This window comes from Pipistrellus kuhlii, unplaced genomic scaffold (assembly GCF_014108245.1).
Source record: "Pipistrellus kuhlii isolate mPipKuh1 unplaced genomic scaffold, mPipKuh1.p scaffold_m20_p_34, whole genome shotgun sequence".
In the NCBI taxonomy this organism is placed as follows: domain Eukaryota; kingdom Metazoa; phylum Chordata; class Mammalia; order Chiroptera; family Vespertilionidae; genus Pipistrellus; species Pipistrellus kuhlii.
This window is the reverse complement of record NW_023425534.1, coordinates 1,163,253-1,230,756: the sequence shown is the minus strand read 5'-3', so window position 1 is coordinate 1,230,756 and position 67,504 is coordinate 1,163,253. Positions and strand designations below refer to the sequence as shown.

At 61.2% G+C, this 67,504-nt stretch overlaps 4 protein-coding genes across 5 annotated transcripts in view; 3 read left to right on the top strand and 1 right to left on the bottom strand.

Moving 5' to 3' along the window:
- The first annotated feature begins 23,303 nt into the window (after nt 1-23,303).
- CUNH1orf174 (chromosome unknown C1orf174 homolog) lies at nt 23,304-30,918 on the top strand. Of its 2 annotated transcripts, XM_036460943.2 has the most exons (4): nt 23,304-23,458; nt 28,650-28,760; nt 29,651-30,103; nt 30,421-30,918. In XM_036460943.2, the coding sequence occupies exons 1-4, from the start codon at nt 23,444-23,446 to the stop codon at nt 30,526-30,528; spliced, it is 687 nt and encodes a 228-aa protein (XP_036316836.1). In that variant the 5' UTR covers nt 23,304-23,443; the 3' UTR covers nt 30,529-30,918. The 2 variants fall into 2 exon arrangements, with proteins under 2 accessions (XP_036316836.1, XP_036316837.1); XM_036460944.2 differs by lacking the exon at nt 28,650-28,760 and having other exon boundaries at nt 23,336-23,458.
- A 1,055-nt stretch (nt 30,919-31,973) lies between these two features.
- Nucleotides 31,974-38,928, bottom strand: DFFB (DNA fragmentation factor subunit beta). Its single transcript, XM_045570493.1, has 8 exons — nt 38,788-38,928; nt 38,388-38,630; nt 36,973-37,099; nt 35,897-36,085; nt 34,903-34,982; nt 34,287-34,457; nt 33,580-33,680; nt 31,974-33,213 (listed from the first exon to the last, which is right to left on the bottom strand). The coding sequence occupies exons 1-8, from the start codon at nt 38,926-38,928 to the stop codon at nt 32,979-32,981; spliced, it is 1,287 nt and encodes a 428-aa protein (XP_045426449.1). The 3' UTR covers nt 31,974-32,978.
- Nucleotides 38,792-61,946, top strand: CEP104 (centrosomal protein 104). Its single transcript, XM_045570492.1, has 21 exons — nt 38,792-38,936; nt 41,201-41,327; nt 44,519-44,692; nt 44,919-45,057; nt 45,925-45,987; nt 46,237-46,313; nt 48,598-48,766; nt 49,041-49,391; nt 49,897-50,091; nt 51,272-51,439; nt 51,840-52,013; nt 53,418-53,594; nt 54,036-54,242; nt 54,540-54,647; nt 57,414-57,470; nt 58,159-58,280; nt 58,737-58,845; nt 59,398-59,536; nt 59,649-59,716; nt 60,649-60,739; nt 61,360-61,946. The coding sequence occupies exons 2-21, from the start codon at nt 41,215-41,217 to the stop codon at nt 61,473-61,475; spliced, it is 2,817 nt and encodes a 938-aa protein (XP_045426448.1). The 5' UTR covers nt 38,792-38,936; nt 41,201-41,214; the 3' UTR covers nt 61,476-61,946.
- Nucleotides 61,947-65,308: 3,362 nt separating this feature from the next.
- The window catches only part of LRRC47 (leucine rich repeat containing 47), a 6,333-nt gene continuing 4,137 nt past the window's right edge, over nt 65,309-67,504 (top strand). The window contains exon 1 of the mRNA XM_036460923.2: nt 65,309-65,967. Coding sequence (XP_036316816.1) covers nt 65,353-65,967 — 615 coding nt within the window. The 5' untranslated portion in view covers nt 65,309-65,352. The remainder of the gene's footprint in view (nt 65,968-67,504) is intronic.

Genomic DNA, 67,504 nt, shown 5'->3' with positions numbered 1-67,504 from the left:
TAATTGGAAATGCTTATTTAGCTGAAACCCCGGGAACCGTCAACAGGAGATTAGGGACATTACAGGCCGGCGGGAGCCACGGGCGGCGGGGCCACGGGCGGCGGGGCCACAGGTGGGGGAGCCACGGACGGAGAGGCCACTGTCGGCGGGAGCCCCGGGCGGCGGGAGCCACGGGCGTCCTGGGGCAGAACCTCTGGCAACTACAGACGGGAACGGGAACCGTCGGGATGCGTGGCAGCGCCTCCCCAGCCGTGCTCAGCGCGGAGTCCTGCCACGACCCCTCCACCAGCCTCCCCTTGCTCAGACAGGGAAACTGAGGCTCCGGCTCAGAGCCACTCAGAAGGACTCCAGAGGCTGCCAGGTCCGGAAGCACTGCCCCCAGAGCCACCAGGGTGGGGCCCGGGACCCCAGTGCCCGCAGCTTCATCCAGGCAGCTGGTCCCTCCGGCTCACAGCCGGCTGCCCCGAGGCCTGGCACGTGGACCTCCGCGGCCTGCAGCCCCGTTGCTGCTGGGTTCTCCCCAGGCTGCGGGCCCCTCACCACCCCCTCCGCTGGCCCCACCACCTCCCGCTGCTGGGCCGCCAGCATCCATCCTCCAGCCCGCCGTGGGTCTGGTGACCCCTGGTGGAAGCCATGGGGCACTGCACCAAGACACGGGCTTTCTCCCAGATCCCCGCCATGGAAAGTGCTGGCCCAGGAGGCCCCTTGGGACAGCCTGGGACGGAGGGGGGGGGAGCAGGTGGGGGAGCAGGTGGGGGAGCAGGGCTGTCAGGCAGCTTGGCCGCTTCCAGCACCTTTCCGGGGGTCAGGAGAGAAGAGAGAGGCAGCGGCAGGCGGGAGAAGCCAGCTTGCACCCGGGCATCCAATGGGCACCTCGACGCCACCCCCATCCACCAGTAATTGGGCTGCGGCTCAGGGTCCCTCTCAGAGGGCAGCAAGTGGCACCGCAGACACTGCCCAGGCCCACCCCTGGGCGGGCCACGGATGCCCGCAGGCAGGGGCCGGGCCTGACTTCCTGTCTCAGGCACAGAGTGGGCACTGATGCCCGGGGCTCTGTGGCAGCGACCCCAGCACCCCAGCCACCAGCCCAGGTTCCTAGAAGCAGGAGAACCCAGTGGCAACTCGGACCAGGAGCCGAACCAGCCACCAGTGTCCTCTGAGCACCCTCGGCCCCAGCCCTCGCTCTGCGGGGGAAGGGGGCGGCGGGGCGGAGGGCTGGGTGGGAGGATCTCCGAGGCTCCGAGAACTGGGACGTGGAGGCGCGTTCCCAGGGGCGGTAGTCCGGGCTGGGGAGCGGCTTCAAAACCAGCGGGGGACGGAGGAGCCGGGAGCGCAGGCGGAGCCGGGGCACCGAGCTGCTTGTCTGGATTATTCTAAGTAGGGCCCGCGCTGCCGAGGGATCTGGCGCTCCGATGGCCCGTGTGTCTGTCACAGAGAAGCGGCCGGAGCTTCGGGGGCTGGGAAGGGGGGAGCCTGGGGGGACGGGGGGAGCGTGAATATTTGCAAATTCCGCACAAATGCGACTCTTCTCCCCACAAACCGGCTACTTCCAGAGCCGGGAGAGCGAGCATTGCCGTGAGAGGCTGCCTTGGCCTCCATTCCAGGGACAAGAGCTCCCCCCTCTGTCCCCGGCCGCCACAGCGGCTCCCGGCTCCCGAGCCCGGAGCCCAGGCTTCAGGGTGAGGCCAAGGCGGGAGGTCAGAGTGGGGACCTGGAGGAGCAGGTGGGGAGGGAAATGCGGCTGGGAACACGGCACTCGGGGACCTTGCCTTCGCCCCGGCTCCCACGGCCGCCACGGCCCCCCGAGAAACCCCGGAAGCCACAAAGCCTGGGACCCCGGGGCCCGGGGACTCTCAGGGACCCCAAACCCAGCCATCCTGTTAATGTATTTTTACTGATGTCAGAGACGAAGGGAGAGGAAGAGAGAGAAAATCATCAGTGATGAGAGAGAATCACGGATGGGCTGCCTCCTGCACGCCCCACACTGGGCATCAAGCCTGCAACCCGGGCCTGTGCCCTCACCAGGAATGGAACCCTGACCTTCTGGCTCATAGTTCGATGCTCAACCATTGAGCCAAGCCCAGCTGGGCTCAAACACAGCCATCTTTTAAGTTCCTGTTTGAACTTTCAAGTTCAGGCTCATTTTGCATTTCACTCCTCATCTACTCATACTTCTATTTTTTAAAATATATTTTATTAATCTTCTACAGAGAGGAAGGGAGAGGGATGGAGAGTTAGAAAAATCGATAAGAGAGAAACATCGATTAGCTGCTTCCTGCACACTCCCTACTGGGGATGTGCCCACAACCAAGGTACATGCCCTTGACGGGAATCGAACCTGGGGTGCAGGGCCCAGAGCGGTGCCTGAAACCCCATTCCTCTCCAGAAACCTGCCACGGCTGCCAGCTCAGCACAGCACAAGCCCTCGGGGTCTCACCGCCACGGACAGGCCACGGATGGAAGGGGCTCCTCCAGGACAGACCCCGGCGCAGCACCAGGCGAGCTGGCTGCCTGGGGACAGACACAGGCACAGACACAGGGGCCTCGGAAACAGATGAGCTTGGGTGAGAGGCAGGGCTTGGTATGAGCTACTGAGAGCAGTTGCCTCCTTCCCAGCATCCCCTCCTGAGTCCCCCCTTTTCCAGTCTTAACCGGGCCCAGCTCCCTCCAACCTCCGGCCCCTGCGGGGTCCAGGCAGGACAGAGCGGGGCCGTAGGTTCCACCAGCATCAGCAGAGGAAAGGCTCCCGGCCCCCCGCTGGCCCCCCACTTTCCGAGCGGCATTTCCGGAGATGAAGTCACCTTCTCCCGCGTGGCTGTGATCTCTCCCGTGTCTGACGGCCCCGCCGCCAGCGCCCACCCCTGGGGACAGAAGCCGGCTGCTCGCTTTCCTCCGAGCACCCTCCGCCTGGGTAACATTTCCCAAGAGCAGGCTGGCCTGGGTCCCAACTTCCCCTCACCCACGGGCCCCAGAGCAGCGGCAGGGCTGTCTGTTCCCTCAGACAAGAAGTTCACTTCCAACGAGAGCAGATGCCACGGCTCGCCTTCTGGGCTCCCGAGCAGCTCCACGGCGCAGCCAGCGCCGGCGCCCACGGCACAGACACTGCCCCAGGCACAGACACTGCTCCCGAGCGGCTCCACAGTGCAGCCAGCGCCCACAGCACAGACACTGCCCCGGGCACAGACACTGCTCCGGAGCGCTCCACGGCACAGCCGGCCCAGCGCCCACAGGCACAGACACCGCCCCGGGCGTATTCCCATGTGTAGGAGAGGCCAGTGGCCGGGGCGTCTGGGCTGGACGCTGCAGGAACCCGGGGCGGTGAGCTCCACACTGCACATGCCCAGAGCGGGTGGCCCGTCCCCTGTGGACACTCCGGTGCCCAGGGCCAAGGCAAGTTGGACTCAACTCCCAGCCACCAGGAAGAATCTGATTCGCTCTACACTCACTCACCGGAGAGGTGGGGTGGCTGCGCCCCAGAGGGTCCAGGAGTGGCCGGAGCCTGGGCTCTGGGCGGTGAAAGCCGGAGTTAGACTGCCTCAGCATGCTCCAGGGCCCCGTGAGAGGGGAAGTCACCGTGTACAGGATGTGCTCGGCACAGAAGCCCCCACAGGCTGGGCCGGAAAGGGGTGCAGCAGCTCCCATGATTGGGTGGGACTGGCCTGGAAGGCTCCAAAGAGGCCACTGTGTGGGGGGGGGGTGTGCATGTGTGTACATGCTCACGTGCAGGCTCTGTCTCTCCAGCTCTCTCTGATCTCCCCGCTCCCCATTCCTCTGTGCCGGCTGCATTTCCAGGCAGGTTCTCCCCACATGGCAGAAGGATGGCCACCAACAGACTGGAGGTCCTGGTGCTTACTGTCTTATGGCTGCTGATGAGAGCGAGAGTGAGAGTGAGAGAGAGAGAGAGAGAAAGAGAGAGAGAGAGAGAGAGAGATCAGGTCTTTCCCCCATTACTCCAGATAAGATTCCAGGACTGAATCTGTTTGGTCCTGCCTCAGTCATGTGTCTTCCCCTGAGCCAATCATGGGGACTGAGGGACTACACTCTGCCTCAGCTGAGGTCTAACCATTGGGAAGCACTGTCCGCCCTCAATGCCTAGGTCTCGCCTCACCCTCGCCCGCGGGCCCCAGAGCAGCGGCAGGGGCCGGGGGGCTGTGAGGTTCGGAGGGAGAGCCGGGCTGCCAGCCAGGCACGGGGCAGCTTCCCCTCGTGTGCGCCCCTTCCCTGCACACCCTGGGGGCGGGGGGAGGCGGGGCCCGGGGAGAAGCCCCCCGTGAAGGTGCAGGTAGCCCCCCCGTCGGCCTCCGCCCCACGCGCCCCAGCACCGCCTCAGGGCGATGTGAGACGCGGGCCGCCCCCTCGGGTCCCAAGCGGGTGTCTGGCTCCAGATCTGTGAGTCCTCCGGGACCCACAGGCTCGCGGGCGCTCCACGCTTCGTGCCCGCAAGGCCAGCGCCCACGGGAAGGAGCCCCGGCGGCTGGAAAGCCGAGGACCTGAAGCTCCGCCCACAAGACCATCCGCCGTCCTGCTGGTCACCCGGACAGACGGACAGACGGCCGACGCCGCCCGGGCGGTGGGGGAGCGGCTGCAGGAGCCCAGGCCGGCCTGCGGTGGGGGCAGCGCGGCCTGAGAGCCCTGGCTTCTCCCGGAGGGTCAGTCACTGAGGGTCAGGCCACCGCCTCTGCACACCGCCCGCCTTCCACCGCCCCAGCCCAGCGGGGCTGTCCAGAGCCGGGACCAGCGCCGAGCTGGACGGAAACTCTGACAGCTTCAAGCCACACACGTTACAGATGGGTCAGAACCAGTAAGCCGAGGGGCTGGGTCAGGGATACAGGGACATGGTGGCCTGGACACTGCAGACGGGTCAGGACCAGGCGAGCAGAGGGACCGGGCCAGGGATACAGGTGAGAATGTGCCAAGGGTTCAAGTCCCAGCTCTGCCGCTGCCTACTGGATGGCAGTCAAGCATCTCATCTCTCCGGGCTACATCGTCTGTGAGACGGGGTGAGGGAGCCGATGTGGGACGTTGTGAGGATGGGTGAGTGAGTTCGGGTCCAGCACCCAGGACAGCGCCTGCCCAGGAAGCCCACCGCGTGCTGGCTGCCGCTGGCACGTTCTCACTCACGTCGCATTCTGTCATAGAGCACAGTCACGTTATGATCACCTAAATCATGCTATCACATTATAATTGTTATGTATTGCAGTGTTGCCGCATAAATTATGTGGTTAGCGGTAACTGTAATACACAAAGTTGTCATCACTGCCACGTGGCAGACGGGAGGCTCACTGTTTACACCAATCGGGATCACATGGAGGTCTCCGTACACCCTGGGAGGCCCCCATGGCCCCGGCCCCCATGGCGGTGCAGGCTGAGGTTCTAGAAGGCCCAGGGATGTGTCCTTGGTCTCAGCCGACGCTTTCGGCACAGGCCGTCAGCCTCCGGGTGGCTCAGCTTCACCCCGACTCCGCTACAGAGAGCTGGAATCTCACAGGCACGGAGCCGTCCACACCAATGACAGGTCAAGGTCAGGTGATAACATGCAACAAACATGGAATACGCCTGGGGGTGCCATGGGGTGCCATGGGCCAGTGACCACATGTGAACCAGAGTGGGTGTCCCTGCCCTCAGGGGCCTCCCTGCCCCTGGGCCTGGCACTGGGTCAGCACAAAGTTGAGACCCTTAGGCACCAGCCGCCCCTGGCACAGATGGGGACAGGGCCAGGGAGGAAGGTCATGGCCAAGGTCATACAGAGGCCCCCTCAGAGCACCCAGGGCCGCAGAGCAGGCGGCCTGATCTCGCCTCCTGGTTCAGGGGACTGAGCGGCCCACACCTCCTCCAGGAAGCCAACTGGACTCCACAGTGCCCGCCCCCCCCACATCCCCCGCCCTACCCTTCCCCCCCACCACCACCCCCCCACACACACACACACACAGGCCAGCCATCCTCCACCAGGCTGCCCGGCAGACTCCGAGGAGACGCCACTCCGTATCAAAGACCAATGCGGAGCTTTGAACATCCCCCACTTTGAAGCCGCCTCGGACGCGGTCCGGGCCTGCACACACCTGCGGGAAGACAGCCCGGTTCGCCACGGCGCGTCTGACACACGTGTGCGGGCCCTTGATCCGCCTCCGGCCGACGGCAGCTCCCGGCTTGGCTTCGATGAGCACATCCACCCAGGACAGGAAGCGGGGGTACCGTGGGGAGCCGCTTCAGAGAAAGCGCTTCCATAAACTGAGACAGATCCGCCCGGAAACGGTGCCGGTGCTCAGCCGTGTGACCGGCCAGTACCCAGCGGCCCCCACAGCTGACCACAGGCCTGACTGGGCAGCGAGGAGGAGGGTGGGGCCCTGGGGGACAGGGGGTGATATTCAGGCCCTTCATATGCAGGTCCCCGGTTTTCACTCGGCCCAAACGCCTCATCACTCAGAGTCGCTATGCCCAGCCACTGAGGAGGTGTGGGCAGGCCGGCCGTGGCCGGGGGTGGGGACACGGAGCTGGTCCTGTGGCATGCTGGGAGGCCCACGGGCAGAGGGGACCAGGGCACCTGCCTAGAGTGATGTCGGGAGGGCAGGCCCGTTTCACTCTCTGTTAGCTCGCTGCTGCCTCCACTCCAACTAGATGGATCCAGACGGGCCGGTGTCCCAGCCGCCCTCCCCTCACAGGACTGAGCACCGTGTCTTGGGGTGCGGGGAGCTCCTGGGTCTGCCAGCCTCACGCTCCAGTGAGCCCGGCCGCAGAGCCACGCGCCCACCTGCTCAGACGCAGCCAGCGTTGGCCGCTCACTCCGGTCCCTGGCTGCATCCCACCCCCCGCAGGAGGGCGCTCGCCTCCTCGGATCAGAGAGGTGTGCCCTGAGGACACTGCCCTGGGAACAAGCCAGAGCCCAAAGGACAGGCCTGCTGCTGCCCCTCCTCAGACCCACAGAGGCAGAACACCACGTGGCTCCGTGGCTGAGCAGTGACCTGTGAACCAGGTCGATTCCCGGTCGGGGCACATGCTCAGGTTGCAGGCTCCCTCCCCAGTGTGGGGGGGTGTGGGAGGCAGCCAACGGATGATTCTCTCTCATCTTCCATGTTTCTATCTCTCCCCCGCTTCCTCTCTGAAATCAATAAAAAAAATATATTCGTACAGAGTGGAAGGGAGAGGGTTAGAGAGTTAGAAACATGGACCAGCAGCTGCCTCTTGCACACCTCCTACTGGGCTTGTGCCCGAAACCAAGGTACATGCCCTTGACCGGAATCGAACCTTGGACCTATCAGTCTGCAGGCTGACGCTCTATCCACTGAGTCAAACTAGTTTCGGCAAAATATATATTTTAAAAAGGAAATAGATGGGGGTGCAGGGGCTGGGGGAGGGGAGCGGAGTGAACGTTCAATCAGACAAAGTGTTCATTGCAGACGATGGGCAAGTCCTGGGAGCAGATGGTGGTGCAGTTCGCACAGCCGTGGGCACATCTTTAATGCCGGAGCCGTTCACCAGCCGTGATTACACGGCAGCTTTCACCTGATGGGCATTTCCCACCATCTCAGCCATGCCGCTGCCGTCACAGGCACCACAGACAGCCCGGGGCTGGGGCAGCGGGGTTAGTTCTCACGGGTCCGGCTTCCGGAGCCCAAGGGCGGGTGGAGACGCTGGGACCTCTGAGCTCCGGGGCAGGGCGGGGAGGACAAGAACACCATTTATAATCACTTCATCCTGTGACCTAATCTCCCAGGTGCCTCACTTCCTCGTGCCATCACCCTGGGCAGGAGTGGGAGACGTCAACATCGGAACTTGGGGAAACACAGACACTCAGACCACAGCAACCACACACATGGACACGTGCTCACACACACACACACACACACACACACGTGTGTGCATTTTAGCATCTGGACCTGGGGCCTCCTGCCCGTCATGTCCCCCAGCTGTGTCCCTTTCAGCCCATTGCTCAGGCCTTCGTTAAACAACCGCTTCTTTTTTAAAATATATTTTATTGATTTCAGAAGGGAACAGAGAGAGATAAAAACATCCATGAGAGATGAACATGGATCGGCTGCCTCCTGCACGCCCCACACTGGGGATGGAGCCCACAGCCCTGGCAGCCAACGGGGAGTCAAACCATGACCTCCTGGTTCATAGGTCGATGCTCAACCACTGAGCCACCCGGCTGGGCAAACAACTGTTTCTTTTCATTTTTTTTTTTCTTTAATTCTTTATTGTTTAAAGTTTTACACGTCTCCTTCCTCCCCCCGCCTATTGACCCCTCCCCGGTCATCCCCGCCCCCTGGCACATGCCCTCACCCCCGGGTGCCTGTGTCCGTGGGTTCTGCTTATACGCGTGCCTACAAGTCCTTCGATCCCTCACAGCCCATCCCTCCCCCCTCCGCCTTCCCTCTGAGGTTTAATGGTCTGATCGGTGTTTCTCTGTCTCTGGATCTATTTTTGTTCATCAGTCTATGTTGATCATTATTTTCCACAAATGCGTGGGGTCATGTGACATTTATTTCTCCGGCTGGCTTACCGCGTTTAGCACGCTGCTCTCCAGGGCCCTCCGTGCTGTCGCTGATGCTCAGAGTCCTTCCTTTCACCGCAGGCGGAGCTCGTGGTGTGGCTGCACCGCCGGCTTCTGGTCCTCGTCGCTGACGGCACTCGGGCTGCTTCCGTCCTGGCCGTGGTCGGTTGTGCTGCTGTGATCCCAGGGAGCAAAGCAACCGTTTCTCAAAGCCCACGTGCTGGGCATCGGACTGGAGGCGCCGTGACTTCTGCCCAGAGAACATGCCGCTCAGGGAGGGGGCAGGCCTGGAACAGCCGCTGGCTGTGGCTGTGGCTGCACCGGGTGCCGGGTGCCGGGTGCCAGGAGCCGGGAGCCGGGAGCCGGGTGCTGGGGGCTGGGAGCCGGGTGGGAGAGGGCCAGGGCTCGGTGCCGGGAGCCGGGTGCCGGGTGCCGGGAGCCGGGAGCAGGGAGCCGGGAGCCGGGAGCCAGGAGCCTGGTGCCGGGAGCCGGGAGCCGGGAGCCGGGAGCCGGGAGCCAGGTGCCGGGGGCTGGGAGCCACCGGGTGCCGGGTGCCGGGTGCCGGGTGCCGGGAGCCTGGTGCCGGGAGCCGGGAGCCGGGAGCCGGGGGCTGGGGGCTGGGAGCCAGGTGGGAGAGGGCTAGGGCTGGGTGCCGGGAGCCGGGTACCGGGTGCCAGGTGCCGGGTGCCAGGTGCCGGGGGCTGGGAGCCGAGTGGGAGAGGGCCAGGGCTGGGTGCCGGGAGCTGGGTGCCGGGAGCCAGGTGCCAGGTGCCGGGTGCCGGGTGCCAGGTGCCGGGTGCCGGGAGCCGGGGGCCGGGAGCCGGGAGCCGGGAGCCGGGTGGGAGAGGGCCAGGGCTGGGTGCCGGGAGCCGGGTGCCAGGTGCCAGGTGCCGGGAGCCGGGGGCCAGGAGCCGGGGGCCAGGTGCCCGGAGCCAGGAGCCGGGGGCCGGGGGCCGGGGGCCGGGTGGGAGAGGGCCAGGGCTGGGTGCCGGGAGCCGGGGGCCGGGAGCCGGGGGCCGGGGGCTGTGGGCCGGGGTCGGGGGCCTGGTGCCGGGTGGGAGAGGGCCAAGGCTGGGTGCCGGGAGCTGGGTGCCGGGTGCCGGGAGCCGGGAGCCAGGTGCCGGGAGCCGGGGGCCGGGAGCCGGGAGCCGGGGGCCGGGAGCCGGGGGCCGAGGGCCGGGGACCGGGGGCCGGGTGCCCGGTGCCGGGTGGGAGAGGGCCAGGGCTGGGGAAGGGCAGCTGGAGGCATTTCTCTCCGTTTTCCCCGGGGCCTCGGGCAGCGGGGCAGTCACAGGCGGGCAGGCCTGTCCGCCTCCGCCGCCCAGTCCGCTGCTGCCCCTGGGAACCGGGAGCGAACGGCCGCGCTGGGGCAGTGTGGGATGTGACGCTGACTCACCACCCCCCTCGTCATCCCTCACGCTCCGTCCCCATGAACTGGCAGGAGAGACAATGGCCAGCAGCCACCTCCTGCGCCCTCTCCCGTGGGACCAGGACATGCCCTGAGCCTCGCTCCCACATGGTCCAGTTCGCCCACGTTGCATCTGTCATCCCACCACGGGGCATCTTTTCACCTTGGGCAACTTGGCGAATGCCCTCTTTCCAGACTCTCAATCCGGCTGCCATTGGAGCACCTGACAGCGTCATGTGGGCCCTAGTCTGCTCGTGGACCATTTAATCCAGGATCAGAGATCATGGTCCCCTCCCAGTGTTCCCCCTAGGAGCCAAATCTGAGACGATTTGAGCAGGAAAATAATGACAAGAATGGATGAAGCTCATTGAAAACGTAGGTAAGCCACGAGACTGTAACATATAAATCAATGAAAAAATAAATGAACTACATGAAACTTTTATAGACCGCATAAACAGATTTAATAACTGCTAATGTGATCATCTTAATACACTGATGGGAGAGACGAGAGAGCTCTCTTCCTCAGGGAGAAGGCCTAGTACTAAGCCTCGAAGGAATGATGCCATTAGGAAGCATCAACTCAGGCTGAAACTAGAGAGCCCTGGCCGGTGGCTCAGTGGTTAGAGTTCGCCCACACACTGAGGGGTGAGGGTTTGATTCCCAGTCAAGGGCACATTCCAGGTTTGCAGGTTCCATCACTGGCCCCAGTCAGCATGTGCGGGAGGCAATCCATCCATGTGTTTTTCTCACATGGATGTTTCTCTCTCTCCACCACCCCTCGTCCCCACCTGCCCCCCCCCCACCTTTCCTCCCTTCCACTCTCTCTAAAAATCATGGGGAAAATAGCCTCAGGTGAGGATTAACAACAAAAACCTCGAGGCTGAAGCTTTGTCTGGAAGAGTACAATACTTAGCTTCTCAGAGTGTCTCCCCCATCGGCCTGTGAGGCATAAAGGGGAGGAGTCACATACAGGAAGTAATTAAAAGCTAGTGGGCGCCAAGGGATGGAGGTTAGAGTCCCTGAGGCTGAGGCCGCTGTGCCTCCACTGTGGGCAGTGAGAGCCCAGCCTCGCCTCAGCAGTCTCGGCCCAGAAAGCATCGCTCAAACCCAAACGCGAGGGAAAGGCAGGAAACCCAAACTCAGGGGCATCACATCACCACTGGCCTATGGTCTTCCCAAATATCCGGGAACTAGCCAGGTGGAAGGCGACTAAACAAGAGGTGACTATGGGCACTGCGTGAGCTGGACTAGACCCTGGACAGTGGAAAATGAAGCGGGTCTGAAGGATATTATTGGGATAGATGAAGAAATTTAAACATATATGATAGATAAGTAATGATAAATGGATAGGAGATAGATAGATAGATAGATAGATAGATAGATAGATAGATATAGGTAGGTATGTAGATAAATGATCGATAGAGGATGATAAGGCCAAAATGGGCCACATGGGCACAAGGGTGTCTTGGAGTAAGAATACAAGACCTGACTGCTTGCAACTGCCAGGCTGGGAGTGGCCAGGCCCGGAGCAGCCGGGTCTGGTGTGGCCAGGCCCGGAGCAGAGGCTGCCAGGCTGGGAGCGGCCAGGCCCGGAGCAGCCGGGTCTGGTGTGGCCAGGCCCGGAGCAGAGGCTGCCAGGCTGGGAGCGGCCAGGCCCAGAGCAGCCGGGTCTGGTGCGGCCAGGCCAGGAGCAGCAGCTGACAGGCTGGGAGCAGCCAGGCCCGGAGTGGCCGGGCCCGGAGCAACCGGGCCCAGAGCAGCTGGGTCGGGTGTGGCCAGGCCTGTAGCAACAACAGTCAGGTCCAGAGCAACTAGGTCAGGAGCGGCAGTGAACAGACCCGGAGCAGCGACTGCCATGCTGGGAGCGGCCAGGCCCGGAACAGCCGGGTCTGGTGTGGCCAGGCCCGGAGCAGAGGCTGCCAGGCTGGGAGCGGCCAGGCCCAGAGCAGCCGGGTCTGGTGCGGCCAGGCCAGGAGCAGCAGCTGACAGGCTGGGAGCAGCCAGGCCCGGAGTGGCCGGGCCCGGAGCAACCGGGCCCAGAGCAGCTGGGTCGGGTGTGGCCAGGTCTGTAGCAGCAACAGCCAAGTCCAGAGCAACTAGGTGGGGAGTGGCAGTGACCAGACCCAGAGCAGCAACAGCCAGGCTGGGAGCGGCCAGGCCTGGAACAGCCGGGTCTGGTGTGGCCAGGCCCAGAGCAGTGGCTGCCAGGCTGGGAGCGGCCAGGCTTGGAGCAGCGGCTGCCAGACTGGGAGCGGCCAGGCCCGGAGCAGCCGGGTCCGATGCGGCCAGGCCCGGAGAAGCGGCTGTCAGGCTGGGAGCAGCCAGGCCCGGAGCGGCCGGGCCCGGAGCAATTGGGCCCAGAGCAGCCGAGTCAGGTGTGGCCAGGCCTGTAGCAGCAACAGCCAAGTCCAGAGCAACTGGGTCAGGAGCGGCAGTGACCAGACACGGAGCAGCTGGTTGTGGAACAAACCAGAGCAACAGAGGCCAGGCCCGGAGCAGCCTGGCCCAAAACAGCTCGCTCCTCACCTGCCCCTGCCCCACGGCTGCCTCTCAGACACGGCTGGAAACTTTTGCGGGAACTTGAGGGTCTGCTGAATCAAGTGATGAAGGCTTAGATCTGGATGTGTTGAGTTAGTATAGGGCTGGGGTGTTGATCTGTGAGTGCCTTGGGTGGGGCCTGGATGAGGCTGGTTGTCCTATTAGGAAATGTCTTTTGTGTGAAGTGTATCATTGGGCATGTGGAGGTATTATTGATATGAGAAAATGCTAAGTAACAGATTTGCTATCTGAAAAGAGATTTACTATCGGGGAAAGGGAGGGAGGAAGAGACTGAACATAAACTGTGCACCAATGGATGAGGATGAGGGGGCAGAGGGTGGGGTGGGAACCTGGTGGAGGGGGGAAGAAACGAGGAACCTGTGTAATAATATGAACAATAAAGATTGATTAAAAAAAAAAAAAAAAAAAAAAAAAAAAAAAGACCTGACTGCTTGCACCTTCTGTATCGATTTGGAATGGCATCAGGATCAGACATTACAGGAATTTCTCAAGATTCCACCTGCCCAGAGGCACATTGCTTGCGGGGGTCTCCGACTGTCCTCAGGTTCGATGGTTTTCCAGGAGGATTTGCAGAGTTCCGAAAGGGTTCTTTCTAACGGGAGGAAGTGATTCGGTTTCCCAACATCGCCGCGGGAAGGAAGGAGGCTCGAGAACTGAGGTCCCACTGCGCCCAGGAATGCTCTGTGGAGAGCAGCAGGTTCTCTTCCCGGATCCCAGGTGCCCAGGGAGGTGCCGGCCGCTGGTGCGCTGGGGTTATGCTGCTGACTTGGGGGCTTTTGTCGCGGGCACGGAATGCTGGCATCCAGAAAACACGGCTGGCGAGATGCCGGCCTGGTGCCACATCCAGAAGACACGCTGGTGAGAGGAGCAGGAAAAGTGCTGTTTCCAGTCCTGCAAACACAGCCCTCGGGTTCCCTGGGAGCCGGCTCGGGGATTTGGAGGGCGTTTAGCTCACAGAGTGAAGCGTCCTCTTGAATTAGTAAAGGGGCAGATCCAGGTTTCTCTGAACCTGAAACATGAAGTAATTATGCAACCAGAACTCACAGCAGGAGATGTTTTATGGAACCTAATTAAGGCGAGGCAGGAGGAGCGAGAAATTCGAACCAGGGAAGGAATACGCCCTGGGGCACGGGGCCTGGGGTGCGAGTGAGCTGAGCAGAGCCAGCCAGCAGGAGGCGGCCGAGCAGGGACAGGAGCCGGTCTACCCATGCCAACGGCACATGGGGCAAAGATCCCAATCCTGCCTCAGTCACTTACTAGCTGTGTAACCTTGGGTAAGTTGCCTACCTTCTCTGTGCCCTAGATTCCCCATCTATAAGTTGAAAGTAATGATGATGATAATACCGATTTCACAGGATCATTGTGGGATGCCTTAATATTTATAAAGTCAAAAATTAATAAATATACTCTGTTTCTGCTTTCCTGTCTATAAAAGCATAGAACTGTTCTGAGACACAAATTAAATGAGGTTATGGTGATTATTGAGCACAATCCTTGGAACACAATCCACAATAAAGAGTAGCTACAATTTATCATCATCATCACCAACACCATCGCTTTCATCACATCATCCTCATCACCACAATCATCACCCTCCTCACCATCATCACCCTATCATCACCACCACCATCACCACCACCATTACCATCACCATCGCTTTCATTACATCAACCTCATAACCACCACCATCATCACCATCACTATCACCCTCCTCACCATTATCCCACCTCTCATCATCATCGTAGTCATCTTCCTATTCATACACCTTGAGGACAGTAGTGTCTTTCCCATGGACTTCATGGGGCTTAAGGAAGGCCACTGAAATGAAAACCTCACAAATGCATTGTTTTATCATTACTAACCCAAAAAAGTTAAGCTGTATTTCTTTCAATCCCTTCTCAAAGCACAGCTTCTCAAAAACAGATTTTGAAATCCTGTATCACTGTTATTAGGATATTCTCCATTCAGAGCTCCGTTCGAAGCTCCATGATCAAGAAGTCTCACATCTTCCTCAATGCAGGGTGCACTACCTCTCTGTCTTGAAGGCCTAGGAGCTCATCTGTTCCCCAGGATCCTGGCATACAGCCCCAGACCCCAATGGGCCAGAACCAATCCCCACCAAAAGAAAACACCCATTGTTGTGACTGAGCCTCTAAGCATTCAGTCTTCCTCCACCGCCCACCACCATAAACTCACACATGCATGTGTGTGTCCACACACACACACGTCACCCCCTTGGTCAAGGAGCTCAGGAGTAATTAGGGCCATAACCTAAAACATCATAACATCTCATGTTCTCTCTGGCCTGCCACAACCAAACGCCACCCAAGTCTCTGACTCCTCCGCTGTGAACACCTCCTGTCAGTGACATGCATGTGGCATCAGCTGGCACCACATGATACTTCTGAACATGACAAGGTCCTCAGGTTAGACGTGAACAGTTTAGGGGAATCTAAGTGAGCCTGTTCAGAGCCCCTTCTCTGCTAAAGGCTCCAATGAGCAGAGGCGGCTGCCTCCTCAGAGAGTGGTCAGTGCTTGTCAGGATGCTAACAGCTGAGCCTCCCCACCTCCAGCAAGCACTTTCTCAGAGCAAAAGAGAAATAACATGAGGAGCAAGAGTCAAGGATGTCCAGGTTCTCATAAAAACCTTGGGGTATAACACAGTTACTGTAGTCCACCACAGAAGTCATTCCTTCTTTCCACCCATCCATCCATGCATCCTTCCACCTATCATGCACCCATCCATCCATCCTTTCCTTTCAATCCATCATCCATCCATCCATCTATGCATCTTTCAATCATCCATCCATCTACCCATCCTTCACTCACTCATCGTCTTTCCACTTCTTTGGTTCACAAAGAGTCTTTCCTAAGGTTTTGCACACAGACTGGAGCTCCCCACAGCCCCCTGGTCCCTGTAGGAGATTCACCCAAATGCAGGCATATCAACCTGCTATCTGTACTTTAGAAATCAAGCTGCAAATAGTTCTAGAGAGCAATTTTAAACAATGGTTTAAAAAAAAATGCAAGACTAGACCCTGGAGTTTCCTTTTGTAAAAAATAAAATAAAAAAGAGAGAGAAATGGAGACAATTTTTTTTTTTTTTTTTATACCTCAACAATAAAAGAGTTGTTTGGAATAGTCCCACGTTGTTCCTATTTGACCCAGTTCTTACAAGATTGGCACTGTGTTTGGAACAGCCTGGGGGCAGGTCACTCAGCAAATGCTAAGATTTGCTCAGAAACCTCATCCTGTCTCCAGCAGTAGACGCTGAAGACCTTGCTCTCACTGGGGTTGCCTCCTGCCCCTCCACATATTAATCTTTCAAATGAGCCCATCTAACAGCATCAACATGGCTTCCCACCTGACCTTGGCGCGGCAGCCCATAAAGCAATTCTAGGTCGTGAGGACATTGAAAAACACCCAGCCCCAGTTTTCCCCTAGGAATACAGCAATAATTTAAGCATATTAGGAAATAAGGTGTCAAATGCTGCTATGTGTAGATTTTTTAAATTCTGAGGCTAGACAACCAAGTTTTCATATATCTTTTAACAAAAAAAAAAAAAAAATCAATGTAAGTATATTTCAGGTTGCCTCTCTACATCTTGGCAGGTTGAATATCAAAATAAGCAGAGCTTGGTGATGCCCCATTCCATATGTCACCTTGGAGAAAGAGAGATCAATTTTAAGAGACCAGAATTATTGAAAGAAACCCCAAAACTATCCTTATTTTTTATGATGTACACCCTCTCCCAAACTTGGCAAAATTAGCTGGCCTGAATATATTGTTTTTTACTACATTCATCTGTCTTCCTGCAATTTGGATCGACTTCAGGAACCTTTCAGAATTCATTTGATAAAATGCTGCTCTGTGTCATTATTGATTTTAGTTCCCGTGTAAAACAGGAAGTTTATGTCCACATTTCGGACATAAATACAGCCACGCTGTCTAAATGTTATACCTCCCTGTCACAGAGCAGCAGTGAAAACATAAACATGCTTTTAATTGACCTTCAGGCACCTAAAGTAGATGGCATGGCATGGACACGCCAGGGTTGGCGTCTCCTTCCATCGGCAATGCAACATCCTCTGGCTAGGAACGCGCTCTCAAAGCCATTCCTCTTCATTAAAAAGCAGAGACACACGGAAGCCTCCCTCGACAAGAGCCACCTCCGCCTAATCGCTCCGAGAAACCTGAAGAGGCGCTGAGCATAAGTAGTGTGTCCTCACACACAAAGCGCATGCGGGCTGGTCTTCACCTGCTGAGAAACCCTCTCTTCTCTCTGCTTAACAATGCTTTCAAGAGTGAAGACCAAGCGGGTTCAGTACCGTGGACAGCGCCAGGCTATTTTAGGGGACGTTCAGGACCATAGTCAGCGCACCAGGTTGCAAGGGCGTGCAGGACAGAGCACTGGATTCCCCCAAGTTTTCTAAAAGAGAGTTCTAATTATTCCCCTCCCCCGCAAAAAAAGAGAGGGAAGTTAAATCTAAATGACACACTTTTTCTTTCAATGCTTTAAACCAGAAGTCAACAAACGTTTTCTTCAAAAGACCAAATGTAAAAAAAAAAAAAAAAAAAAAGACCAGATGTAAATATGTTCAACTCTGCCTTGTAGCCCAAAGTCGCTAAATTAATAGGTGTGGCTATCTTTCCAAAAATAAAAATGTAATTTACAAAAGGCGGCAGATTTGGTCTGTGGGCTGTAGTTTGCTAACACCTACTCTATGTTAAAAGGGAAGTGCTGAGCCAAAACCGGTTTGGCTCAATGGATAGAGCGTCGGCTTGGGGACTGCCGGGTCCCGGGTTCGATTCCGGTCAAGGGCATGTACCTTGGTTGCGGGCATATCCCCAGCAGGGGGTGTGCAAGAGGCAGCTGTTCGATTACTCTCTCTCATCGATGTTTCTAACTCTCTCTCTCCCTTCCTATCTGTACAAAATCAATAAGATATATATTTTTTTTAAAAAGAGAAGTGCTGAGAAATGAGTGAAGGGCATCAAACAGCTGGGAATCTAAGGATGTCTCTGGTGGTATGGTCAGATGACATCCCAGCAGTAAGAAACCAGCTTTGTACATCAACAAAGGGTGTGTTTTCTTAGTTCTCCTGCAATTTGACCTTCGTAAGCTTTGCTTTACATCCTTGACAACTAGAACTGAAAGAATAAAGAAGGTTCAAGATACCAGTGAGCATTTACCCGCCCCCCCAGTCTTCCTGGGCCACGGGGAGTCCCCGGAGGAACGGGAGCCAATCCCCAGGAACTGATCCCTCCCTAGCATCTTGGGATGGAGCAGCTCGGACACCCCCTCTCACCTCCAAATGGCCTAGGTCTAAGCAGGGGGCTGGTAAGGGAAGCTGTTCTTTGGAACATGAGACTGGGGGGAAGACGGGAAGAGTGGGCAGGACTGAGCTGAGATGTGGCGTTCGGAAGGCTCTGCTCTATTATAGATCTGAGTGCTTCTCTCCTCCTGAACACATTAGCTGCTAATTGGCTTCGGCAATTTAAAGAAAAAAGACTAGATTCAATTTCCACTCCCTTAAAATGCAATCTTGACAATTTATGAAAAGCAACCAAATATACTGCAGAGATGAATAGATTTTTTTTTTTTTTGGCTATAATCTTTCTTAAAAGCACTTGAAGAGGTAAAAATATTCTTAAATCAAAATGAATGCCACACTTAATAAAATGCAAGTTGGCATAATTAATCGAGCGGTTTCTCTATTAGAGAGGACAAATAGAGTTCCGTTTCCAGCGGTTAGGGCTCGTCCTGGATGAATCCATTTAGAACGGGCAATTATGAAATGAAGAGGATCTGGCTGCCAGAGCTGTGCAGGCCCCATAGACGTGCCCGCCACTCAGACAATGCTCACGACCTTGGCAGGAAATGGCCCTCGGCGGGAGCGAGGCTGAGGAAGGCCTCAGGAGGAGTGGGGAGAGGCAGGGAGACAGTCACTGCGGTGCGGGAAGTAGGTGCAGAGCCGAGGTGGAAGTTTCCAGAAGAGGGATAGAAGGCCTAGCCACAGGAAAGGAGGCACTGAGGGAGACGGTGAGGGGAGAGGAGCCACCCCCCGACCCCAGGAATCCCCATGTAGATAGGATTTCACCTGTCAGTGACTGAACATGCATGCACACAGCTCGACCAAGGCACACAGAGCTGAGGAAACACAGGCAGACACACACCTCACATATATACACACATACACACACACACACACACACTCTCTCTCTCTCCTTCTCTCTCTTTCTCTCAAAGAGCAACGGGAAGAATATCCTCAGGTAACGAAAATAACAAAACCAAAGGTAAATGCCCAACACCTCACCCCCACCCCCCACCAGGCCTTCTTTCTCCATTTCACAGCAGCTCTGTGAGGTGAGATGCTCAGGTCCCCTTCCCTCCCCCCCACTTCAGGGGCTGGCCCCAGGCTCTGATCAAGGAGCGGACGGTGTGTTCCACCACTAAGCCGATGGAGAAAGACCGAGGGGCTGTGGGCACGCTTGGTAACCTCCCCAACACCACACACAAGCCCTGCAGTTATAGACGCCCTCGCTCAGAACCTCAGCGGTGAGCCGATAAGCAAGCAGTTTCTAGGGACCCAACCCCCACCTCTCCCCGTGGGTCTGTGGCCCGTGCTATGACTCCTCCATTTACGTTTGTTCCTGGGATGATTCCACCGATGCTGGTTTCTCCCAGCTCTGGACAACAGCTCCAACAGGCCGGCCCGGAGTCCGCTGGGCTCACTGCTCCCCAGGCAGGCACGTGGGGAGCTCAGCACACTGTGGAGTGAGGGAGGGAGTAAACCTGGGAGAGCAGAGCCACCTGCTTCCATGTCCTGAAGTGAAAGTCCCGAATGGTAAAAAAGTGAAAACGGCCCTGGTTGCAGGCACATCTCCAGTAGGGGGTGTGCAGGAGGCAGCTGATCGATGTTTCCCTCTCATCAATGTTTCTAACTCTCTATCCCTCTCCCTTCCCCTCTGGAAAAATCAATATATTAAAAAAAAAAAAGTGAAAATGGGCAGATTTCATTGTGTGTGTGTGTGTGTGTGCATGTGTGTGGTGGGGGGTGGGAATCTGGTAATGCCCAAGGACAAGAACTTAAAGCTGAGTTGAGGTCTGAGGAATGGATTCCCCAGGAAAATGGGGGCGGGAAAGAAGGACACCCAGGCAGAGGGAGCAGTGCATGTTGGGGGAGGGGCTCTGTGGAGAGGCCGGGGGCTTGTCTGCAGGCGCTGCCATAAATAACCTGGCACACAGCTGCCCGTCGGCCACTGCGCTGGTTCTGAGAACTCGGAGCTCTGGAGGCCCAAAGGGGAGCCGCTGCGCCCGGAGGCTCTGAGGCAAGGTCAGTGCGAATGCAGGTGGTGCTGAACACGGATCTGTGTTTTCTTAGCAGCCAGCAGTCGGCTGGCTTCTGGTCCGATGGGTTTCCTGCCACCACAGCCGTCTCCCCGGGTCTGTGTGGGAAACAGCACGGAGAAGCAAGGCCTGGGAGGGAGCGGGTGCGACTGCCGGGGAGGTGACTGTGTCCGTGTGTGTGTGTGTGCATACACAATGTGTGTGCATGTGTGGGGATGCACATGTGTCATGTCTGCGTGCATATGTGCATGTGGGGGAGGGATGTATATACGTCATGCCCGTGTGTGTGCAAGTGGGGTGTATACACGTGCCATGTCTGTATGTACGTGTGTGTGCATGCAGGTGTGTATACACAGGGGTCGTGCCTGTGCATGCATGTGTGTGCAATGTGTGTGTGCATGATGAGGTGTGTACACGTGTGCCGTGCCTGTGTGTGCACACATGTGGGTGCATGCATGTGTGCACGCGAAGACTGCACGCGCCCTCCCTCACTGCCAAGCTCGACCCCATGTGCCGTCTAACTGCAGGTTCTCTGCGAGGGAAGAGCTGGTGAGCCTCAGGTGCCCTCACTTGTCTGCCCTGCAGGGGCCTCAGCTGTGTTCGCCGGCTCTGAGAGAGTCATGCCGCGCAAGCATGACTAAAGCTCCCGGGAGGACACGACAGGAGGACAGGAGGCACCCGCCTTGCGGTGTCACAGTGCCCACAGGGACCCTTCAGCAGCGCCCGAGGCCAGGGCGCGACAGAGTGCACGTTCCAGCCTTCACAGCTTCACCGCAGAGCTGATGCTCCCGACAGAACGGCCTGACCCAAAGGCTCTCACCTGTGAGAGGACAGCCGCAGGCCAGCCAGTGCGTCTGTTTGCAAAGCACCTGGATCCTGGAGCAGCCGCAGCCGCCATCTGGGCTCAGTCAGGGCAGGGCAGCCTGCAGCTGCAGCCCGGGTGAGCTCTGGAGCCCGCCATGTCCTTTTCAGAGGCACATCCCGGGGCCAGGAGCTGGAGCTGGGGGCCTGGGAGTGTGCGGGCAAGGCTGGGGGCTCCTTGTAAAATGTCAATGCTGAGAAGCACCGTCCCTGGGCTGACAGGAGCCAGCTCATCCCAGGAGCTGGGAGAGGGGCCCTGAGGGACAGCAGGGGAGGAGAGGAATGTGGGGTGAAGGGGTTAGGTCCCCCCTCCATAATATAAGCGGAGCCTCTTTAAAAATGGAAGAACTGCCTTGCACGTATTGGGCCCCGAACCTCTGGGATATTAAAATGGAGCAAAATAACCTTTGCACAGGGCTTAAGCTCCTGTCCCAGAGAGCTGTGTGCAAAGATGACAACACAACAGATATTATGACCCAGGGGCTGATGGCTACAGGGCTAAGGCTTAAAAGTGTCTGGAATTAGGGTCACCCCACCAGCTTGGCTCAGTGGCTAAGCATCGACCTATGAACCAGGAGGTCAGGGTTCGATTCCCAGTCAGGACACAGGCCGGACTGTGGGCTTCATCCCCAGTGGGGGGCGTGCAGGAAGCAGCCAACCCATGATTCTCTCTCATCTCATCTGATGTTTCTATCTCTCCCTCTCCCTTCCTCTCTAAAATCAATAAAATTGAATTTATTTTAAAAACACACTACCGTGTTTCCCCGAAAATAAGACATCCTCCAAAAGTAAGACCTATCTACAGGTTTCCGAGTGAAATATAAGGCATCCCCCCGAAAATAAGGCCCCCCTAGGCTCTGTCTTAAAATGCTATTGCTAAACATGAGAGATTTGGTCCACTGATTCTGAAAGAAATGGAGTCACAAGAAATTCAACAGGAAATCCAGGAATTGGATTGTTATGATGATGTTCCAGAAGATGAAGACATGATTGTCATTGAATAAATGAGTAAATTCTTGATACTATAGGATTAAGTTTGTCTGGTTTGTGTTGACAACTACCGTACTACCGTATCGTATGCAGGTAATAAATTTCCTTTATTTTCATTTAACAATAAATGTGTACCGCATTCTTCTTCATGGAAAAATAAGACATCCCCTGAAAATAAGACCTAGTGCATCTTTGGGAGCAAAAGTTAATATAAGACACCGTCTTATTTTCGGGGAAACAGGGTAGCATCACTGTCAGCTGATCTGCACCTGCAGAAACACCTTCCTCCGATAGATGTTGTTAACAAAAAACAACCACTGAAACCTGTAAAGAATTTTTGTGAGTTTATCTGAGCCAAACTGTCGACATATGTCGGGAAGCAGAACCTCATCAGATTGAGATAATGCTCCGGGGAATGGCGGGTTACATTTCTATATTTATACATTGCAATCAAAGGAAAGGGATGTAGGTGGGTTACATGAAATTTATTGGTGATAGATTAGGGAGGTGGGACAAAGCAAAGCAGGGAAACCTCTGGGATAGGGTAAAAAGTAAAATGATGGACACATACTTAGGTGGGTACAGGAACAATCAACATGATAATGAGGGAATTTGAGGCATCCGTCCTGGCACCCAACATATTTGGTTGTGCCCCAAGGGCTCCAGAAAAAAAGAGAAGTTACAAGTTACCCCGACATCTCACAGATATGTTATCTTAGAGGTAGAAAGGCAAATAGGCTCCGTAAAGAAGATCTAAGTTGATCTTTGTCAGAGAAAATACCGGCCTAGGACATGACTACCCACTATAACCTGTTTATAGTTAAATATTTAATTTTCAAACCATCTTTTGTGGTTAGTTTAGGTCTCTGAGTTTGCAAGGCCGCCACACAGGTCTCCCCTGAGCCTGTCAGGTCAGCATGTGGCTCCTTCCGTCCACAATGTGCTCGTCCCCTTCCCTTCTCACGGAGCCCCTGACTTTGTCACTGAGCGGCCACTGAATCCGTGTTTCCCAAATGCTGTTCTTTGATCTCATATACATGCTGGTCCTCCTCCGCTGTGAAAGGTCTTTCATTTGTTAAATATATTCTTATTGATCTCAGAGAGGAAGGGAGAGGGAGAGGGAGAGACAGCAGCATCAGGGAGCACTGACTGGCTGCCTCCTGCACGCCCCTCCTGAGGACGGAGCCTGCACCCCGGGGTCAAACCCGTTATCTACATGACCCCCTGGTTCACGGGTCCCCGCTCCGCCACTGAACACAGGGAGGGGAGGTCTTTCCAGGACAACCCCGGGCGGAGTGATGGCCAGGAAGGACCGCTGCGGTCCTTCTCCGCAAAGGCCGGGCGGAAGGCGGGGCTCACTCCTCAACCACACGGGGTCCCGGGCCGGGCCCGCCATCACTGCGCTCAGCCCCCCGGTGCCTCGCCGGCCTGCTGCGCGGGGTGCAGCCCGGCCCAGGGCCCAGGCGCGGAGCCCCTCTGGCCACTCCACACGCCTAAGGCCCGGGCCGGGGCCGCAGGGAGGCGCCCTCACCAGCATGGCCGCGCCTCTGAAACGCGGCGGCGCAGGGCAGCATCGGAAGTGACGTCACAAACGCGGCGGCGCCTTCCGCTCCGGGAAGCGCCAGGTTTGTCGGGTCACGTGGCTGTTGGCCCCGGGCTGTGATTGGCCGGTCCTCTGGTGACGTCAGACGTCCCCGCGCGCGCCGAGGGCTGGAGAGTGGCCGCGGCGCTGGGGAGCGTTAGGCGGCAGCGACGGGCTCGGCGGCCGCGCCTCCCACACTCATGAGGAGCCGGAAGGTGAGGCCGGGCCGGGCCGGGCGGAGCGGGGCCGGGCAGGCGGGGCCGAGGCGAGGGCGCCGCCGCCGGGTGCTGGGGAGCTGAGGGGGGACGGACGCCTTGGGCCAAGGGGCGATCTCTGCTTGGGCCTGGCCCTCCCTGAGCTCCCGGGCCACGCGCCCTGCGGGGGCTCCCAGGCCACGCCTCCCGGAGGGTGCTCCCAGGCCACTCCTCCCGGAGGGTGCTCCCAGGCCACGCCTCCCGGAGGGGGGCTCCCAGGCCACTCCTCCCGGAGGGGTGCTCCCAGGCCACGCCTCCCGGAGGGGGGCTCCCAGGCCACTCCCTCCGGAGGGGTGCTCCCAGGCCACTCCTCCCGGAGGGTGCTCCCAGGCCACTCCTCCCGGAGGGGGGCTCCCAGGCCACTCCCTCCGGAGGGGTGCTCCCAGGCCACTCCTCCCGGAGGGGTGCTCCCAGGCCACTCCTCCCGGAGGGTGCTCCCAGGCCACTCCTCCCGGAGGGATGCTCCCAGGCCACTCCCTCCGGAGGGGTGCTCCCAGGCCACTCCTCCCGGAGGGGTGTTCTCAGGTCACGCCTCCCGGAGGGGGGCTCCCAGGCCACGCACCCTGCGGGGGCTCCCAGGCCACTCCCTCCGGAGGGGTGCTCCCAGGCCACGCCTCCCGGAGGGGGGCTCCCAGGCCACGCCTCCCGGAGGGTGCTCCCAGGCCACTCCTCCCGGAGGGGTGTTCCCAGGCCACGCCTACCGGAGGGGTGCTCCCAGGCCACTCCCTCCGGAGGGGTGCTCCCAGGCCACGCCTCCCGGAGGGGGGCTCCCAGGCCACGCCTCCCGGAGGGGGCTCCCAGGCCACGCCTCCCGGAGGGGGGCTCCCAGGCCACGCCTCCAGGAGGGGGCTCCCAGGCCACTCCTCCCGGAGGGGTGCTCCCAGGCCACGCCTCCCGGAGGGGTGCTCCCAGGCCTCCAGGACGGGGACCTGCGGGCTCCATCCCGGAATGGGGACCCGGGCTCCCTCCCCGGAACTGGTCTGGACCCCGGCGTTTCCAGCGCTGCCAGGCCAGGGGTCCCTGTTTTCCTGTTGCCACGACCAAGCCTGGGTGACCTGCAGCTTGGCCCCACTATCCTATGTGAATCGGGGTGACGTGAAATCCACCCCGAGAAGGTGAGGATTGCCGATGTCCGTCCCTGGCACTGGGTGACCGTGCGGTGTGTGGACGGAGGAGAGGGCCTGGGACACAAGCCACCCCTGGCCCGGGGGGACCCCACTGGGGGGGCCTCCAGCGGAGGGGACGTGCACCCGGGCACTCCGGGTTTGCTCAGAACGAATCCCAACTCCTTCCTCCCCCCACCCCCCCAGCGGCGTGGACCCTGAGGGGCCCTGCAGACGGCGGGTAGGTGGTACGTGGGCAGGGCGGTGGTCCCCAGGCCCACTGTCCGCTCCTGGTTCAGCTGGGCAGCGCGTGCACATGCGATGCTGCTGGTGCACTTGGCCGCACTCGCCTGTGCCATTTCGCTTTCCTCTCGTTATGTGGCCTGTTTTGTTCTGTTCCTCATTTAAATGGGTTAAAGTGAAGGTTTTTTATTAAAATTTTTAAAAATGTTTTTATTGATGTCAGAGAGGAAGGGAGAGAGAGAGATAGAAACATCAATGATGAGAGAGGATCATATCAGCTGCCTCTGCGCGCGCGCGCGCGCACACACACACACACACACACACATACAGACACACACACACACACACACACACACACCCCTCGAGCCCACCGCCCCCATGTGCCCTGACCGGAATGGAAGCGGGACGTCCTGGTTCCGAGTTGACAGGCAACCTCAGAGCTGCACCAGCCGGGCAGAGTGAACGTTTTTAATATAACTAATGATTTTCCCCTGGTTTAAAAAGCTTGTCTTCCATAACAGCAGAACTCGCGTGGGATTTGTACCAGCTTCATTCCAAACATACAGAAGTGTTTGTTCTGTATGGCTGTTTCTTTACTCGCTTTCGTGGTGTGTTGTTGGGAATATCACATTTCTTGTCACAAACGCAGAGCACGATGTCTGCCTGCTTTTCCATCTGGAGCCATTTTCTTAGCCCTGCACAGCCTTGCTCCCACTCACCTCCTTTATGCTGTTACTGCACACTGGTGACCCGGTGCATGAAATCCGTGCACATTAAAAGGGAATTCATTAGAGGGAATATTTTAATATTGCTATTTGCCCTTTCTCTAGAATAGAAGTGTCAGAGATGAAAGGAAATTAGTAAAATGTATATTAAAATCTTCCTCCAGTCAGAGTCTCGGGCGCACCACAGGACCCAGAGTTAAGTCCCTGCCCACCCACGTGCTCCTCAAAATCGAGAGAGACCCAGGCCTGGCCGGCTCCACCCCCATTGGGCGAGATCCAGACCCTGCTAGCCCCACTCCCATCAAGCCCTGCTGGGCAAGGGGCATGGCCTGCGGTCCCCCATCAAGCTCCGCTGTGCAGGGGGCGAGGCCTGAGGTCCCTGGCCTAGCCCAGCACCACGCAGCCTTAGGTCCTTGCTGATGGCTCATGAAGGCTCGTTACGGGAACTGGTCCTCTGTTGTGGGCACAGCCATCTTGTTATGGTGGACAGCCATTTGCATGTTCCCGCTTTACTAGAGAGGCTAGCACATTTCTGTGTACATTGTGTGCATGTTATTGTGTGTGATTGCTGTTTCAATCAGGTCAGAGAAGGACGGGATACGTGTGCGGTTACTGCCTTGTTTCCCTTTGATTGGATTGCCATCGGGAAGCTTCCTCAGCCCGAAGGGGTTGGTGTAGTGTTGCCTGTGCGGAGGGGGTGCTGGCAGCAGGCTCTTTCAGTGCTTGTTATCCGAAAGTGTCTATTTTGCCTTCATTTTGGAAGAATGGCTTTGCTGGGTTATAGGACTCTTGGTTGACAGCGTTTTTTTCTGAGAACTTTGAATACATTTGAATGTACCCCACTGTGCTGTGGCCTCCCGGGTGCCTGCTGACACGTCAGCAGCTTGTTCCCTTGGAAGCCAGGAGTCATTTCCTCTTGCTGCTCTCCTCCTTGTCTCTGACACTCACCTTTCTCACAGGGATGTGCGTGTGGCCCTCTGTACCCTTGCCTGACGTAGAACTCGGTTCCTGGAGACGCCTGAGTGGAGGTGGTGATTCCCAGCCCTGTGAGGCGTGGTCAGCCATCCTTTGACTAGCTTCCGTCCCTCTCTGTCCTTCCTGGGACGCCCATTACACGTATGTTGTATAAACAATGTTTCTCTAAGATTCTTCATTCTTTTTCCTCTCAAGGTTGCATGTCTGTCAGTCTGTCGTCTTAATTCTGTTCTGCCAATTCATACCCACTGTTGGACCTCTGGCATACTTTTCAGCCACAGAACTTCCATTTGGTTCATTTTTATAATTTCTACCTTTTTATTGATACTTTGTATTTGATGCAACATATCGAATCTTTACTTTTTAAATCATGGTTTCTTCTATCTTTTTCACATGTTTATAATGGCTACTTTGAGCCTTTTTCTGATAAATGCAAGATCTGGTCACTCACAGGCAGTGTTGTCTGCTTTTATTCCAAGGCCAGGATCTGCTTTCTTGTTTCCTTGCATGCTTCATACTTTTTCTGTTGAAGCCGGATATTTTAGATAACATGTTGTGGCTGTTCTGGGTGCTGATCTCCCAGCTCACTGCTGTTAGTGAGCTGTTCGTTCAGTGACTCGGTGGGTGGTTCTAGTAGAGTCTGCTTTCCCCCTCCCCCAGAGGAGCACTGGGACACCCACAGTCACCCCAGGAGGCCCGCTTCTTCCCCCGCCACACTCAGCTGGTAACCCGGCCGATTGCTCCGTGGTTCTCAGCGGGGACTGGGCATGCATTGCTCCACAGACTCCTCTCAGAGGGGATGGTTTCTGAGCCACTGTCTGATGTCTGTTCCGGCCCCAGGGGCTCTTCCAGCTGCTGCTCCCACCCCACCCCCTGCCAGGAGCTGCTCAGGACCCCGCTGCCCGGGAGCCCCAGGCTGGGCTGACCACTGCCCTGAGGTCACTCCTCTGGGGAGCGGTGAAGAGCTGTGCCAGGCACCGCGCTGAGCCAGGCTTGTTGGCACGGACAGGCCTGAGGCCGGAGATGAGGGCTCAGCTCAGGGAGGGCGTGGCAGCAACCCTGAGCCCTCAGGAGCCTGGCGGGATGGATGAGATGCCCTGGAGCAGTTTCTAAACTCCCTTCTTCCTTCTTGATCTCTTTTCCTCGGAGTGTGTGGCCTTCCATCTGTCCCGTGGGCTCCCGGGGCAGCTTTCCAGCCTGCCATCCAGTGTCCCTGGGTTGCCCCCTTCTCTTATCACTCACGCCCATCAGCTCCCAAGCCAGGAAAGGATTCACAGGAAGAGCCGTGCACCTCCAGGGAGGCCAGGCTGCAGAGACAGTGTGACGGCAGTCAGGGCGGCTGAGGGCAGCGCACAGGAACTCCCTGTACCTACACCCGCTCAGTACAATTCTTTCAGCTGTTCCTTTTAATTAACTTCTCCTTATCAGAAGACATCTTTAGCATTCAGAGTAAATGGGCGTGGACCCGTTTCTTACTGTCGAGGGGTTCGGGTCCAGGTGGGGTTTGTTCATGTCCCCTCTCACCCAGAACTGGCACCACAGGGAAGGACTTTCTGAGGGAGAATGTGTGCGCTGCGGAACAGTTACTAAAGACAGGTTCCTAGAGGGTGTTAGGGACTAACCACCCCAAGTTCCCAAGACAGTGGAAGAGGAGGTCTTGCATCTTAAACCCAGAATCGTTTGGATTCGCACACTGAGGCCACCAGTGTCCGTCCATAGCGACGGGATGTGGGGGGACCATGGCCAGTGTCCTTCCATAGCGACGGGATGTGGGGGGACCATGGCCAGTGTCCTTCCATAGCGACGGGATGTGGGGGGACCATGGCCAGTGTCCTTCCATAGCGATGGGAAGTGGGGGGACCATGGCCGGTGTCCTTCCATAGCGACGGGAAGTGGGGGGACCATGGCCAGTGTCCTTCCATAGCGACGGGATGTGGGGGGACCGTGGCCAGTGTCCTTCCATAGCGACGGGATGTGGGGGGACCATGGCCGGTGTCCTTCCATAGCGATGGGAAGTGGGGGGCCGTGCTCAGTGCCACCCTGGTTAGGAAGCCCCTCCGCGCCCACATTGCGGGGCACAGCCTCTGACAGCCGTGCCGCCTCCAGCTCACAGGGGCAGTGCGGTCTTCAGAGCGTCTGCGAGCCCGGAGCTGCTCCACCAGGCTGACCTCTGCCCGGGAAGTCAGGGCCGCCGCGTCCGGCAGGACAGTGTGCCAGGTGAGCCTCTGCCAGGCAGACACGGGTCAGGGCTCCGTGTCCGGTCTATACGGCGTGCGTTCTGAGGGTGCTGATTGGGAACCGGGGCAGGAGGTGGGGTCCAGGGAGTCAGCAGGCCTGTCTCAGGCCCTTTTGTCTTTGATGCAGCCTTTTTTTTTCCATCCTCACCAAGGAGTGAGGATTTTTTCCCGTTGGTTTCAGAGGAGGGGGCGGGGGAGAAACAGAAACACCGATGTGACACACATTGGCTTGTTGCCTCCTGCACACACCCAGTGGGGAGGGAAACGGGGATCAGTACTTGCTCTTGACCAAAAATTGAACTGGCAACTCTCCGGTGCGTAGGCTGAGGCTCTAACCACTGAGCACGCCGACCAGGGCTCAGTGCAGCCTTTTGAGTGATAGTGGCATAGTGTCCTTCTATGGACAGAGTGGGCTGGGGGACGGACCCACCGTGTCTGCGTGTCTGCATTCTGTGCAGTGCGGCAGCAGTGGCTGGGACTCGGTGTGACAGCAGCACCCGCAGTCTCGCTGCTCCATGGCTCCTGGAAGCCGGGCTAAGACACGTGTGAGCCTGCAGAGCACCTCCCCGTCCCTGCCCTCAGCGGCTCGCCCTCCAGCAGGAAGGGGAAGGCTGCGGTCTGTCCGCACGGGCTTCTGAGCTTGCTCAGCGGTGGGCAGCCTGGAGCACGTGTGGGGGCGGGCTGCGGTCCTGGGCTCTTCCCGGCTGTCCCTTGGGTGGCAGCAGTGGCCTGGGCCGTGCCCAGCCGTAGAAGCAGGATGTCACGTCCAGGGTGAGGTGTGAGGAAGGGGCCTCGGGGCTGGGACGTGTGTTTGCTGTCCGCTTCATAATCCTAGACGGGCCTGCTTTCCCGGCATTTGTTCCTCGACAGACTTCCTCCCACAAAGCCACGGACAGGCGGACTTCCAAGAAGTTCAAGTGTGACAGAGGCCAACTTGTGAAGTCGGAATTACAGAAACTGGTGCCTAAGAGCGAGAGTGGGAGTGCGGCCCTGCCCCAGGCGCCGCCGGAAAGCCCCGGCGGGAATGAGCCCCCAGCGCCAGCTAGGGAGGAGGACGGCCCGGCGCCCCCGGGGGAGGAAGCCGGCATCGCTGCTCCGCGGGGGAGCGCGGGCCTTCCCTTCGGGCACGGCCGAGTCGTGAGTGACACGTGCTCAGCAAGGACCGCGGACGGCCCGCCCCGCGCCCTCCCCGGAGGGGAGCCGGACAGCAGCTCGGCCGCGGGCGGCTCCGTGCTGCAGATGGACGGCAGCGCCTTCCTGGACGACGACAGCAACCAGCCCATGCCCGTGAGCCGGTTCTTCGGGAACGTGGAGCTCATGCAGGTGAGTGGGCGCCGTCTCCCCTCGGGGGGCCCCAGGGGTGCATGTGAGGACTGCCTCAGCCCAACAGCAGGTGCACCGTCACCTTTCAACCTGGAGATGAAGGGCAGTTCCTCACTGGGCACGCCCACCTGGCCCTCCACCGAGAGCCAGGCTGCTGGGTGGTGTCCCCGCAGGGCCTGTGCCCCGGGCTGGTTTCCCGCCTTGCCTCCACGTGGACTTAGTGGTCCCACTGTCTGCAGGGGGGCTGCGCTGTGGCCCACGCCGGCGCTGAGGCAGAGGGAGGGGTGACTGACGAGGGCGTGTTCTCTTCCCCCAAGGACCTCCCACCAGCGTCTGCGTCCTGTCCCTCAGTGAGCAGACGGGAGTTCAGGAAGATGCATTTCAGAGCCAAAGACGACGACGAGGAGGAGGACGCGGAAATGTAGGAATAAAGTTCACACGGTGACTGCCTTGCATGTTCAGTGCGCTGACAGGTGACAGGCGAGGTTATGGGACTTAGGAAGTGACCCTCGGGAGAGTGTCCTTAAGCAGACTCCCGGGGGCTCCGCTGGGGCCGGGCCGTCCTTGCTGGGGAAGCTGCTGCTGCTGCTGCTCGCACCAGGCGTCTGGTCCCCGTCGGACAGGTGGGAGGTGGTTGGAGGCAGCCGCAGGCTGGGTAAAGGGGGGATGTTTGTGAAGGAGACGCCCCGGGAGTTGTAAGCCCTTCACGGGCTGACTCGGACAGTTCCGAGAACTCTCTGTGAGGCTGGACTTGACCTTGGACGTTCTGCAAGAGGCACAGGGGAAAATAAAATATATTTTGAAAATATTTTAAAGAAGCCTGTGTCCTTGATACTACTCCTTTCTGAAGTGTTTGGGACAGTGAGTCCTGTCCTGCCTGGCCCCGAAGGCCGGGTCAGCCTCCTCACCTAGCCAGCAGCCCAACCAGAGGCCAGGCTCCTGGGTGAGCAGCACGCTTCTCACCTGTGGTGGGCAGCTGCCATCTTGTGGTTTTTAGGATCTACATCCTGGGCTCCTGCTCACAGCTCTGCAAACCCTGCAGCTTCCTCGCTGCTGGCGTGTTGTCAGTTAACCAGGTGGCTTTGGGACCCTACAGGTGGGAGGGGCCTCCGGGAGAGGAGAGTCTGGAGGCTGGATCTGTCCCCAGGGGCCAGGGGCGTGGCCGGTCGGGGCTGTGATGAAGCCACAGTGAAACCGGAGGGCCGCCAGCTCGTCGGTCTTTCCTTGGAGACCCTCCTGTGGGCGGTGAACACAGAGATGGTGAGCCTGGCAGGGCCGGAAGCTCCCCTGGATCCCGCCTGCAGGGTCTGAGCTGGCCTCCGTGGAATCACGTGTTACCAGGCACAGCTGCCCCACCACCACCACATGAGCATCTTGTGTTGCGTTCTTGCCAGAGGAAGGAAACGCTCTAAGACTGGTCTTTGCAAAGTGATACAGTCACACAGGAGCCCGCTGTGGTGGGGACACAGCCCTGGGTGTCCAGCGCCAGGCAGGTGGCAGGGTCACTCGTGCTGTGTCGCAGGAGAGGCCATCCGATCACCTCTCCTAAGACCGCCTGCCGCCAAGGAGGCTGCTCACTCCGACAGGAAACGCCTCTGTGGCTGGAAATGGAACCGCCACCCCCCAACCCGACCTTCCCTCCACGCACAGGCCAGGGGGAAGCAGGCGCCCTGTCCGCACTGCCCAGGCAGCGGAGCTCCGGTGAGATGCGATTGCTCCTGCCCCACAGGCCTGGCCCAGCCCGGCTGCTCCACGCATATTCCAGTGAGGAGAGGGGACGACTTGGGTCAGGTTTTTTAAAATCACTGGCCCCTTTTTATCCTCATTTCCGTCACTGTCAGTGAGTGCAAACGCTTCTGACGTGTCTATTTGAAAAACCTTTATTGCTTTTCCTGGTTCTATAACAAGTGTAAAAATTCAAATGTTACAAAAGGTAAAAAACTAAATTTTTAAAATTCTGAAATAAATGCTCATTTTAAAAATTCAAGTATAGTTGTTTCTCGGTCCCCGCGGGAGACTGGCCCAGGAGCCCCCACCCCAATACCAAAAACCTGAAGATGCTCAGGCCCTGATATAAAATGAGGAAGACGGCCCTCCACATCCGGGGATTCCAACTGCGGCGCGAAGCTATGAGGGCCGACTGTTGTCAAACACGCTTAGAACATGAGTCCTCTGTAACCGTCGCACCCACGCTGTCCCCAGGATTACAGCTGTGCAGACGAGCTGCCTCACACCAGCACGTGTGTCACACTCATGGCCTTAGCGTAGGCCACTCGCCGTGATTTAACAGGCAGCTCCGTGTCACACACCTGCGCTGCTGCACAGTGTGGCCTCGGTATGCGGCAGGTTGAACCGTGAGATCAGCAATACCCGACTGCTAGCCTAGAAGCCAGGGATCTGGGCTGAGTGCAGTGCCACGATCACCACACCCCCAACAGGCGTGGAGGCCGCTTCAGGCCGTAATGGCACAGCAGCAAGCACCCCTATGCTGCTTGTGGGTGTGAGCATTTCACCCCGAAAAGGTCAGGATCCCGGCATTTGGAAGAATCCAGAGGACGGAGCTTCGGTCTGGGGAATGGAGACCCGGCAGAGCTGTCCCTCAGGCAAAGGGTGGCGGCTTCGGCCATGACGCCATTCAGCGTGGCAGCTGTGCCACCAAGCAAGCAGGGTGGGTAAAGTCCAAGTACTCCGGTCCCTGACCTGCTGACCAGGCCCTAGGCCCTGGTGTCCACAGCTCGCAGGCGCAGGATACGCGAGCTGAAACGTGCTGAGACCAGAAGTCTGCAGGGAGCCTGTGAACGTGTTTTCCAGAAGCTGTCGCAGTGGCAAAAACAGCACCCGTTAAAATTGCGCCCGCACCAGGCCGCGGCCCGCGTCACGGGCGCTTGCGCACAGCCTTCCTCCTCGTGAGCTTGGCCTGGGGCCTGTAGATCCTGCGCGGGTCGCAGCGCAGCCTGTGGGTGGTCTTCTTGTGGCAGGCCACGTGCACCAGCTTGAGGTTGTCGCGGGTGAAGAGCAGGCTGTAGAAGTACTCCCAGTCCACCTGCCGCCCGGCCGGCTCGCCCACCGCCTCCGCCAGCGCGGGGATCACCGTGCGCTTCTTCTCTATTCTGCAAGGGAGGAGGGCGCTCGTGCCTGCTGGCGCCCGAGGCACGGCCGCCTCCAGCACAGGCGCCCTGACACTGACACCGGCACCGCGGGCTCAGGCAGCTCACGGCAGGGGTGGCCGCTCGTGAAGGTAACTGGGAAGTGAAGGTTTCAGAGGAAACCACTCGGCCGCCTCCAGGAGCTGGGCGGCAGGGCCAGGGGGAGGGTCAAGCACTCGGGGACGTCCCTTCCCTGACTGGACCCTGAGCCGCACTGAGCATGGCCACAGCTGCGGGTCAGCTGCTTGGCAGGCCCTGATGGCAGCTTGGCGGTGTCACTGGGTGGTGCCTGCAGTTGTAAACAGGAGAGCTCCCGACCCGCGGACTCACATGTGGTCCAGGTTCCACGTGCTGAAGAGCACCCGGCTCTCACGGCTCCCGTAGGGGTTGATGGAGTGTCTGGACGCACAGTCGGCCATGTCGAAAGGACCCTGCGCCGAGAGAACACGGTGACCGCTGCAGAGTGAGCCGTCCCCTCTGGTCTGGGCCAGGAGGCGCCACCTCAGCCCCCGCCCAGCTCTGCAAAGCCCAGGTGTCATCGGCACCTGAGGCCAGCCACACCTGACACCCACAGAGGTGAAGGCCAGGACGGTGGTGGGATGGAGCCCCCCGTCCTCCTGAGGGTGGCACCTGGGGAAGCAGTGCCCTGGGCAGCCCTCAGGTGATGGGAGGCTCCTGCAGTGTCTGCCTGCGCAGCTCAGAGTGCCGGCTCCAGCCGATGTCCTGGCCAGGGGCTCAGGCTGGCCCAGTGCCTGAGGTGTCTCAGTGGCCACAGACCCTGACATCACTGTCACTGAGGAAGCTGCCCAGGGGACAAAACACTTGTCCCAGAGGCTCCTGATGGTCCCTCCTCGCCCCAGCCCCCACATCAGCAGGAGCACCACCAGAACTTGTCAGAAATGCAGGTTCTCAGGCCCATGCCACTGGAGCTCGGGGTGCGAGGCTGCTGGCCGGAGGCCCGGGGCGTTGTCCCGTCACCTCGCTGGGAGGGCAGCTCAGCACCCGCCAGTGGTCCCAGGGGACGGGCTCCTGCTCACCTGGCAGGAGAACCAGCCTTCGGGCGTGCAGAGCCGGCCGCCGGCCTTGGTGCTCCTGTCGAAGTAGCTGCCGTTGTACTGCGCGGCCCTGAGCTTCTGGGCCATGGCGTCCACGGCCCGCGTGTACTCCTCCCGAGCCTGCGCACCCACCGCGGACGCGTGCGAGCTCACCTGGAGGGCGGCAAGGACGCGGCTGGGACCCCAGCCCTCGGAGCTCAGACGGAACCTCGCTGTCCAACCCGGGAAGTCTCCGCAGACGGAGCTAACGTCACAGGCAGGCGGAGACAACTCGGGCTCCGGACACCCTGCCCACCCCCGTCTCCTCGCACTGGCCACTTGCCGCTCAGGGGGGGGCTGAGGGGAAGAGGGCCGACCAGGAGCTGCCATCATGCAGCATCCCTGCCCACCTGCCTGCCACACCGTGCAATTAAGTGCAGGTGGAGACTGGCCCCGGGTGCTCCAGGCTGTGCCAGCACCAGCCCCTTCCTGAGCTGCCCCAGGTAGGGCGGCACCAGGCACAGCGGGACTGGGGTCCGGCGCTGCCCCAGGAGCTCCGGGAGCCCAGCGGCCTCACCTCCCACCGCAGAGCCCAGTGCCCGCCCTCCGCAGGGCCCACCTCTCTCAGGTAGGTCCGGATCCTGCTCGCACAGCTGAACCTCAGGTAGGCCGACTTGTTCCTAAACCGCGCCTCCAGACCTGCAGGGGGAGCCAGGCCAGGGTCTGCATCCGTGCCGTCCTGGGCGGGAGCGGGAGGTGGGGGACCCTCCATCCATGCCGTCCTGGGTGGGAGCGGGAGGTGGGGGACCCTGCATCCATGCCGTCCTGGGTGGGAGCGGGAGGTGGGGGACCCTGCATCCATGCCGTCCTGGGCGGGAGCAGGGCCGGGAGGTGGGGGTCCGGGCTTCGTCTGAGAAATGTGCCGGGCGTGTCTGGGGGCATCTTTGTGCACGAGGGGGATCTCAGCGGCCACCCCAGGCTCCTGCCGGTGCCCCTTCTCAGGACGGCTAGCGTCTTGGGGTTGCTCAACAGGCTCGTCCATAGGTGGGAGCCACCCGGGTCTGGCCACGGGCGGATGAACAGATCAAGAACACGCAGTCCCCACACCGTGGGATAGGCTTCACGCCACTACGGCCGCCAGGGACCTTGTAGACGGAGGCTCAGTGACAGCAGCTAATCGCAGGGGCAGGTAGTCTGACTCCACCTCCGTGAGGTCCCTGGAGGCGGCAGGTCCACAGAGACTGGAAGGAAAGGGGGGGGCGGTGCCAGGGGCGGGGGAGCGGATGGCGGTGAGTGTTTAATGGGGACAGAGGTGCAGTGTGGGAAGATGGAAAGTTCTGGAGCTGATGATGGTGAGGGCTGCACAGCAATGGGGATGTATGTAATGACCCTGAGCTGTGCCCTTAACAACAGCTAGAATGGTGAGCTGTGTGTCATAGGTACCCACCACCGCCCTGGGCTGCCGGACCAGCCCCAGGAGCAGGAAAGCAGCAAGCCCCTAGTTTGGGGAGCCCCTAGTTTGGGGAACTGGAGCAGGACCCGGCCTCTCCCAAGGTGTCCGGCTCTGGGGAACCCTCCCAGGCCCAGCTCCCCAGGCCCCAAGTCGCAGGCACCTTCGAACCAGGGCGGGTCCTCGGCCCTGGTCTCGGCCACGATGTTCTCGCTGACCGTGTGCAGGAGGTCGGCCAGCAGCTTCTGCCGCAGCGGTGCCTGCTCGTCGGCCAGCAGCTGCCGGGCGGCCTGGATGACTCCCACGTGCGGCCTGTGGAACACGCTGAGGAAGCGACTGATGTCACTCACGTCTGCCACCAGAGGGGACAAACAGAAGCCATCAGTCCTCGGGCACCGCCTTGGGAAGGCCCAGCCTGACCACCTCCCCCTGATGCTTTCGAGTCAGGACTCCGTTCTCACGGCATTCCTGTTTGCACCAGTGCACACGGGCTGCCTCCGCCTTCTGGCCGTGGCGCATAAGCTCTGAGCACACGTGGGTATAACCCAGGGGTTCCCAGCCTCCCTCTGGCCACACCCCTAAGCATCTCCAACATCCTGAGCGGTGCTCCACCACCCCCTCCCAACATAGAATTCTTATTCACAAAGTGAGCTCCTATTTCTGAAAAGGCCATGAGCTTGGTCTAAACAAGCTTCTAAAGAACGTGGCATCCATGAAAGAGAAAAAGAAAGGGCTATTGAAGTCCTGAGGAAGAAATCACTAAGAACTTGTTAATAATAATAATAATAATATGAAGCGATATGAAAAAAGAAAGTTTCAGAACATAGAGAACTGAAATTTGTAAGTATGTCACAGTACATATTTATATACTATCGGGTGCCTAGAACCATAAGAATTGCAAAAAATTCACTGTTGACTCATTCCAGACCTCCCTGTGGGGTGTGCGCCCCACGTGGGAACCCCTGCTATAACCCTCGGTGTGGCTGCGAGCTTTCCCTTTTCTTGGGTGCGCACCCCGGAGAGCACTGCCAGGGCACTGGGGAGCGCCTCGGGGTTTCAGGAACCACCAGCGCCCACGGCGTCCCTCCACCTCCTCCCCGTCCCCATCCCCCTCATCTAGAGCTGAGGGCAGTCTCCCCGGGGTGGCTTGCACATCCCCGACAGCTGATGGACATTCGCACATCCTGCTTGGAGGAATGCGCACAGACCCTCTCCCTCAGCACCAGGCCCGCCACTCACAGCCCTGCCAGGCCTGGCCCTCGGTGAGCAGCACAAGCTCCGCGTTGTCAGGGACGCTCCAGAAGCAGTCTGCGGTCAGCTCCGCGCCATCCTCCCAGAGGCACAGCCGGGAGCCGGGCACGGGCACCTGGGGGAGAGAGGACAGAACGCTGGCTCAGGGCCCCAGGCAGGCCCCTCCGCGCAGCAGCAGCCTCACCAGGAACAAGAGCCACGCTCGGCACGCCGCCTGCACCACAGGGCGCACACCTGAGACTGGCACACGTGTCTAAAGAATCAGCGTGTGTGTCAGAACGAGGGCACCTCCTGCAGGTCTTTCTAAAGCAGTGGCCCTGCTCTGCGGAGGCACGACAGGGACCCTTTCCAGCTGCTGCTCAGAGCACTTACAATCCAAGCCCTTTTCCAGACCTGACGCGGGACTGCAGCCCGTCCGCCAGCGAATGCACCCCCATCCACCAGGGCCAGGACCGCGGGCTGAAGTGACGCCTGGCTTCTGTCCCTTGGGGAGGCTGGTGCTCTGTTGCTCCACACTGGTTGGTTTTATGAATTTGGGGGGCCCCTCCTGGGTCACCCCCACCTCACGTGTGTACACACCCCAGCGCTGGCCCAGACCCAGCCCTGAAAACAGTGAGAGCAAGACCGCAGCTGCATGAGCCACTTTCCTGCTGCAGGGCCTTGAGGGGCCCCGGAGCCCAGCCCCTTCGTTCCACCGAGGGGAACCCGAGTCCCAGGGCGGCCAGTGGCTGCGTCCTAACCCGCGCTAATGAGCAGGTGTGCTCTGGACACGGTCCTGAATCTCAAGCCAGAGGCAGGGCCCTCAGGGTCGGAGGGGATGCTCCGCCCCCTCCACAAGCCTGCACCCTGCGGAGCAGGAGGAAGAGGTGCCTCTTCCGGGTCTCAAGGGACCAAAGGCAGGAAATGGCTTTTCCCTGGACCCTCCGCTGTCTCCCTCCCCATCCCACCACACCGCTGCACCTCCGATTCCCCCAAATTCCTCCCAGGCCGTCAGTACCTGAGCCGGGCAGGGGCAGAGGCTTCTACGCTGCGCCCAGGGAGAAATCTACCCCCAAGTCTGAGAACCTCTAGAAACCTGAGGACTCCAATTCCACCCACTCCGCAGCACCCACTGCGCCCTTCCAGGCTCTGCCACCCGGCTCCTGCCCTGACGTGAAGGCGTCAGCACAGAATCACAGGGTTTTGTCGTGGACTCGGAGACAGTTCACGTGGGGGGAACCCAGCCGGTGCCGCCCACGGAGGTCCGGCTCGGGTCCCCGCCTCCCGAGGCATCTGTCAGGACTCGGGGACACACTGGGCTGATGTGACCGGTGCTGATGGTGACAGGTGACGGGCCAAACAGACCCATCACACCCAGAGCCTCCGGGCAAGCTCGGTGGCCGCCCTCGCCCGCCGCGCCGCACCTGGAAGCGTTGGCACCCCTTCCGCAGCACCTCCTGGCAGCTCCTCCCCGCGATCCCAAACTTCTGCTGGCTGTGCAAAGCCCGCAGCTTGAACGTCTTGGGCTTCCGGGACCCAGACATCTTCAGGGCCTCCGGCCCCGCGGGCAGCACCTGCTCGGCCCGCTGCTCAGGGAGTCCGCACCCCGCGTCGGGCCGGCTCCCGGTGGACTCCGCGCAAAGGAAGGCAGCGCGCCACTCCCTGAACTACACTTCCCAGAAGGCCCAGGGAAGAGGCGATCCTGTCCTGGTGCGCATGCGCCGTTCCCCGGAAACTCCGTTACCCAGAAGGCCTGGGAAAGCGTTGCGCATGTGCGGCGCGGCGGGCGGGGCCGCGCAGGCGCGGAGGCCGGGCGGGCCGGGCCCGGCTGGTTGTCATGAGAGCGGCGGCCGCGGCCCGGGCGCTGGGCGCCGCCGCTGCGAGTCGGGGCGGCGGAGGCGGCGCTGCCTGAGCCCGCCGAAGGCGCGGAGGTCGTGTGGACGCCGAGGTCCGGCGGCCCTCCATCCTGACAGGTGGGCGCTCGGCTCCTGGCGTTTCGCGTCGGATTCCGCGTCCTGGTGGCCCGACCTGCCCGTGCGGGGCGCCCGGCGGCGACGGTGACTCGCCGCTCCGCGCAGGTTCCGTTCGCGTCCTGGTCCTTCCTTAGTTACCGTGGGTCCCCTCGCCTCCACACCCCTTCCGGCCCCTGACCAGAGACCACTCGCTGTGTAACACAGTTCCCTGAGGATGGAGACAGGCGCCCTCCGGGCTGGCAGCAGAAGCCCGGAAGTGGCCAAAATGTGCCCCTGGAGGCACCCTTTTCCCGGCGGGACCAGCCTGTGGAGTGAGGGGCCTCGGGGACACCTGTAGGCGGGCGCTGGCTGGGGGTGACCTCTGACCAGAACGGGGGGGGGGGGGGCGCTTTCGGGGTCCCAGATCCACTAACTGGCCACCCAGGTCATGGCCATCGGGTCCTAACTCAGGAACCTTTCCCGGGCTCTCTGTCCAGGTTGCGGGGCCAACTTCGTGTCGGAACCCAGGGCGCTGTCCCAGCCCTGCCCGCCAGACTTGCCCCTCCGCTCGGGGCCCCCAAGGCCGGCTCATCTCTAGGAGCAGGACCTGTTGCTTCCTCAGCCCACCTTGAAAACAGGTGTCTTTTCCTGTTCTCGGCTGAGTGTGATGGTGGCTCTTGAATCCGTACAGTTTTGAAGTCCTACTCACAGGGCCAACGTGTGTGTGTGTGTGTGTGTGTGTGTGTGTGTGTGTATGTGTGTGTGTGTGTGTGTTAGACTCCTTCACCCAGCGCTTGGGACTATGGTGGGCAAGGCCTTGAGGGCCTGTCCTCCAAACCTTCATGACAACAGACAGGTGCAGCTGTCACCCCAATGCCAGAGACAAGGAAACTGAGGCACAGCGAGGCCCAGGCCAGGGTCCCCCAGCTGTGAGCCATGCAGGCAGGGTTTATGCCCGCTGTCAGTGGTCAGGTTCCAGCACCCTCTGCCGTGTGCACTGAGACTGAAAAAAGGACCTTTTAGGCCCACGGTGCCATGTTGTCTCAGTAAATCCGAAACAAAGGACTGGCACTTAGGGACCAGGCAGGGGAAATGCCTGGGCACAGCAGGGGCAGCCTCCCGAGGGCGTCTGAAAAGGACTCCGTTTTGGCCGCCCCCTTCCAGAGCCCTTCCACCTTGTACCCTAGGCACCAGGGGTCCTGTCCAGCATCTAGAAAGGTTCAGGAATCTGGACAAGGAGCTGCTGTAAATTATTAGAGTCTGGAGACAACATAATTTTGGAAGGCATTTTGGGGAGCCAGAGGAGTTTGGCTGTAGGAAGCAAGTTCTCTGTCTCTCTGGACCCCTTGCTTTTTATTAACACAAATTGCCCTAAGGTAGGGGTGTCGAACTCAATCAGAGAAGGGGCCAAAATCTAAAATCCAGCCTAAATCGCAGGCCGAATGGTTTACTGAACAGTCATAAACTGTCATTGTGATGGAAACGCAGCGGAGTGCAGTGATGACAGCGCGGTGCGGGCCACATTGCAAGGCCTGGCAGGACGGATTTGGCCCGCGGGCCTTGTGTTTGACACATGTGCTAAGGCAAAGTAGATGTGCAGATCAAAGGCCAAGCTTTAGTATTTGGAATCCATTGTCAGGTTGCGGGGGTGCAGCTTTGAGGTGTTTGGCCAGCAGGAGGCAATAACAGGTAGATTAAAATGCCCTCAGCTGTCTGGCAGCAAGCAATCATCTCTGCAGATCTTTAGGTGTGGGGAAATGCCCTCATCCATTTCCAGCAGGCAGTCCTCAAGGTCCCATCAACCTTCTAGGAAACTTCCTGCATTTATGACATGCTGGAATCAGCTTCCATACCTGGGGTCCCTTTATAAACCTCCAAGTGTTACATGAGGTAGTGGGGTGTGGCTAAAGGATGCTACTGTATAAGGTGCTTAAGAAGAAACAAGGTTTTCGCAGAGGGAACATTGCGAGTTACTTGGAGTTTTAGCAAGGCTGGAACTGGTAGTTTCCGGTGGATAAAGTTGTGATAACATATTACTGAGTTCCTCTTTTAAAAAAGCGTTTTCCGTGTGGGGGTCCGGGAAGAGACTGGGCCAAAAGCTTACACCTATGGATAAGGACAGCGGTGGGGTGGGGAGGGGAGTAAGGGTAGAGGGTGGGGTGGGAACCGGGTTGAGGGGAGCTACGGGGGGCATCGGGGTGGGAGAAACAATTGTAATAATCTGAACAATAAAGATTTATTTAAAAATAAATAAATAAACAAGCGTTTCTTGCTCTCTCCAGCAGCCCCAGCGCACAGAATGCCCCACAAGATCGGATTCGTCGTTGTCAGCTCATCTGGGCACGAGAACGGCTACAGCGCCCGGGAACTCATGATCCACGCACCCACCGTCAGCGGGTGGAGGTCGCCAAGGTGGGTGGGCGAGGGCCTCAGGTGGCCGCGGGGGCTCCAGAGCAGGCGGCTCCTTTCCCTGTCACTCGTCAGAACTCAGACGTCCTGGCCGCGGGTTGTCCGCTGCTGCTGCTGCTGCTGCACCCCCTGTCTGGTGTCATGCGTCCTCTTCCTGCTGCTCAGGGTTTTTTGTTGTTGTTGTTTTTTAAACATCTCCAGGATGCTTCTTTTTTTTAATATATTTTATTGATTTTTCACAGAGAGGAAGAGAGAGGGATAGAAAGTTAGAAACATCGATGAGAGTCATCGATTAGCTTCCTCCTGCACCCCCCCCACTGGGGATGTGCCCGCAACCAAGGCACATGCCCTTGACCGGAATCGAACCCGGGACCTTTCAGTCCACAGGCAGACGCTCTATCCACTGAGCTAAACCGGTCCCGGCTGCTCAGGGTTTTAAAGAGAACTTTCTGAACCTCTTCCCTTGTCTTGTTACCCACGTTCACTTAAGAAATGTGCAAACACAAGAGGGGAGACGGAAGACAGCGACCGGCCGTCCGCCCGCTCACGCCGTCTCTGTGCCGAGCTGCGGTGCGGTTTGCAGGTTTCCTGGTTCCGCCTCTGACCTCGGGGGGCTCTGGGGTTTGTCCCGACGTCTGTGCTTTTACGTGCATGTGTTCTGCGGGAGTGTCTGTGTCACAGCAGCTGGTTCCCGTGTTCCTGTCACCCTCCTTCCCTCGGGCACCGCTCCCAACCTTGGCTTTGCAAAAACTCAGTGTCAGGAAATGCCAGGCGAGGTGCCCCGAACCAGAGCCCATCTGATCGCCCCCTGGTTGCCAGCCACCTCCTTCCTCGTCTCACTCCCTGCTCATCCCTCAGAGTTCAACATGCAGCCATCTCCCCCCGTCCAGGGTCTCAGTTACCCGTGGTTCAACCACAGAGTGAAAATATCTCATGGAAAATTCCAGAAGTAAACAGGCACACGTTTAAAAGCGCCTGCTGCTCTGAGGCGCGTGATGAAACCCGGAGCTGTCCCCGGAACGTGAATCACCCTTTGTCCAGCGCCCCGCACCATGGACCTCCCCGCCCGCCCGTCCTGGATCTCAGCGCTGTGTCCCAGCCGCCCTGGTTTCCCTGGCAACGGGCCCAATGCGCGGGGGGGGGGGGGGGGGGGGGGGGGGGGGGGGGGGGACGCGGGGCGGGGCTGCTGGCGGCCCATAGGTGCCCGAGGGAAGCCAGAGGTGCTTCCCGGGTGAGCGGGGAGGCCTCTCCTTCGTGAGTAAGAAACCCTGAGCGGAGGCTGCGGAGATCGCGGTGAGAGGCTCCCGTCCGCCTGGACCTGAGGAGGGTCCTTTTTCTTTTAATATTTTATTTATTTTTTACAGAGAGGAAGGGAGAGGGATAGAGAGTTAGAAACATCATCCATCAGCTGCCTCCTGCACACGCCCCGCTGGGGATGTGCCTGCAGCTGAGCTCCATGCCCTTGACCAGAATCAAACCTGGGACCCCTGAGTCCGCAGGCCGACGCGCTCTCCACTGAGCCACACCGGTCAGGGCTTCCTATTCTTTCCTTTGCCGTCTCACCTCGGCCTGTGAGGGTTCCGGCCACGGAGCGTGACGGGCAGCCGTTGGGAGGGAAGCAGCGTGGGATTTGTGGGTGGGAGACAGAGCAGGAAATGTGTTCCGATGACAGTGAGGGGTTTGGGAAAGCAGAGCCTCTGCGGGGCCCCGGCAGGAGCCCAAGACAGGACCGCAGCGATGGGTCGTCAGAGCCACTCAGCTCGTGGCGACCCTTCGCCGGGCCTGGCTCACTGACCGAGCAGCTGCCCCTCACGGGGCAGGGGCGGGAGGACCGGCACCCACAGGCTCAGCGCTGCCGCAGCCACAAGGGTTTCCCAGATCCACACCCTTCACTGTCTTCCTCTGTCCCCAGGGAGCCCACCTCCCGCTGGCATCAGCCTGGTGTGGACCCCCCCGCTCCCCCTCTCCCCGGCCTAGCCAGCAGGGAGCCAAGCGGGGCTGCAGGGGGAGGCCTGCTCCCCATGTCAGAAATGTCAGAAGCTTAGGATAGGCTGCCTGGTCCCATGATGCCGCTCAGATGTCTGCGTGGGAATGGCAGTCACCAGCTGGATTATGGGGTGGGGCTCAGGGCGAGGCTCAGTGGGGGGTCCTTGATCAGGGGAGGTTTTTAAGGCCATAACTGACAGGACACCCCTTGTTGATCGCTGAGGGGAGGAGGCTGGGAGCCAGCCCAGGGCAAGGTCAAGGTCACAGGAAGGGGCCCTGTGGTAGGAGGGGCCGGGAGGGGAGGCCAGTGGCTGAGCCCTGAGTGCGGGGCACGGGGAGGGCTCCTGCTCGCCAGGCTGGCAAGGGCGGCTCAGTGATGGTGGGAACGGGAGGGGCAGGGGTCACGGAGGCTTCTCTTACCCGGGGTTCCTAGAGTCCTGGTGTCCTGACGGGACTGATGGCGGAGCGGCGGGTCTGGCAGGCCGGCTCTGGGGGGTGCGGCTGGACGCTGGGCTTGTGGAGAGCGGCTGCTGGGAGGAGAGGTGGGAGGGACCGGCGGAGTGGCCAGTGGGCAGGGACGCCGAAGGCAGTGGCCAGCGGCGTGTCCTCTGCTCAGACGCTGTGCTGGCTGTGAACCCTGGGTGGCCAGCTCAGCACACGTGGTTCCTCCATCCTTGGCTTGGTGCTGCGAGGCACCGTCACGGTCACAGTCACATCCCATGAGGCGGGGCTGGCCTGTGGCTCTGCCGCCTCTCGTTCAGGGCTGCGTGTGCCGTTCACTCCCAGAGAGACGGGGCTGCAGCGTGGGCGGTGCAGGTGCCGCCTCCAGGCCGCTGCCCCTGTGCGGGGGCGGGGGGCGGGCGGCACACATTGACCTCAGAGGCTGCTGCCAGCCGGGCAGGCCCTCCCTCTAAGCCAGGGCTCCTGGCTGTCTGCTCCGGCGGAAGTCCGAGGCTCCGTCTCGCCTGCCCGCACATCCCAGAGGCCGTGTCAACCTCGTGATAAACTTCAGTTTCCCTCAGACCCTGTTCCCGCTGCTGTTCCTGGGGCAGGCAGTCCGACCAGCCCTGGCTCCCAGCGTGTCCCACAGCGAGGCCGTGAGGGCAGGAGCGGTGTGTGTGTGTGTGTCCCCAGGCGTGTGGCCGTGGCCCCGGCTTCGGGGAAGAGCTGTGCCCGGCGCCCTCGGCAGCACAGTGCTCTGCCCCCAGGTTCTGCCAGTTCCCGCAGGAGATCGTGGTGCAGATGGTGGAGCGATGCCGCGTGCGGAAGCTGCAGCTGCTGGCGCACCAGTACATGATCCCCAGCAAGGTGGAGTTCTACATCAGCCACTGCCTGCCCAAGTACCTGGGCCCCTTCCAGGCCGAGCGCTTCCGCAGGCTGGGGTGAGCGGAGGGGCGCGGGTAAGGGCCTCTTTCGGGGCCCCTCCCTGGAAGCCCCAGACTCCTGAGCGCCCCTCCTCTGAGTCCCGGGCCCCACACTCAGGTCTGGGTCCCAGGTCCTGTGGCCCATCCCCCACACACCCCCACGGCCCCACTCCCACCCCCGCGCTCTCCCTGGGGTTTCCTGTGAGGCCTCGCTCCCCCAGCCGGCCTGCTCTGTGCCCTCCAGCTACGTCTCCCTCTGCGACAACGAGAAGACGGGCTGCAGAGCCCGGGAGCTGAAGTCCGTCTATGTGGACACGGAGGGGCAGTTTCTGAAACTGGTTCTTCACCAAAATCACGCCAACAAGTACAACATCTACAACCAGGTGACACGCCTCCGCGTGCCAGCGCAGCTCTGGTTGGGTCCCGTGTCCCCCGTCTTTGCAGAGAGGCACTTTCAGTCTTCCATGGGTGCGTCTCCCAGGAAGGCTGAGCTCCCCTGGGCCCATGCAGGCGGGGAGCTGGGGGGGAGCTGGAGGGGGAGCTGAGGGGAGCTGGAGGGGGAGCTGAGGCGCAGCTGGGGCAAGCTCGCTGGAGGGCTCCTCGCCTCGTCCTTCCTCCACACGCCTCCCCCGTGTTTTCACAGGGACAGGTGGGCTCCTTCGGCCACAGTGATTCTCAAGAAGCGGGAGGGGAGGGGGCTCCTCCCCTGCGATGAAATCAGGCCTACGAGCCGAGGGAACCTGGGTTCATTCTTTGTCTAATTCACCAGGCGTGTTGGTGTGACCCACGTGAGCCTCAAGCAGGTTCCTGGGAGGCTTGCCCTGGCCGGTGTTGCTCAGTGGATAGAGCACCTGCCTGTGGACTGAAGGGTCCTGGGTTCAATTCCGGCCAGGTTATATGCCCTGGTTGTGGGCTCCATCCCCAGTAGGGGGCATGCAGGAGGCAGCCGATCCATGATTCTCTCTCATCATGGATGTTCCTATTTCTCCCTCTCCCTCCTCTCTGAAATCAATAAAGATAATATTTATTTTTTAAAAAACCTGGGAGGCTTTAGCTGCTGTTGTTTTCATAGCCTCTAAACGTTAAGCAGCCGCTCGGTTCAGCACTGAGTGCAGCTTGTGTGACTGACAGCATGGTCACGGACAGCCTGCACGTGGGCCAGTTTTCCCAAGCGCTCCCACGCGGCCTCCATGGGGGGCTTTGACAAGACCATGGTGCCTGCCTGTGACGCGTGGTCTCTGCTCCCGCAGGTTGCCCTGGTCGCCATGAACATCATCGGGGACCCCGTGGGCTGCACCGACGAGAGCAACATGGTGAGTTTGGAAGCTTCATTTCTAAAGAAGCGACTTTATTTCCAAAAGGAGGGCGGGTTTATTGTCGTCACAAAGGGTGGCGTGGTAAGATCCGCAGAAGTGACGGAGGGGTGACGTAAACTGTTCTCATCGGGAGAACGGGGCCGCCCTCTGGGAGCTGGGGCCGCCCTCCGGGAGCCGGGGCCGCAGTGTGCGCTGGCCTCGGGGAGCCCGCAGTCACGGTCTGTGCGGTCCTTTCTCCGCCCACAGGCCTCCAGGGAGAGGATGGCTGACCAGTCCCAGGGGCAGCGCACGGAGGACCCAGCGCTGGAAGGAAGCTCCTCTGGGTAAGAGCCCTCCCCAGGCCTCCGGGGCCACCCACCCGCCAACGGGAAAGTCTCACTCCCGGTGAAGCATGGAGGTTTCCGGCGCCTTCGGGAGAGGCCGGCCGCCACCGGGTGTTTCAGTGGCGCAGGCCAAAGTGCAGGTGAGACCAAAGGTGTCGCTGACCCAGCGGTCCGTTGCCGGGACTTCCCATCTGTCCGTCCGTCCGTCCGCCATGAGACTAAGGAAGTGAGAAACGTGTCACGTCTGCTGTTCAGGTCCGGTTCTACAGCCCTCCGCTCCGCGCTGCCAGCGGTGCGCGCTGGCTGCGCTGCCTCTCGCACTGGAAGGAGCTGCGTGGCTCAGAGCAGGGAGCTACGGGCCCGCTCAGCACGTGGCTCTCCCTCTGCTGGGGCCTCAGTGCCCGCCCGCCCGCCTGCCTGCGGGTTACACAGCCCTGGAGGGGCTCCTCCAACCGCACCCGCAGGAGCAGGCAGGCACGCGGGTGTGGCAGGAGGCAGGGTCAGGGCTGCACGGAGGCAGGGCCACAGGGAGACAGGGTGAGGGCCACACGGAGGCAGAGCCACAGGGAGGCAGGGTCAGGGCTGCACGGAGGCAGGACCTGCCGTTTGCACAGATTCAGAGGCTGCGGCGCTCAGGAGCTGGGCCTCGCCGGGTGTGGCCATGAGCCTGGCTGTCCGCAGAGGCCGCCTTGCCCCATGGCTGCCGCCCTGCCCCACGGCGGCCTTCCTGACGCCCTCACCCTGAGGCGGCTGGGCCGTGTGGGTGCTGAGGGCGAACGTCACTGACCACTGGCTGCGGTCCTGGCTGACCTCCGGGGTTCTGGGAAAGGGGAGGGCGCCCCAGGACAGGACGGCCTGGAGCCCTGGGCAGATGTCATGTGACCTCACTGTCTTTATAAGATTTTTATCATGAAGTGAGGCCTCTGTCTCGTAAAGCAACAAGCAGATTGTCAAATTACAGCGGGGAGGGGAGGAGGATCTGGGGGAGATAATAGATCAACCGAAGGACTTGTATACATGCATATAAGTACAACCAATGGACATAAAACTATGGGGAGGGAGGGGCTATGGGGGAGGGAGGGAGGGGGGCAAAAAAAAATCATTAAAATATGTAAAAAAATAAATTAATTAATTAATTAAAAAAAAAAAAAAAAAAAAAAAAAGACATAGTGGCTTTGAGAGGGGAGTTTCCTGTAGTGCTATTTCCTAGTGGATTTCAGTAAATTCAATTCCACAGCTCAATCAGTGACTAATGGAACACGTAAGTGTTCTGCTTTTAATAATCTAACACATTTCACATTTATCCACACAGTAACAATGTAATGTGTTAATATAAATAAAATTGCCTTTGATATTCAGAAATAAAAAAAAAAAAAAAAAAAAAAAAAAAAAAAAAGAAGTGAGGCCTCTGTCTCCATCTCTGGGACTTTGAGGTGGAGGACTTAGACCTGGCGTAGACCTGCCTCTTGGTGGCAGTCGATAGGTGGCCTGTGGGCACAGTAGAAGGTGGCCCTACAGAGCCACCACTGGCCCCACTGGCCGTGCTCAGGGCGGCGGGGCCCAGGATGGGGGCTTGGTCCTTCGGGAGGTGCCATCTCCCGTGTCCTCTCTGAACCCGTTACCATACAAAGTGCCTACATGTGAAGTCAAAGCTGATAGTGCCATTTCCTGTCGCTGGTGTCCTCTATTACCGTTCCGCTGCGACCTTAGACTGTCAATGTCAGTGTCAGTGTCAGTGTCAATGCCAGCACTAGAGCCGCCTGCAGGGAAATGGAGAAAGAGTAGAGGGATGCCTGGTCAGAGCGGTGGTGCGGCCGAGATGCGTGCCCCCCGAAGGGTTTCTCATCTGCGGGCGGGAGGCCGAGGCAGCACTGGGCCCTCTGAGGTAAAAGTGCAGAAGCAGCTGCCAGCCGTCACACCCACCGGTCACTGGTGCTGGTGTGAGCGGACGCCTGGCTGCCCGGCCCTCAGGCTCCGGCTCAGCGAAGGCCTGGTCAGCACTGGTCTGGGTTGGGTTCTGCCCCACATCGCTGTCATGTCCGCGAGCCTAGAGAGAGCCTGGCATGGCCAGCACAGGGTGTGAGGGGAGTTGGGAGGGCCGAGGATGCCCAGTGCGTGACCTTGGATACGGACCCGGTGTGAGCTGTGCGGCCGCACTGACCCCTTGGGCAGCACCTCCAGGAGCCGGGCTGGCCGTTCGCCCCGCCGCCTTTCTCAGCGCTGCGCCGGGCCCTCCCCGCCTCCCCCGGGGACCTGGCTCTGAGGTGCCCCCCTCTTCCCGCAGGAAGTCTGACTACATCTCCCCACTAGACGACTTAGCTTTCGATATGTACCAAGACCCAGAGGTCGCGCAGATCATACGCAAGTTAGACGAGAGGAAGCGTGACGCGGTGCAGCAGGAGCGCTACGACTACGCCAAGAAGCTGAAGCAGGCCATCGCCGACCTGCAGAAGGTACGCTCCGCGGGCGCCCCGTGCGCCTGGGCGCCCCTCCTGAGTCCCCCGATGCCAGAGGGACACACCACAGACGAGTTGGACGTCCTGCTCTCACGGGGTTCCTCAGGCGGCCACAGGCAGCACTCGCTCTGCAGGGCGTGGCTGTGCCTCCCGCGGCTCCCGGGTCCCGGTCCCCACAGGTCACGGGAGTGGCCAGCGCGCCATCCAGTGAGCATGCCGACCGCTGTCTGCGTGGGCGGCGGAGCGCGGAGACGGTGTTGTGCACACGCAGGTCGGGGAGCGGCTGGGGCGCTACGAGGTGGAGAAGCGCTGTGCGGTGGAGAAGGAGGACTACGACCTGGCCAAGCACAAGAAGCGGCAGATGGAGGAGTACCGCGCCCGCGTGTACTCACAGCTGGAGCTGCACAGCCTCGTGAACGCGGAGCTGGTGCCACGGCCGTTGGATCTGCCGCCGCAGCCCCTCACCCAGTCCAGCAGTTCCTACCAGCTGCTGCCCCCTCAGGAAGACAGAGCGACAGACAACCTCCTGGAGCAGCCCTCGTCCAACTCCCTGGACGTGTCTTCCCAGCCCTGCTCCTCGGACCAGCAGCTGTCCTCCCCTCACTCTGCCGGCAAGGCCCGCGTGCGTACCCGGTCCCGTGGCGGGAGGTCACTCCGAAGCGGGCCAGGCGCCTGCAGGGGGTGCTGTCCGAGCAGGGCCTCACTCACCTAAAGTCCGCGTCACGTGGACTTGTCTGCATGTCCGTCTCCCGGCCGGCTCAGGAGAGCCCACGCCTGTGCAGGAAACATGGGGGCCACTGGACAGTGGGCACGGAGCTCAGGGGGGACACATCCCAGCCGTGACTAGGGAAACAGCCTGCTTGCCCGTTGAGCTGACCCGCTGGAGGCAAAGGGTAGGAGGCAGCACTGGCATCGCTTTTCATTAGGCTGCGATGGGGGAGGGGGGAAGGGGGAGGAACCCTCATTGCGTTTTGTCAGCGCCTGCTGTCGTACAGTGTGTTCTGACGACATGAGATTCAGCACGTGCCCTCACTCAGCCTGGGAAGGCCACGGCGCTGAGCCGGCTGCGTAGACGGGTGGCGGTCGGGGTCCACGCGGGAGCTCTGCAGCCCCTTCCTCCCCTGCAGCCCGAGGCCGTGCCCTATGACGAGCGCCCCCTGCCCGCTGTCCACAAGCAGCCCGGGGCAGCTGAGGAGCCGGAGACGCGGGACCTGGACGCCAGCGAGGCCTCCCGAGCGGCTGCGGCCGGCGAGCCTGAGCCCCTCACGGAGAAGGCCCTGCGGGAAGCCAGCCCTGCCATCGAGGTGCTGGGGGAAGGCCTGGTAAGAGGAAGCCCGGGGGGGGGGGGGGGGAGAAGGGAGAGGGGGGTGTGCATGTGGGAGCGTGTGGGAGCGTGCGCGCAAGTGCACAGCAACCTCATGAGTGAAGGAGTGACAGCCACAGTGTCCTGTCCTCTCGGCCCCGCTCATGCCCGCAGAATCCTGCCTGCGGCTTTTTATGGACTCAGCCCATCAAGTATTCGGTCTCCCTCCTTTTTTTTTTTTTTTTTTTTAATATATTTTATTGATTTTTTACTGAGAGGAAGGAAGAAGGGTAGAGAGTCAGAAGCATCAATGAGAGAGAAACATTGATCAGTTGCCTCCTGCACACCCCCCACTGGGGATGTGCCCGCAACCAAGATACATGCCCTGGACTGGAATTTAATCTAGGGCCTTTCAGTTTGCAGGCCGACACTCTATCCACTGAGCCACACCGGGCAGGGCTGGTCTCCCTCCTTCCCTGCTGCCGCCCCTTTTCCCAGCATGACCCTCTTTCTCCAAGAGCCTGACCACCTGCCGTATCTGTGGAGGCCACTTCCCGTGGTCATTCGTGTTCCGGGCTCGTTTGCGGGACCCTCCGTGGCCATTGGTCCGGGCTCCGTAGAGCCTCCTCCCACACCAGGCTCCAGACCCACCATGGCTTTCCCAGCAGCCCCCTCGCCGTCCAGCTTACGTATCACGCCCAGTACCGGGGGTCCGAGGCTGTGGACGGGCTCAGCTCGTCTCTGATGGCACGTCTGCACCCTTGGGACCTGCCCGAATTCTTCCCTGGGGGAGGGAGGGAAGAAGGGGGGCAGGGAGGAGAGGAAGAGGGAGTCTTGTGCTGATTACTCAGCGAGTGAAACAAGGAAAGGAAAGCGAGAGACTCAAAACTGTGTCCCAGAGCTCGGAGCTGGCTGTGAACCCGCTCCCTGTGCCACCAGCCGTCCCGGGAGGACAGAGCGGGGCAGGCAGTACGTGCCTGGCTTAGGGAGCCCAGCCGTGTCCCTGCTCCCTGCCAGAGCACGCGCCAGGCTCAGCAGCCTTAGGTTTCCCACAGAAAGCGGTTCTCTGATGCCCAGGGCACACTCTGCAGGGCCTGGCTTTGGAAAAGGTGTTTTTTCCACTTGAAACAAAGGCTCGGGTGGACAGTGCTGGGTGGCGAGGTCGCTGACACCAGGGAGTAAGCAGGCTCCGCCCGCAGGTGGCGAAGGCCTATTCCAAGGTGTGGTCCTTCCGGGAGGAAGCCCTGCTCACCCTGTACCAGCAGCTGGTGGACACGCCCACCGGGACCCCGAAGGAGGAGCTGAAGGGCCTGCTGCGCGCGGCCGTCTTCCTCACCCGGAGGTCCCTCCGGGACATCGTGACCCCGGTGAGTCCCTCGCCCTCAGGGATGCCCGCACGCCGGGCACCTGTCCCTCTGACACTCACACTGGCCTGAACACCCCCTGCGCTCTTCAGAGCCGGGCAGGGGCCTGGGCTCCAGGGCTCCCGGGCATCCGGGCCAGGGGCGGGGAGTGACTGTTGAGCTTACTGACTCTGAGAGGCCTCCAGGTGAGTGCCCCGGGGTGCACCGCCATCTGCGCGGGAGCTTCCCAGCTTGGGGGGCTCTGTGCCGGGGCACGGGCTATCGAGTGCTTGGCACCAGGAAGTGAGAGCAAGGGTCTCCGCGTTCAGAAGGCACGGCATGGGGCTCCTGTTTATCCCGGACAGGAAGTCCACATCCCTCCTAGCGGGACTCGGGCGGAACAGGCCGTCTCCTCCCGCCCCAGGTCTTCCAGGCGTCGCTGAAGGTGCTGAAGATGCTCATCACGCAGTTCATCCCCAAGCACAAGCTGAGCAAGCTGGAGACGACGTACTGCGTGGAGAGGACCGTGCCCGTGCTGCTCGTCCGCACCGGGGACTCTTCCGCTCGCCTGCGGGCCTCGGCTTCCAACTTCATCCAGGTACAGCGGCCGTGTGCAGGGCGGGCGCACTGCTCCGGCCCTGCCTCCCCCTGAGGGCCCTCCTGGCTTCCCGGCTCCGAAGGTCTGTGTTATCTCGGACATGAACACCCTTTGTTGACAGAAAGGCCACTGCTTTCCTAGTGTTTCTCTAATCCAACACACGCTGTTCACCGTTAAAATAAAAACGTGTGACCAACTGAATCGGGAGAAAACTATAGCAAATGTGTCCCCATCCTGATGGAAACATCTCTCTGGACGAGCGAGCGTGCGGCCTCAGGCCAGGGGAGGGAGCGCTGAGCTGGCGGGCGCCGCCCTGTGTGTGGCCTCAGAACACCTGGGTATCTCCTAAATGTCCATCCCCAATGTGTGGCCCCACACCTTCTTGGAAGGGGGCCCAGAGCCTCTGTATTTCTCACGGACACTCTCCCCTGTGAGGAGTCCGCTTCCTGTGGCTCGGTAAGCTTTCTGTCGGTAAACGGGGGCGGTACTGAGCGCAGGTGCGAACAGGCATCCTCCGGCTGCGGTGCCTCCTGCGGCGCTGGGGGAGGGGGCGGGGGACGTGCTGAGGGTGGACACGTCCCCTTTGGAGGGTTGAGCCCGTTGGCTCTGAGTGTCGGGGCGCTGACACCTCGCTGGGCCCAGGCTCTGCATGCGGCCGGGGCGGCCCTGAGCTCCCAGCCGGGGCATCTGCCTGTCGCTGAGGAGCGTCTGGCTGCTGAGCGGTGCAGGCCAGGCACAGGGAGCTGTGGGAGGCAGAGGGTATTCACACTGGGCTCTGCAGCTTCTGAGCACCAACTGCCTTCCGCTGGCCTCTCAGTGTTTTCCCTCGTCTTCTCTGCTCTGGGTAACTCGGTGATGGTCATGTCTCTGTAACCTTGACTTCAGAAGCGCTTACCTGCGAAGGTGTAAATGTGGCGGTGCCTGGGGAATTCCGAGGGGAGAAGCCTGGTCTCGGTCAGCATTCTCTGAGGCTCCCACTAAACTCCAGGCCTCATTCTTCTCCCCTTTGGGTTTGCTCTACTCGTTCCCGTGTCTTACACGCGTGTGAGCTTAGGGACAGTGATCTCCCACCCATGTCACTGCCATGTTTTTTATATGTATATATGTTATTGATTTTGTACAGAGAGGAGGGAGAGAAATAAAGAGTTAGAAACATTGATGAGAGAGAGTCATCAATCAGCTGCCTCTTGCACACCCCCTACTGGGTATATGCCCACAACCAAGGTACATGCCCTTGACCGGAATCGAACCCGGGACCCTTCAGTCCCCAGGCCGACGCTCTATCCATTGAGCCAAACCGGTTTCGGCTCACTGCCGTGTTTGATGACTCTTCCTTCCTGGTGACTGAGGGTCCTGTCAGAGGGAGCATGTTCAGAGCGATGGCTAACCATGTGGCTCTTCCAGGAGATGGCGCTGTGCAAGGAAGTGCGGTCCCTGCAGATGGTGCCATCCTACCTGGTGCAGCCCCTGAAGGCCAACGCGTCGGTGCACCTGGCCCTCAGCCAGGTGGCGCTGCTGGCCCGGCTGCTGCGAGACCTGGGCACCGACAGCACGGGCTTCACCGTGGACAACGTGATGAAGGTAAGCGGGAGTGCCCGGCTGAGTGGGACCGATGCCTTGCGACACGTGTGGGACAGACTCGGGGTGTGCACTGCGAGGGGAAGGCGCAGGCAGGCCCTCCCTGCGCCGCCTCAGGAAGCGCGGAGCCTGTCGCCGGGAGGCCAGCGCTTTATTGCTGGAAGCAGGACCTGTGACCCTGATAGCCCAGACGGGAGCCTGGAGCCGGCCCTCCTCGCCTACGTAAGCAGTTTGATGCGCATGTCGGGTGTAGGGAAAGGTGCACTGAAAGCAAAAATGAACACAGCGAGTGGACAAGAGCAGAAGCAGAACCAGCTCTGCGTCCGTCCCAGGCCGTGTGCCTGCGTGAGGCCGCCGCCGAGGGCGCCAGGCAGAGGGCGCCGCCTCACCCCGGAGCCCTTCTCCCCCTGCTCTCGGGGTGACACGGACCGGCCTCTCCGTCAGTTTGCAGTGCGGGCCCTGGAGCACCGGGTGTACCAGGTGCGGGAGATGGCGGTCTGCGTGATCCTGGACCTGTACCAGCAGCACCGCGCCGACGTGCTCGGGTACCTGCCCCCCGACGACAGCACCTCACGCAAGAACATCCTCCTAAAAACCATCTTCGAGGGCTTTGCGAAAATCGACGGCAGACCCACAGACTCTGAGGTCAAGGTGCGTGGAAGTGGGAGTCCGGTCTGGTCCTGCGGAGGAGGAGGTCAGACAGGCACTAAGCCGGTGGGAGTGCAGGCGCCGCCGAGCCCCGCCCGCCCTCGTGCCCGCCAGGCCGTCCCCCACCTGGAGAGAGCGGCATGAGACTGCGTCTGGGCCACAGGGAAGCAGCCCTGACATCGGCCGGAGCTGGCCTTTCTCCCTCCCCCGGCTGGTCTTAGCGACGACTCAGCGTGTCACTCGTCTCCCAATTCAATGGCGATTCCACAAGCCCTTCTAACGGACGCCGTGTTCACACAGGCACAGGGGAGAGCAGCCACGGAGGAGGCAGAGAGACAGAAGGAGGAGGAAATCAAAGCTCTGCAGGGGCAGCTGGCCGCCCTGAAGGACATGCAGGCCGAGGCCCAGGTGAGCGGGGTCGGTGCGGCTGGGGCCCAGGTGAGCAGGGTCAGTGAGGCCGGGGCCTGGTGAGCAGGGTCGGTGCGGCCGGGGCCCAGGTGAGCGGGGGCAGTGCGGCCGGGGGCCAGGTGAGCGGGTCAGTGCGGCCGGGGCCCAGGTGAGCGGGTCAGTGCGGCCGGGGGCCAGGTGAGCGGGGTCAGTGGGGTCAGTGCGGCCGGGGGCCAGGTGGGCGGGGTCAGTGGGGTCGGTGCGGCCGGGGGCCAGGTGAACAAGGTCAGTGCGGCGGGGCCCAGGTGAGCGGGGTCAGTGCGGCCGGGGGCCAGGTGAGCGGGGTCAGTGCGGCCGGGGCCCAGGTGAGCGGGTCAGTGCGGTGGGGGCCAGGTGAACAAGGTCAGTGCGGCGGGGCCCAGGTGAGCGGGGTCAGTGCGGCCGGGGGCCAGGTGAGCGGGGGCAGTGCGGCCGGGGGCCAGGTGAGCGGGTCAGTGCGGCCGGGGCCCAGGTGAGCGGGTCAGTGCGGTGGGGGCCAGGTGAGCGGGGGCAGTGCGGCCGGGGCCCAGGTGAGCGGGTCAGTGCGGCCGGGGGCCAGGTGAGCGGGGCCAGTGCGGCCGGGGGCCAGGTGAGCGGGGGCAGTGCGGCCGGGGGCCAGGTGAGCGGGTCAGTGCGGCCGGGGGCCAGGTGAGCGGGTCAGTGCGGCCGGGGCCCAGGTGAGCGGGTCAGTGAGGCCGGGGCCCAGGTGAGCGGGTCAGTGAGGCCGGGGGCCAGGTGAGCGGGGTCAGTGGGGCTGCGGCAGGGGCCAGGTGAGCGGGGTCGGTGCGGCCGGGGCCCAGGTGGGCGGGGTCGGTGCGGCCGGGGCCCAGGTGAGCGGGGTCAGTGCGGCCGGGGCCCAGGTGAGCGGGGTCAGTGCGGCCGGGGCCCAGGTGAGCGGGGTCAGTGGGGTCAGTGCGGCCGGGCCCAGGTGAGCGGGGTCAGTGAGGCCGGGGCCCAGGTGAGCGGGGGCAGTGAGGCCGGGGCCAGGTGAGCGGGGTCAGTGCGGCCGGGGCCAGGTGAGCGGGGTCAGTGCGGCCGGGGCCCAGGTGAGCGGGGTCAGTGAGGCCGGGGCCCAGGTGAGCGGGGGCAGTGAGGCCGGGGCCAGGTGAGCGGGGTCAGTGGGGTCAGTGCGGCTGGGGGCCAGGTGAGCGGGGTCAGTGGGGTCAGTGAGGCCGGGGCCCAGGTGAGCGGGGTCAGTGCGGCCGGGGCCCAGGTGAGCGGGGTCAGTGGGGTCAGTGCGGCCGGGGCCAGGTGAGCGGGGTCGGTGAGGCCGGGGCCCAGGTGAGCGGGGTCAGTGCGGCTGGGGCCCAGGTGAGCAGGGGCAGTGCGGCCGGGGCCCAGGTGAGCGGGGTCAGTGCGGCTGGGGCCCAGGTGAGCAGGGGCAGTGCGGCCGGGGCCCAGGTGAGCGGGGTCAGTGCGGCCAGGGCCAGGTGGGCCCGGGTCCACATAGGCCTGAGGTTCGAGGTGGGTTCATGAGTTGCTGGGGGCCAGGTGGGCCGGGCTCACAGGGTCTAACCCTGGGCTCTGGGTTGGAGCCCTGTGACCGTGGATTCAGACGCAGACCCGTGGCACATGTTGAGTTTCTCGGCTTCTGCACACGCTCCTCAGCTTTACCGGGATGAACGGAAGGACCCTCCTCAGCTCGCCGGCATGCTCTTGTGAGCCGGGCGGGGTGCTGCCGAGGCTGGGCTCGGTCAGGAGGGGCCAGAGCCCCTTCAAAGAGGAGGGGAGGGCGAGGGTGAGCGAGCCCCCGGGGCGCTGGTGTGTCTGCTGGAGGCTCTGCAGGGAGGGGTGGGGAGAGAAGCACCTGCCTGCCCAGGCTTTGAGGCCTGAGGGGCTGGACAGCTGAGGACACTTGACCGAGGCAGAGCCGTGCAGGGCAGGAGTGGGGAGAGCGGGAGGGCCGCTACTGAGAGGAGAGGAGGGCTTAGAGGCCTGGGCAGAGGCGCCGAGTGAGCGGCAGGGCCAGGCGGAAGGCTCGCCCGGGGCTCCTGGCACAGAGACCGCCCAGGCCTGGGCCCGGAGGGAGCATATTGGAGGCAGACAGCGGGGCAGGCTGGCGGGCAGGTGCACGCGTGCCCTGGGAGCCGACTGAAGGGCTGTGGAGCAGGGCCCGGGAAGGCCGGGAGCCTGTGCTCTGAGAGCCCCGGTGAGTGATTTGGGGGAGGGGGGGCTTGACAAAGGGGCTTCCCTGGAGTCCTGGGCAGGCCCTGGAGGGAGGCCGGGGGAGGGGGCTGCAGGCCCTGGAGGGAGGCCGGGGGAGGGGGCTGCAGGCCCTGGAGGGAGGCCGGGGGGGGGGGCTGCGGGCCCGGGAGGGAGGCCGGGGGGGGGGGCTGCAGGCCCTGGAGGGAGGCCAGAGGGAGGAGGCTGCAGGCTCTGGAGGGAGGCCTGGGGAGTGGGCTGCAGGCCCGGGAGGGAGGCGGGGGGGGGGGGGCTGCAGGCCCTGGAGGGAGGCCGGGGGGGGGGGTGGCTGCAGGCCCTGGAGGGAGGCCGGGGGAGTGGGCTGCAGGCCTGGGAGGGAGGCGGGGGGGGGGGGGGGAGGGAAGGGGCTGCAGGCCCTGGAGGGAGGCTGGGGGGAGGGGGCTGCAGGCCCTGGAGGGAGGCTGGGGGGAGGGGGCTGCAGGCCCTGGAGGGAGGCCGGGGGAGGGGGCTGCAGGCCCGGGAGGGAGGCCGGGGGAGGGGGCTGCAGGCCCGGGAGGGAGGCCGGGGAGGGGGCTGCAGGGCTTGAGTGGGGGAGCCTCTTTCCAGAGCGGTGCCCTGTGCAGGACGAGGCTGCCGTGGTTGCGGGCGGGCAGCGCCGTGTCGGCAGGAACTTAGAGAAAAATTATGAGCACTTTCAGGACCGAGACGCACCTGCACAGCTGTCCCTGAGCGCCGGCCTGACGCACCTGCACAGCTGTCCCTGAGCGCCGGCCTGACGCACCTGCACAGCTGTCCCTGAGCGCCGGCCTGACGCACCTGCACAGCTGTCCCTGAGCGCCGGCCTGACGCACCTGCACAGCTGTCCCTGAGCGCCGGCCTGACGCTCTGCACAGCTGTCCCTGAGCGCCGGCCTGACGCTCCTGCACAGCTGTCCCTGAGCGCCGGCCTGACGCACCTGCACAGCTGTCCCTGAGCGCCGGCCTGACGCACCCGCACAGCTGTCCCTGAGCGCCGGCCTGACGCACCTGCACAGCTGTCCCTGAGCGCCGGCCTGACGCTCCTGCACAGCTGTCCCTGAGCGCCGGCCTGACGCACCTGCACAGCTGTCCCTGAGCGCCGGCCTGACGCACCTGCACAGCTGTCCCTGAGCGCCGGCCTGACGCACCTGCACAGCTGTCCCTGAGCGCCGGCCTGACGCACCTGCACAGCTGTCCCTGAGCGCCGGCCTGACGCACCTGCACAGCTGTCCCTGAGCGCCGGCGGCCGCGGGAGACCTCTGCCGCAGGTCCCTTCAGAGACAGTTTAAACACATTCCACACCACACGTCACCGACTTTAAAAGCGGCTGCTAAACTGACAGTAGTTCCCACGGAAAGCGAGTGAAGTTGCTTTCTCTGTCATCCCCAGGCCCTGACCGAAGGTGCTCGGCCCCAAGCAGCGCCCCCGAGAGTTCCGAGAGCCCGGGCCTGGACAAGTGCGTTCGCTGCCCTCGCCCCGGGGGTGGCGAGGGGGGACAGGCTGCCCCTGGAGCTGCTTTCCCCCGTTCGCTGGGTCCGGTAGACAGGCCACTCCTTCCAGTACCTTCAGGCTGGTACTGCCCCACAGTCAGCCTCGGCCCTGCCAGGCAGGGGCGGCCCGTGGGTCCCAAGTGCTGGTCCCGGCTCACAGGGTCCCGCAGGGCTCCCCGGCGGTGCGGCCGGTCTGCACCGAGCCAGGCATGTCTCTGCCTCTGTTGACTTGGCGTCCTTTCTGCTGGAAGGGGTCCTGGGGAAGCTGACACCCTGACTCCCTCCGTGGAGCCCCTTCAGGGCAGTTTAACAGGAGCCCCCAGCGCCCCACCCCTCACTGGAGGCCCTCCACCGCCTCCGGCTGCCTGCGGGCGGCACAGACAGCCACCGAGGCCCCCAGCCTCACGCCCCTCCCTCTGCAGCCTGTGCATCTTCTGCGGGGAGCGGAGCTCGTCCTTCACGGAGGAGGGCCTGGACCTGCACTACTGGAAGCACTGCCTCATGCTGACCCGCTGCGGCCACTGCAGACAGGTCAGGCCCGGCCAGGCAGGGCGGGGCGGCCACCGCAGACAGGTCAGGCCCGGCCAGGCGGGGCGGGGCGGTCACTGGGACAGGTCAGGTCCGGCCAGGCGGGGTGGGACGGCCACTGGGACAGGTCAGGTCCGGCCAGGAGGGGCGGGAAGGCCACCGCAACAGGTCAGGTCCGGCCAGGCGGGGCGGCCACTGCAGACAGGTCAGTTCCGGCCAGGCGAGACGGGGAGGCCACCCCAGACAGGTCAGTTCCGGCCAGGCGAGACGGGGAGGCCACCGCAGACAGGTCAGGTCCGGCCAGGCGGGGCGGGGTGGCCACGGCAACAGGTCAGGTCAGGCCAGACCAGCTCGACGGCCGCGTCTCCCTCCGTCCTGAGCGGGCTCCTGGGTGCTAAGGCGTCACGCGCTCAGCGGGTCCTTCCCCTCGGGCTGGGAACTCAGATGACCCTGGGCACGGGCCTGAGCGCGGGTGGTGCCGGCGGCCGGGGCGGACGCGCACAGGGCTGCACCGGTGCCCGCAGCTGCCGGCTTTGTCCTGCGCTTCCGCTGCAGGTGGTGGAGATCGCCAGCCTGACGGAGCACCTGCTGACGGAGTGCGACAAGAGGGACGGGTTCGGGAGGTGCTACCGCTGCAGCGAGGCTGTCCCCAAAGAGGAGCTGCCCAGGCACGTCAAGTCCAAGGACTGCCACCGTGAGTGCCCCTCGGGCCAGGCCCCGGGCTGCAGGGAGGCCGGCACCCTGGCTCCCTGCCTCACCCACGACCCACAGGGCAACTGAATCTTGTCTCGCTCATACCATTCCAGCTGCCAAACCAGAGAAGCTGGCCAACCGGTGCCCTCTGTGCCACGAGAACTTCGCCCCCGGAGAGGAGGTGAGGCTGCGGGGCCGCACGGGTCTGGGCAGCGTCTGTCTGGTGCCGTCCGTGTCCTTCCGCTGGGAGAGGCTCAGACCGGGGACAGGTGCGCCCGTCCCGTCTGTGCCCTGCCTGGGGCCCTGTCTGGTGGTGTGGCCTCTCTCTGCCACACTCTGGTCCCTTTTGACTCATGAAGGAGAGCCAGCGGCCGGGCTTGGAGAGTCTGCTTCCTGCCGCTGCCAGTGCTCCTCCCTCCCCGTGCAGCCACGCTGCACAGGTGGAGCGAGTCAGGCCTCCCTCCCCGCTCCGAGCCCGCAGACATGGGCCGCAGCCCCGTGTTCCTGACTTCTCTCCCCACACTGTGAGCTGACGGCTCTCAGCACACGCTCTGAAGCCATGGCTTTCTCCACGCCCGTCCGTGCCGCCCAGGCGGTGACGTGCTGCGCGGCTTACAGGCCCCTTAGCACCCGCAGTTCAGGAGCTGCAGGGGACCCGCCGGGTCCTCTCTTGGGGCCCCCGGGTGGTGGCGGGGGCCGGGGGGGAGCCGTGTTCTCACCGGAGGGCTCCACAGGGGAGATCCGCTTCGAGCTCCCTCCAGGGCAGCGGGGCTGCTGGCTCTGTCAGCCGAGGACGGAGCACGGATCGCCTTTCCCGGCGGCTGTTAGCCAGGCTGCCCTGCGCTCCTGTGCTCCTGCTCTCAGCTCCAGGCCACCTGGCCCCCTCCCCCCATGCCCTCCCTGAACTTACCCTCCGCGCACCCTCCTGGGCGTCTCACTGGGCGCCGCCTGCGGAGGCCGTGGGCGGTGGGCTGAGCCCCGAGGAGCCGTGCACAGAGCACTCGGAGGCCACAGACCCCCGCTGCGCGGCGCCTCAGGCCGTCTCTAATGCGAGGCCTGGTCTGGGTCAGCGGCGGAGGCCGGCCTCCTGGTCACCGTGGCCTCTCGTTGCAGGCGTGGAAAGTGCACCTGATGGGCCCCGTGGGCTGCGCGATGAATATGCGCCGGATGCGCCTGCTCTTCAAGGCTCCGGCTCTGCCACAGGGTGAGCGCAGCCCCGCCTCTGCCACGGCTATGCAGCCAGAGCGGCTTTCCGTCCGGCGCCAGGTCCTTAGGCAGTGGCTTAAGTCAGACCCGGAATGCTTTTCACTAGAAGACTCTCTGGCCGCGAGGCCCGGCTGCACTCCTACTGCAGGCCCTGAGCGAGAGGACGGGCGTAAGCAGCGAGTGTGTGTCTGTGCCAGGTGCTGAGCAGGCTGCACACCCTGGTCCCATACCGTCCTGTAAACCAGGACACAAGGGGGGGGGGGGGGGGGGGGCCAAGGTCATGCTCCAGGGAGGAAGCCCCAGCCACATGGCTGCTCATTCTCCGTTGCTGGAGCTGAACTATCGAAGCCAAAAGTGGCAAACAGCTCGGTCTCTCCGACCGCCAGCGCCGTTTCCTCTGAGCTCCTGGTGCTTCCTCTCCTGCCATCCCTGTGCATCTGCAGCAGCCACCTGAGGTCATCACCAGTGACCGCTGTCCTCCACCGACCCCCCACGGGCAGGCCAGCTCAGTCCCACCCTCCTGCGGTCCTCCCCCCACCCCCGTGCCGTCAGGTGCCGGTGCTCCCACTCAGGCGTCCATCTCCTCACAGTGCCTGTGCTCTGTTCTGTCCACCGCAGGCAGAGGCCCAGACGTGGCCAAGCTGGGGATCTCGGGACCGAAGGCTGGAAGCAAGATCCCCACCCCAAAGGGGGGCCAGAGCAAGTGCCCCGGCAGGACCTACAGGAGGCAGTGACCGGGCCTGCGCCCCTGGAGCGAGCGGACCGAGCAGCTCCTGACCATGCACACGTCTCCTAGCAGCGTCTGCGGCTGGCGCCCTGCTCCCCGCTGTCCTCACACGTGCGTGCGGCTGGCCAAGGTGGCGGCTCCTGTGTCCAGCGGGCAGGGCTGACTCTCGGGCAGGAGCTGCTGGCGTAGCCGCGCTGTCGGAAGAGACCCCGAACCGGCGCTGGAGAGGCTCCTGGGAGCAGTGCCGGGCCGGGCCAGGTGTCCCACGAGCACAGCACCGTCCTCCTTCGCAGGAGCCTGTGTGGTCTGTCAGCCACGGCTGTGGTCCCGAGGTACAGGACAGGAAAGCAGGGCAGCTCAAGCCCACCATCCCCACCCTGTGCCTTCTCTCATGCCTTCTCCCGTAGGCAGTGCTGCGGAGCCTGTGTTTTCCTCTCCGACAGAATAAAGGTTAATTGAGGGTAATGGCGGTCACCAACACCTGGTCCCTCCAGCACTCACGTCTGGGCTGGCCTGTCCCCGTCCCCGTCCCCGTTCCCACCCCCTCAAAGCCAGGCTGCAATTGGAGCTGAGAGCACTTTCCTCAGACATCTAGGTAATTCTTAAACCCAAAACATCACTCCCAGTGCCACAACCAAACTCATCTCCAGGGCGCCCCGGGGGGGGGGGGGGGGGTGGAGCCGGTGTCTGTCTGAAACTGCTAGGCCACGCCCAGGTCTGCCCGTCCAGGCAGGGCCCCTGGGACCCAGCAGCTGTCCTCGCTGTCCCTTCGTGGCCAGGGGCCGACGCCCACTGCCGAGCTGGGGCAGGCTATCGGAAAGCCGGTGGAAGGGCTGGCGGACCGGTATTCTAGTCCGCAGCCTGGGAGCTAGGACACGTGAACAGCTGTTGGAGCAGCGTGTGCCCAGCCACGTTAGCAACCATGGGTTCGCACTATCTGCCACCATTTTTGGTAAATTAACACCTTCTCGTGTGCTTGACTAGAAACACTGAGCAAGACCGCCAACAAAACTACCTTTAGGAAATGCTAACGTGTGGGGAGACGAGGTAAAACTCTCCTCGGCCAAGCAGAGTCCAGCACCGAGATGATCACAAAATGATCCTTTCGCTTCACAAAGATGTTGGCCATCTTCTAATGCATTTTTGAAATACAGATAAGACATTTTTTTAAAGGGGACAATAATGAGAAAAGTTAACTAATAATTATTATTCTTTTCTCTCCAAACAAAACTTAAGAAATAGGTATAATGTTTTCTATATAATTCAAAAATAGTTGTAAAATGTTTAGTTTTCGGTGACTGACAAAACTAGGTGCATTTAAAACAGCTCAGTCTTGCCCTGGCCAGTGTGGCTCGGTTGGACATTGTCCCATTCACCAGAGTTTGCCAGTTCAATTCCCAGTGAGGACACAGGCCCAGGCTGCTGGCTCCAGCCCCAGCAGGATGCACAGAGGCAGCTGGCTCCAGCCCCAGCAGGATGCACAGAAGGCAGCTGGCTCCGCCCCCAGCAGGGGTGTACAGAAGGCAGCCGATGGCCGAGACCGGTTTGGCTCAATGGATAGAGCGTCGGCTTGGGGACTGAGGGGACCCGGGTTCGATTCCGGTCAAGGGCATGTACCTTGGCTGCGGACATATCCCCAGTGTGGGGGGTGCAGGAGGCAGCTGATCGATGACTCTCATCGATGTTTCTATCTATCTCTCTCCCTTCCTCTCTGTACAAAATCAATAAAATATATTTAAAAAAAAAAAAAAGGCAGCCGATGGATGTTCTGTTCTCTCATAGATGTTTCTCTGTCCTCCCTCTCTAAAAATCAATAAAAATATATTTTAAATAAAAATAATAAAACAGCCGAAACCGATTTGGCTCAGTGGATAGAGCGTCAGCCTGTGGACTAAAAGGTCCCAGGTTCAATTCAGTCAAGAGCATGTACCTTGGTTGCGGGCACATCCCCAGTAGGGAGTGTACAAGAGGAAGCTGGTTGATGATTCTCATCGATGTTTCTAACTCTGTCCCTCTCTCTTCCTCTCTGTAAAAAATGAATAAAATGTTTTAAAAAATAATAAAATAAATAATAAAACAGGTTAGCCTTGCTGATTACAGAAGCTTCATGCATTGGTAGTGAAATGTCCCGTGGCAGTGGGTCGTGGCCGTGAAAGCTTCTATTGAACCAAGAACCGGGTAAAAGAGTAAAGGAACTGAGCTCCATTGGCCGTAAGTACCATCTGAATTTGGAACAGTAATAGTTGAACTTTTATTCATGAATATGTTGTGGGTATTTAACAATATTCTTTTCATATTTCAGAATAGCCTATCCATCTAACTTAAAAGAATTCTATGTGTAAATTGGCATTAGAATACAAATGTAAATACTTTTCATTAAAATTTGCAATTTTTTAAATGTTTTAGCATAGTTTTCTATTTACATTTCAGGTATCGGAACTATAAAGTATCTGAGTAATATATTTTTGTTGCTATTCAGGACTTAGTTAATTCACCTCAAGAATATTCATATAATAAAAAGGTCACTACACATTTCACTTTTATTTCGATAATTTAAAAGCAATTTGTAGGTTCTATTTCCCTCTGTAAACCTGAATGGTAAGTTGCCAGGAGAGAGTTTGGTCCTTAAATAAGTTGTCAAAATGGATTTACTGCTGAAGAAAGGAAGAGATTTTAAACTGCAGATAAAGTAGAGGAAGTTACCAGGTTATCCTGGGCAGGAAGGCAGGTGTACAGGGAATGCTGGGCCGCAGGAGAGGGTTCCAGCCAGTCTCCTGCGCCCTCCAACCAGTGAGGCCGTTTGCTTTTCAAATAAGGAAAATGGCAGCACTTCCTCTGTACATGTGGGTGGGTTTAAGCTTTTATCAGCTTTGGTAATTTTACAATTGTCTCTATTTTAAGTTATGTACAGCTTTTCCCTTACACAAAGAGGTCCTAACTTGAACTTGGGGTATCCTGCTTTGGGGGGAGGTGTGCTGCGCAGTGACCTCTGGGGAGGGCTGGCGGACGGTGGTCCATGAGGCGTGATGTTAGGAAACAGGCCTACCTATCTCCAGTGACGTCACAGCCTTGGTGCCCTAGGCACCCGCCACCCCGCCCTGCCCATGACCCCGCGCCTTGCCACTGGTCTGTGCCGAGCTGAGCATCACCATGTGGAGTGGACTTGGCGCCCTTTCAAAGCTTCCATAAACGGCAGCCGTTATGTCCTGGCATGGCCTCACCCAGACCTGGTCACCGCGGTGGCGGGGGGCACCGCAGGCCCCCCCAGACTGGCCGGACTGTGTGCGGGTTCTGACCGGTGGGCCTGGGACACCCGCCAATGCCGGGGAGGCCTCTGGGCACCCAGCTGCCCCGAACACACCCTCCCAAGGAGCCACCGCCATCAACCCTCAGTGCCCTGGGCCAGGGAGGTGCGCCCTGTCAGGAGGGGCCTAGAGGGGCCGGCGCCCGGCACCCGGCAGACGGTCACCCCTTCACCAGCCGCCCTCCCGCCCGCCCCCACGACAGCGGCCAAGCCCGGGTTCTAAGCCTCCTGGGCCGCTTGCTCTCCCCGGCATCGCCAATGGGCCGGGAGGTGCAGGTGTCCATGGGCTGGTCACTCCGCCTTTGGGCACAGGGTCCCCGCCACGGCCCCGCGGCGGCGGGGCGTCCCCGCTGCTCCCCAGAGCCTGCAGGACGACCCCGCGGTGCGGACTCCGGGCGCGCGGGGCGGGCGGGGCGGCCCTCGGGCCGGGCGGACTCTCGGAGCAGCGGCGCGGCCGGAACCCCGGGCGCCAAGGCTGTCTGGACACCGGAGCGCTAGCCCTGTGGCTCTTTCCGGTCAGCGCCGGAAGTGACGCCGCGCACGCCGGAAGCGCCCCGCGGGCTGCGGGAGCGGCGGCGCGATGGCGGCGGCGGCGGTGTCGGAGGCCTGGCCGGAGCTGGAGCAGGCGGAGCAGCAGCGGCGGCGGGAGCTGCTGCTGACGGGGCCGGCGCTGGAGGAGCGGGTGCGGGCGGCGGGCGGGCGGCTGCCGCCGCGGCTCTTCTCGCTCTCGCTGCTGCACTACCTGGAGGTGAGCGGCTGCGGCAGCCTGCGCGAGCCGGGCCCGGGCCTGGCGCGGGGCCTCCCGCAGCTGCAGAGCCTCGTGCTGCGGCGCAACGCGCTGGGCCCCGGCCTCAGCCCCGAGCTCGGCCCGCTGCCCGCGCTGCGCGTGCTCGACCTGTCGGGCAACGCGCTGGAGGCGCTGCCGCCGGGCCAGGGCCTGGGCCCCGCCGAGCCGCCGGGCCTCCCGCAGCTGCAGACCCTCAACCTCAGCGGCAACCGGCTGCGCGAGCTGCCCGCCGACCTGGCCCGCTGCGCCCCGCGCCTGCAGACCCTCAACCTCACCGGCAACCGCCTGGACTCCTTCCCCGCCGAGCTCTTTCGCCCCGGCGCGCTGCCCCTGCTCAGCGAACTGGCGGCCGCCGACAACTGCCTGCGGGAGCTCAGCCCCGACATCGCCCACCTGGCCTCGCTCAAGGTCAGCAGGGCGACCTGGCGGCGGGCGGGCTGGGCGCCGGCCTGGGAAGCGATGCGCCCCCCCGCCCATGTCCCTCCACCCCAGTAGCCCAGGCCTCGGCTTCTTCACTCCCCTCCCCGGAGCGGGGAGTGCCCAGGAGGTGGCCCAGACCCAGCCTTCCACTCCAGGACCTGGGGCGGGGACGCTGACAGGCGGCGAGGTTGACCGCTTTCCCTCCCGAGCAGTGCACTCTGCCTTCCTGCGCTTGGCGTTGCCATCCCCGGGCCTCTGGCCCATCAGCTTGGCTGCCCCCGGAGAGACCTGAGTGTGGAGTTGGCTTCCCTGCCCCTGGCACAGGCCCCCCTGCCAGGGCTGCCGCACGCCAAGGATGGGTGGCACCCTGGTGTCCCCAGCTGCCGGCGCTTTTAGACCCGAGGTGCTGCCATCTGGGACTGACGGAGGGATGGGCGGGACAGACGGACCTCAAACTTCCGGCCAGGACGAGGACCACTGCATCCAGGGTTTCACCCTCCTGCCAGGAGCCGTGCTCACCCTGACACCCAGCGTCCCTCACGCGTGGGACTCCCCATGCAGGTTTCACAGAGAAATTAAACTTGGAAGTGAAGCCCTTTGTCCGGTGATAAGGGAAATGGAAGTTAAAAGGAAAATCCTGCCTCCGTTTCTTGGGGTTTTTTCCTGAGTTGCTGCCGGAGGTGGGCTCACTCTGGGGCCCAGGTGCCCTCAGCCCGTCTGTCCTCGCACCCCTCCAGGGGTGGGGCTCTCTCGGTCGCACTCCAGGGGCTCGGGGTCCTTCCCAGCAGCAGGTCCGGCTTAGGCTCAGAGACTGGCTGCTTTGCCCCGTGGGGGTTGTTACCTGGGAGAAGGGAGCACTCCAAGTCCCCCGTGTCAGGTCCAGGCAGTAGCTGGGGCCACTCCCATGTGCTCATTCCACTGGGAGCGAAGACGGGTTTCACGTCCTCGGTGGCTGGAGCTCGGCTTCCCCTGGAGGGCCTTGCTCAGCCTCCTGCCCCAGCACGTCTGCCCCTGCTCTCCGGGGCCCCTCCCTCGCCCTCTCTTCCCTGCTGGTTCTTCATGCTGGAAGCAGCCACCCAGCCAGCGTGTTGTGGTGCAGGGATGAGGGTGCTGCAGGTGCCGCTGGCCAGCTACTGGGCCAAAGCCCCTCTGGGCAGTGCAGGCTGCCGTGTGCAGGCGGGGCTGCGTGCAGACCAGCCCGCCCTGACCTGGCACTCAGCCCTTCCCTGCTCTCCAGGCTCGGGGACAGCGGCTCGGGGGCCAGGCTGGCTCCTGGCTTCTGCTCCCGCAGGCAGTGTGCAGCCGGCTCAGTCCGGCCCTGTCACCGTTCCTGCGGGCCAGGGTTCCCGGGCTGGTGCAGGCCCCGCCGCTTGGTGGGAGGAGCTGCAGGTCACCTGGGCGGATCCAGCCTGCCACGCCCTGTCCACTCCAGCCCAAGTGGAGAATGCCTAGCGTCCATGTCAGGACAGCCTGGGGCTGGGGACTGAAGACTGGTCTGACTTCGGCCCCTTTTATTTGATTCCTG

Excerpts from the sequence above, each read along its gene's own strand:
- CUNH1orf174 (XM_036460943.2), top strand. Across the intron at positions 28,761-29,650 it reads CCGGCAGGACAGTGTGCCAG|ACTTCCTCCCACAAAGCCAC; the intron begins GTGAGCCTCTGC and ends GTTCCTCGACAG. Across the intron at positions 30,104-30,420 it reads GGAACGTGGAGCTCATGCAG|GACCTCCCACCAGCGTCTGC; the intron begins GTGAGTGGGCGC and ends TCTTCCCCCAAG.
- DFFB (XM_045570493.1), bottom strand. The coding sequence starts at position 38,928 with ATGGAGGGCCGCCGGACCTCGGCGTCCACACGACCTCCGCGCCTTCGG. Across the intron at positions 38,631-38,787 it reads CTCTCATGACAACCAGCCGG|TTCAGGGAGTGGCGCGCTGC; the intron begins GCCCGGCCCGCC and ends TGGGAAGTGTAG. Across the intron at positions 36,086-36,972 it reads GGGCCAGGCCTGGCAGGGCT|ACGTGAGTGACATCAGTCGC; the intron begins GTGAGTGGCGGG and ends CTCTGGTGGCAG.
- CEP104 (XM_045570492.1), top strand. The coding sequence starts at position 41,215 with ATGCCCCACAAGATCGGATTCGTCGTTGTCAGCTCATCTGGGCACGAG. Across the intron at positions 58,281-58,736 it reads GAGAGCCCGGGCCTGGACAA|CCTGTGCATCTTCTGCGGGG; the intron begins GTGCGTTCGCTG and ends CTCCCTCTGCAG. Across the intron at positions 59,537-59,648 it reads CAAGTCCAAGGACTGCCACC|CTGCCAAACCAGAGAAGCTG; the intron begins GTGAGTGCCCCT and ends ATACCATTCCAG.